Source organism: Sceloporus undulatus, chromosome 6 (assembly GCF_019175285.1).
Source record: "Sceloporus undulatus isolate JIND9_A2432 ecotype Alabama chromosome 6, SceUnd_v1.1, whole genome shotgun sequence".
In the NCBI taxonomy this organism is placed as follows: Eukaryota; Metazoa; Chordata; class Lepidosauria; order Squamata; family Phrynosomatidae; genus Sceloporus; species Sceloporus undulatus.
The window spans coordinates 44354862-44426950 of NC_056527.1; the positions used below are offsets into that span (position 1 = coordinate 44354862).

General features: G+C 39.1%; 2 protein-coding genes across 3 annotated transcripts in view; both read right to left on the reverse strand.

Moving 5' to 3' along the window:
* Positions 1-267: 267 nt before the first annotated feature.
* COLQ (collagen like tail subunit of asymmetric acetylcholinesterase) lies at positions 268-46070 on the reverse strand. Its single transcript, XM_042477450.1, has 17 exons — positions 45221-46070; positions 36808-36944; positions 33165-33266; positions 28735-28779; positions 27644-27670; positions 25914-25985; positions 24266-24328; positions 22966-22992; positions 22699-22743; positions 20403-20438; positions 17419-17499; positions 12912-13008; positions 10810-10949; positions 9049-9168; positions 7864-7984; positions 5123-5225; positions 268-2152 (listed from the first exon to the last, which is right to left on the reverse strand). The coding sequence occupies exons 1-17, from the start codon at positions 45324-45326 to the stop codon at positions 2083-2085; spliced, it is 1392 nt and encodes a 463-aa protein (XP_042333384.1). The 5' UTR covers positions 45327-46070; the 3' UTR covers positions 268-2082.
* Positions 46071-53246: 7176 nt separating this feature from the next.
* Positions 53247-72089, reverse strand: part of HACL1 (2-hydroxyacyl-CoA lyase 1) — a 28551-nt gene continuing 9708 nt past the window's right edge. For both annotated transcript variants that reach the window (XM_042474110.1, XM_042474112.1), the window contains exons 5-17: positions 70930-71002; positions 69498-69575; positions 67594-67688; positions 64561-64673; positions 63198-63333; positions 61813-61918; positions 59490-59573; positions 58680-58781; positions 57776-57930; positions 56082-56240; positions 55831-55938; positions 54799-54985; positions 53247-53394 (exon numbers count right to left, since the gene is read on the reverse strand). In XM_042474110.1, coding sequence (XP_042330044.1) covers positions 53362-53394; positions 54799-54985; positions 55831-55938; positions 56082-56240; positions 57776-57930; positions 58680-58781; positions 59490-59573; positions 61813-61918; positions 63198-63333; positions 64561-64673; positions 67594-67688; positions 69498-69575; positions 70930-71002 — 1429 coding nt within the window. In that variant the 3' untranslated portion in view covers positions 53247-53361. The remainder of the gene's footprint in view (positions 53395-54798; positions 54986-55830; positions 55939-56081; positions 56241-57775; positions 57931-58679; positions 58782-59489; positions 59574-61812; positions 61919-63197; positions 63334-64560; positions 64674-67593; positions 67689-69497; positions 69576-70929; positions 71003-72089) is intronic.

Genomic DNA, 72089 nt, shown 5'->3' on the forward strand with positions numbered 1-72089 from the left:
ATTTTTGGGGATTGCAACTATGTCCCGAATTCCTCAGATAGTATGACTAGCATGCTGGCTGGGAGTTGGAATACACAAAACTGACTTTCCCATCTGCCATCCCTCACCAATAATATAAAACATATCACTTAAATATTTACAATATGGCAGAGGAATATCCCAAATCTACACAAAGTAGGCTACTTAGGCCACCTAGAAAAAAAAGGAGGGGGGTTAAAAGGTTAAAAATTAAAAATATATAGTTGTTGGTTTTAATGTCATTTTTATTATAATTGTGTGATGGTATCCTTATTTACCTTTTGTGGAAGTAACAGAAGATAGTTTTTAGTAATGTATGAATGCATTTCAAACACACAATTTACATCATTAATGACAGAAAAGTAATATTTTCCATTTTTAAATATCTCAAGCTTGATTTTTTTTAATCTCACCATATAAAGACTTTACTCAGAAATAAAGATTTAGTTATCTCTAAATATGAGATAACTCCCATTTGTAACTTACTCAGCATATCTCCAATATTAATTCTGAGCTTCAGTATCTGCTGGAAAAGAAGTAAAATAATTGTTCCAAATGTTCTTTAAAATAAAACAACTGTTTGACAATTCCAGAGAAGAACATATTAAATCTGTGCAACATTTACTCTGAATAACACCCTATGGGTTGATCTCTTCAGGATAGACAACTAGGGATATGTATACATTAATATTAAATGTTGTAGAAAGATGAGACTGGAAAGAATTTGCTAAACAGAAAATTGGTAACAGTGTGACTGTCAGGTACTTGAAAAAAAGCCTAACATAAAAGCTAAAATAAAAGTTGTTAACAGCCATTTTTTCAACAATAGTCTTTAATGCAATTCTAACCATTTTAAAATGCAACCCTTCTATGCTGTTGTATAAGAATGCAAGTTTCAGGCATATTAGCACAGGATATGTATATTATTATCCCTTGTCAGGAATATGATGCATAGGCAACAAGAATGTGTTCCACATGAGTCAGTTGTCCTGAGTGGTCATCTCCATGAAGAACTGAAGAGTTTGGTTACAGTTTTACCCAAACCATCTGGACTTTCCTCTGAGTGATCAGTCATCTCAAGGTGCTGTCAATCCTTTGCTAAGATAGGCAGATAACCTTTCCAGGTATTTTGAGTTTGTTGACCCATTCTGTTGGCTTTGGTAACATGCAAATAAATGCATCTGATGAAGTGGGATGGAGTCCACAAAAACTCATGCCAAATAAAACATGCTAATTTTTCACATGGCACCAGAAGCTTTAACATTTTTCGTTGCAACATAGCTACCCCCCTGTCAAATCCCCTCTGAATGATCCTGTGTAAGTCACTCTTAATATAAATATACATCAATCTATTTACAGCTCTTTTATATAAATTCTGTTTCCAAGTAAAGCTGACCAGTTCCTTCATCTGGTTAACCTCCTTGACACATCCACTCACAAGTGAGTTCAATGGTATTTACTCCCATGTTAGGATGTTTCAGATTGCAGCCTAAACTTGTTTGTCAAGTCAATATACACAAACTGAAGACTTCTCATTAATTTAAATGCACATTTCATGCAACTATAGCACGTACAAAGTTCACATTGTAGTAAAAAAAAACATTTTAAATAGTCCTTATAAACACTGCAACCAAAATATGCTTTGTGTTTATACCAGAAAGTCTTTCTTTTAAAAAAAAACAAACCCCACCAACCTTGAAGAACTTGTTTGTAGGACTAACAGTGCTAAGCTGAGGTATTGTTGTGTTCAATTGAAGTAACAGTATCAAAGTAAAATAGTGCTCCAGTAGTTTGGTTTTGTTCTTGTTGCACAAGGAAAGTCCTGTAAGCAGCCACGGAAAAGGTACGTCTCAACTTTGAATGTTGTTTGACATTTTTCTATTAAGATAGGTTGCAGCAGTCTTATTTTCTTCCTGTGTGTGAATTGACTAAAAATGATCAGATGACACTGATGGTTTCATCTCAGATATAGGTTCATCTATTGTCCTGGCTTGGTTTGATGATAATATAATATCAGCACTGTCCATGTCATATGAAGGATACTCACCTACTGCCACACAGCTTTCATGTAAAATATCGACATTCTGTAGACTCAATATAACAATAAGAAGTACAGCGTAATTTTCCATAAGACCTAAGACAAAAAAAAAAAAAAAAAAAAAAAACAACCCACACTTAAATCATTATACATTAATGTTCTCCCTTCATTTTTAACACTATTTTATTATTTTGTCCCCAGTAGAGACTGAATCAACGGGGTTTAGAGAAGTGTTGTCTTACCATGAAGTATCTGATTCAATGGTTCTGCTCTACTTGGATCAAGCAATTGGATACAGACCAGATAGGTCTTCTCTTCCAACTTCACTATGGGTGAAGATCTTTCTGTTTATTCATTTTATTTGTACTTATTCTAAAAATATAGCATCATATTTGATGCTTCTGCTTTCCTTGCTTTCTGCTCTGCCCTTAATCTAGTATCATTTTATATTTCTTAGATCAAATTTGATCAAACAAAATTCCTTGCCAGAACAGGGAAGGAGATGTTTATTCAAATTAATGGAGTGTTAGTCATATTTGTTATGTATTATCTCAAACATCAGAGGCAGTATTCAAGGAAACAGCCATGTGAGTCTCTTTTACCCTACGAAGGAAAAGGAAAAAGGTGAAGGATGGATTTAAAAGCACTTTTAAGATTAACTGATATATTTCAGTACAAGTTTTTTTGGGCTCCAGTCAGCTTCTTCAGATGTATGGAATGAATCTTCTGGGAACAGAGATATATGCAAATGGTGCAGGGGTAGGAAAATTGTGTAATGTACTGGAAATACAAAGCATGTTCGTGTAGCGATGGAGTGGCAAATATCCTCTTAACAATGTTGTAAAAGATAACTGAAAGGACAAAGGTGTGAAACAGGTTTTGCATACAACCATATATGAACAGGTAAACAAATGCAAGGAAGATTTTTGTGTAGTGCATTGGTATGGCAACAGAAACAGTAAATTATTGTCAAAAAGAAGACAACATGTGTGGCTGTGATGAAAACTCATGTTTTAATACATGCAGTGTACTGTTAATACATTGGGATTCTTGGCTATATCCCAATTCATCTGTTTCTCTTTCTAATTTTCCTTTATTTTATTTTGTTTAAGAATTGCTGCTGAGAAATTGAATGTCCAGGAAGATTGAAGTCTTCTGCAACTGATTTGGGGCTATTCCTATTTCTGAAGTCACATTTGTACCCATTTATGCTTTTCAGTCATCTAAGCTCAGAACTGTAGGTGACTATTAGAGGTGTTCTGTCATTTTCTGTTTTATGTCTATCTTGGGTATTATCTCATTGGGTAGATATTGTAGTTTGAAAAATGCCTGCAGTATATCCATTTCTTTTTTGTAGGCCTGAGCAGATGTGGCTGTACTGGGGGCTTGGATATAAACAACAGATTTGGTAGTTTGTCCTGGATGAAAGCTGGAGGTGTGTAAGCATGTGTAGGGATCAGTAGGTTTTTGATACAAGTCAGCCCTTGGTATCTGTGGACTTGCCATCCGCGGATTCAACCATCCATGGAGGGCAAGCCTGCATTGTCCCCAGTGTTGGTACATGCATGTGGCAAGGCATGCACAGGGCTGTGCCACCATTAGGAACAGGCCCATTTGTGCCCAGTAGCAGTGCATGCATACAGCTGCACCGCCATTAGGGACAACAAGCCACGTTGTCTCTAATGGTGGTGTGGCTGCGCACATGTGCTGACACTGGGGACAACAGGAGCAGTCCTTAATGGCAGCGCAGCCACCTGCACACGCCACCATTGAAGTCCCATTGTCCCTAATGACAGTGTGGCAGCGTGCATGCGCTGTCATTGGATACAACAGAACTTGAGCATCCATGGATTTTAGTATCCATGGGGGGGGGGTGTCCAGAAAAGTCCACCACAGATACCGAGGGCTGACTGTACACTGTAGTGCTTAGATGTCCATTGTTTAGTTGACAGTGGTATCAGGAAAGTGAACTTCTTGTGCGCAATGATCCAGGCTAAAATTGATATTAGAGTGAATTTTGTTGACATTCTGGTGGAACCTCTCAAATTATTGCCTAACTGTACCTTTCTATAACTCTTTCGACTCAGGTGTGGACTTCCATTCACTTCTGCTCCCCTCACATTTTGCCCATCTCCCATCATTTGTACAGCTCCCAGACCTGTCACAGTTTCCCAGCCCTGATCTACAGGATGTTCTAGGTAGTTACAATTACATCCTGAGAGGTAACACAGAAGAGGATTTGCAGAACTGACTCTTATGCTATTTTATTCTTGCTAATTAACACATTATTCTATCATGAGCCATGAGGACTCAGCAGATAATTTCATTTGTAAATTAAATGTTTCCTGTAAGTTAGTAACAGTACTTGACAGAATGACAGAACTATGGCAGGTAAAATGCTGCTGACCAAGGGAAGCTATTAATACCAGTGCATGCAAGTCATACTGCAAGTGAGCACATTTCTTATCCATATACCCTGCTGGATTAGAGAAGCACGACAACACTGTACCAAATTAGTATTTTGTAGCTCCATTGTGTAACTGATGGCAAACTGAAATTACTACCTTTTCTTTTTCTTTTTACACATTTCAACCTCTCTGTAATATCAGACGTGCCTCTACAGACAGCATGAATGTCTAAATGAGGTGGAAAATGCATCTACAAACAGTGACATTGGAGGAAAACAGAAGGGGGACATAATCCCACCTCCACCACTCATCTTTCCAGGCCACACAACTTGGCAATATTTCCAGCAACAGAGAACAATGCTAACCCATCAATTGTATTCATATTGGAGATGGGGAACTGTGTTGTTGGGGGACCCAAGCTCCCCATGGCTCTTCCCATCCATTAATTTCTTAAAGATGCAGGGAAAAGCAAGTCTGTTACCACATTCTGAGAATTCCTACTGTAAAGTCCTGCTTTCTCTAGGGCTTTCTACTCATTGGCATCACAGGGTAAGGCATGTCCAGACTTCATTCCGCATGCAATTCCTCCTGCACTTTCACTGAAGTAAATAACATTCTTCTTTGATTCAACAAAAACTAAGCTTTAAATTTGTCATACCCAGGGAGATATGTTTTACATGTTAAATATCCAAAATCTTGCCCATCACAATCTTCAACACCTTCCTGTCGGTAGCCATCTCCACAATATGCATGGCGGCATCCTAACAGACATGGAATAAAAGAGAAATTAATATATATTGATTAATTTAGAACAGTGGCTCCAAACGTTTGGTCCTCCAAATGTTTTGGACTTCAGCTCCGATAATTCCTGACTGTTGGACAGGTTGGCTGGGCTTCTGGGACCTGAAGTCCAAAACAAATGGAGGACTAAAGATGGGGAACTTATAACTTAGAAGATGTGTTGTTGCTGTTGTGTCTTCAAGTCATTTTTTACTTATGGCGACCCTAAGGCAAACCATCATAGGGTTTTCTTGTTATGTTTCCTCAGAAGTGGTTTACTGTTGCCATTCTCTGATGCCAAGAGAGTGTGAGGACACCATGTCGGTTTTTATGCTTGAGTGGGGAATTGAACTCTGATCTCCAGAGAGATAGTTCAACACTCAAACTAATACAGTCAGCCCTTCTTATATACAGATTTTCTATACATGGATTTAAGCATACACGGTTTGAAAATGTTAAAAAAAAATATAAATTTCAAATATCAAACCTTGATTTTCCATTTTTTAAAAAGGGATACCATTTTGCTATGTCATTATATTTAATGGGACTTAAGTATACACGGATTTTGTTATAAACAGGGGATCTTGGAACCAAACCCCAGCATATAGCAAGGGTCCACTGTACATCATGCTGGCTCTTAGAAGAGTTATACTGTCTTTTGATCAAATGATTATCAAAATAGCTTTGAACTGATAGCAATAAAAGAAACCCCTGCTAAAAAATAAATAAATTTTCACCTTTCCTGAGAAAGGAAGACTGTTTCCTAATGTCCATCTGTGCAGCACCAAATGTCTTGTATGGAGGAGGCCTTAATAAGTTCAGCTGCATGTGGCAAAGCCTGCTTGTGAATGGGGAACAGTGTGAAATTTCTACTTGCGTGGAGATTTTCATGCATAAAGCATTATATATTAACCTCTCCACACAGACAATTATTAGGAAAGGGGGTGTATAATAATCTAGGAGACATCAGTAGGTGGAGAAACTGTGTAGTGATCCCTTGGGGATCATTGTACCACATCAACTCTTCTTAATTTATAAGTAGAGAAGGTTTTGAAACCATTTTAGGGAAGGTTTCAAAGATATAGCCATGTTAGTCTGTAGAATCAGTCTGTAGATCTTGTAGCACCTTTGAGACTAACTGAAAGAAAGAAGTTGCCAGCATGAGCTTTTGTAGACTTCATCTGAGGACACAGACTGAAGTCTACAAAAACTCATGCTGCCAACTTCTTTCAGTTAGTCTCAAAGGTGCTACAAGATCTCTCTACATTTAGGGAAGGTTGAAAGTCTGACATTTTGGACTCTAATTTGTTGTGAGTAGTATCACTCTCATCATGCATCATGCTGCATGATGGGGTGAGATCCTGTCACTAGTCCCAGCTTCTGCCAACCTAGCAGTTTGAAAGCATGCAAATGCAAGTTCTAAATCCTTCCAGAAACATGGTTCAAAGTTTTATCCTTAACATTTGTATGTACTCATGTACTCATCATGTATGTACTCATGTTTGTATGATATGCTGGAATATAAATGTTTCTAACTGGATGTAAGGTAATTTTTCTAAACATTTTATTATTTTATGCTGGCTGTATGCCGTAATAAATTCATGCACAGCAAATGCAAGTAGATAGGTACCACGTCTCAGTGGGAAGGTAACAGCGTTGGTGCAGTCATGCTGGTCACATGACTACCAGAGGAGTCCTCAGACAACACTGGCTCCTTGGCTTAGAAACAGATGAGCACCACCTTTTGGCTTAGAAACAGATGAGCACTACCCCCTACAGTCGGTTACAACTAAACATTCATGTCAAGGGACTACCTTTTCCTTTACCTAGTACCACTCTATTCTGCTCTGCTCAGACCTCACCTGGAATACTGTGTGAAGCTCTGGGCACCACGGTTCAAGAAGGATACTGACAAGCTAGAATGTGTCCAGAGAAGGGCAACAATGATGATCAAAGGTCTGAAAAAGAAGCCTTAGGCAGAATGACTGAGGGAGCTGGGCATATTTAGCTTGGAGAAGAGAGGACAGCAGGACGATACAACAGCTATCTTTAAATCTATGAAGAGAAGTCATATAGAAGATTGACCAAGCTTATTTTCTGTTGCTCTAGAGACTAGAACATATATCAATGGATTCACATTATGAGAGAGAGAGAGAGAGAGAGAGAGATTCCAACCTAAACATTAGGAAGGACCTCTTTACTTTAACAGCTGTTCAACAGTGGAATGGAAAGGACTGCCTTGGAAGATGGTCAACTCTCTTTGGAGGTCTTTAAACAGAAATTGAATGAGCAACTACAGTGCTTTAATTGTAAATTTCTGTATGGCAGGGGGTTGAACTAGATAGGCCTTGTAGCCCCTTTCCAACTCTACAATTCTATGATTCCAAGACACCAGAAAACCATTGCTTCCGATAATAATTGAAATTGATGTTGACCCAGGTCAATAGCTTCTCCTGCACTAGCTAATGAATTAGGGTAGAACCTACTAGTAGTTGAGGAGTATTCCTGTGTTGTTTTGTCAGCATACCATACCATACCAACTTGGCTGTCTGACCATTTATTTTAAGACTTTTATGTAAAATGAAGCAATCAAATTAAAAGCAAATGGCTCAAACATACGTATACAGGCATCAGTCACAATGGTATTGCCATCATCACACTCTTCCCCGTCTTGGACAATCCCATCTCCACAGGTGCTGCTATCTTCCAGTGGGTAGTCCACAGAATAGAAAGGGGTAAGCTGCTGAAATAAATGCAGAATGGTTGCTTAATGTGAACTATAATCATTTTAATTGTCATAGAAAGATAAGGATAAGAGAGAGCTGAAAAGCATACATTGCTGTTCTTATTTACTAAAATTCATTGCTGTTGGAAGTAGGAATGTGATGATAATTTGTTGCAGTTTGCTAAACAGATTGTTTTATTTCTTAGCCACTTTAAATGTTTATGTATGAACTGACAAATTTGCCACCCAGGATTAAGAATTTTCAGATGGTTTATTTGCAAAGGAAGTAAATCGGTGGGAATTTCCATTTGAAATTTGATGTTCTGAATGTTTTTATTGCTTTACTAGCTGTACCTGGCCACACATTGCTGTGGCTCAGTCTGGTTAAAAGGAAAAGAAAGAAAGGAGAAAGCACACATTTTTGAAATATTTAATTTCACAATGCTTGTGGGTATACAATATTTTTGTTGTGCCATTGTCTGTGTAGATATAGAGATTGTCTAGTTTGCTGACTCTAGAACATACAACATATAATTATCCATGTAAGAAGCAATCCATGTCTGGATCTAAACCACACAATTCTAAAGATTGGCCCTGAGCTTTGTTGATGGTGCTTGCAAACGACAATTAAATATTTAGTATAGCATGTGTTGCCGTCCAACAGATGGCGTTGTTTTTTAAAAAAACATATTTTTACCTGTTACAGGTGTGACATCTATATAATAGTAAGTATATGTATATAAAAACATGTGTGTATTCAAATGGAACTTTGTGTCAAAATTTCAAAGCAATTGGTGAAGAACTTTTGGAGATTTAAGATTTTTAACAAACGAACATTTACATTTTTATTTATTTAGATTGCTTAAGTACAGCTAAAAAGTACTACCTGCTCTTGCCAAACTGGAAGAAAATTTAATTTTACAAAATAAGTAAACAAAAGGTAAACATACAAACACACACACACACTCATTGTCATAGGCAAAACAAACTTAACTGCCATCTTCATAAACATATACGTCAGTGTTTATGGAATGAAATGCTTATCCAAGTTGCATTATTCTTGTTGGTGGGTTACTTACCTGGATTGGAAGCCATCCAACAGTATCTTTGAAATACAAAGATCTTTGATCTCTTCGAAATGCTAGGGCATTTTCTGTGTTTAGCCGGTCCAGTTCTTCTCGATTATTCACTACAAAAATCTGGAGGAGACACATAAAAATAAGTAGAAGAAAACCAGACTGTCATAATATCTATTGCAGAAGAATAACAGTTTGCAACAGAGACCTGATTCCTGATTTGAAGGTCCTACAACTGATATCAAAGGCCTTTCCAATTCCTGAATACCGTTTCCCCAGCCTTAAAAAGCACTTGCTAGAAATCTAAATGTACTGCATGGTCTAATCTATTACCTGCACTGCTGTGTGCCTGTCCTTGTGAATAAAAAGTGTGAAATGCTTTATTGAAAGTAATGTCATGGTCTTTTAAAAATAAAACAAAATAAAATAAAGGAGAGGAGAGGAGAGGAGAGGAGAGGTGAAGAGTGATGTGTTCCAGATTTTGAGGGGGAGACTGCACATCCTTCAGAGAGAGGGACAAAGAGCTAACATAAAGAGAGTGGTATATTGCATTCATTAATTTTAATTCTGGAACGGATAGAGGGTGGAATGATTTGTGACATGCATCTCAATGATATCCTAGGCACCATTCCATAGATATCCATGGTCACTTGCACCATCACAATCTATGCAGATCTCATTATTGCAAACTACAGTGGTAGCAGGGGTTTAAATTGCATGGCTGTAGCAAATCAAGTCATGGTTTGATTACAGGGGAAATGTGATTTCTTAGGAACTGAAGAAGTAGGTGGAACAACTATCTGGACTGTTATCTTCAAATGGATAATAATTGGTTATTGCCTGGCTAGAAACAAAATGTCAACAGAGTCTGCATTAAAATTGAAAGTGGGGTACTAAGCCTCCTCCAATGACATCATATAGTATAGAAGAATGGGGAGAATTTAAAGAAAGAGCAGCATTTGTGTGTCTTAAGGACTAAACTAAAACACACTATGCTAAAAAATGAGGCTGCATCTACATGGCAGAATTAAAGCAGTTTGACACTGCTCTAAATGCCATGGCTCAATGCTATGGAATTCTGGGATTTGTAGTTTTGAGAGCTATTTAGCCTTTTCTGTCAGAGAGCTATGGTGCCACAAGATTCCATAGGATAACAGTTAAAGCAGTGTTAAAATGCATTAATTCTGCATGTTAATGCAGGACAATGTGGCAGCAACCTCAGAATGCAACTGCACCATATTTCCATTTTCACTCAAAAGAAAATCGGTTGTGGCCCAATGTCCTCCCCGCTTTTTTCCCCTCCTTCCCCAAGTATAGTAAAAAATAATAATAACAATAATAATAATCAAAGGGGAAAAAAGCCTCCAGCAGCACTGGCAGAGTTTCTAAAAATCCTTCAGTTTGGAGAGAGGATTTAAGGGGGGGAAATGGCTGTGGGAAAAGGTTTAAGCCTCTTCTACTTGCTTGTAATGGTCCTGATCCATACTGACCACAGCATTTTGCTTCCCTCTAATGTGCTGATACTTGGAATTCTGGCATTGACATCCCAGTGACATAGCATATAATTGCCAAGGCAGCTACTGCCTGAACAAAGCAAATGCTGAGGAGTAACCTTGTAAAAGCATAAAGATTGTTTTGGAACATAATTCTTCCTCCCCCCCCCCCCCCCGGAAATAAAAGCAGCCCAGATCTAGTTGAGCAAAGCAACTCTACAAGGCCCACTTACAAAATATGCCCAGATTAACTCCTATCAAACTCACTTACTGCAGGAACTTTTGAAAAGGCCTGTCCAAACAGTGGTTCCTCATAAGGTGGGATATTCACATTTGGCTGAGGGTTGCAGAGACATTTCCCTGGAGGTCCGGGAAGCCCTCTTTCCCCTTTTGGCCCCATTGTTAGTTGCCCTAGAAAATATCAGATTGCCATGCTAGGACAGTGCTGAAATAGATAAAGACATTCTGAAAAGAGAAAATTGGAGCCCCACCAGCAGTAAAAACATCTGATATTCTCATTTGGTGTCTTTGAAGCCTATAAATCAGTGTTGTGTTACAAGTTTGGGCCTAATTGCACTGTGTTTAACAACACCCTGGTTTTTCATATACGTTTGTTTGGAATACAGAGAGATTGTCACACACCTCTTGCTGCCCAATCCGGCAATATTAAACTGATATTATTGCATGTATCCATGCCCAACTCAGCTGCATTGCATACCCAATCTGAACTCCTGGCATACTTTTCAAAGAATGGGAAAGTATTGTTCTTTGAAAAGTACACCTGGAGTCTGGATCAGCTACGCAATGCGGCCGAGTTGGGCATGGAGGCATGCAATAAGATCAATTTTCACCCATTTTCACCTATGCCCAGATCGGACAAAAAGAGCCATGCAATAATCTCCTAGTTGTGTCAGAAAATAAATGAATGAATGATTCAGAATACGAATTGTACTACCACTCAATTTTTGTTTGATTCAAATAATATCAGCTGAGGCCATACTGTGTAAGTTTAGCATTGTACAGCTGACCCTTGAGGAGCATTTGGGAAAGTTACTTTTTGGACTATAACTCCCAGAATCTCCCAGCCACCATGGCTTAAGGCCATGGTAGCTGGAGAATTCTGTGAACTTTAATCCAAAAAGTAACTTTTCCATACTTTGTCCCTGAGATATGTGTAACTCTCCCAGCTCTAGTTAGGAGTGAGAATTAAAATAATCCATTCCCACCGTAGTCTTCTCCACATGTAAGTACTACAACAGCTTTCCCAATATTTTGTTTTCAAACACACAGAGAAGACCATTGCATCTTTCCTGAAGCTGATCTTCCTTTTCTCAGCAAGACATTCAGAAGGAAGGGTAAGATATAACTGTACTTTAACAGTGACTGTGAGAAACCAGTCTTTTTGTACAGTACGACCTCTGTATCTGCAGGGCTGGTACCTGCAGTTTCACTTACCCATGTCCAAGAAAATATGTTCTCTCTAGGTATTTTCTAGGTTCTCCAGTGCGATTAATTAATAATAATAATAATAATTTATTTTTCCCGCCTCTTCATCAGGATCGAGGCGGCTTACAACAGTAATAAGTTACAAACAATATAAAAATATAAAATAGTTCCACTATCCCCTCCGTTCTAAAATAACAACATAATAATTCACATATAACAATAATAAAATACCAATTGATCCTAATTGTTCTATGATTAATTCTATGGTACGCTTCTGGCAGAAGTTGACCACAGAGTTGCACCAGGAAGCCTAGAGATGTCTAGAGAGGTGTTTTCTCTAGGAATCTATAGGTCCTCCAACATAACTCTATGGTCAACTTCCTCTGGAAGTTATTCATTTCAATAGGGCTTGCTATTATCCACAGTTTTGCATTTCCATGGTAAGTTCAGAAACATATCAATTGTGCACATGGGAATCATATTGTATTTTGCAAGAGGTAGCTGTAAGTAAGGGGCTCAACAGATTGCCCGAAAGCGGTGGACTGGAGGTTCCCGTTTTAACTCCAGAGGGACACAGCAGCAGCCAAACTGTGTGGCATCCCTCTGGAGTAAAAAGAACCTGCAAAAAGCGCCCGGCACACAAGTGATGTAAGCGACACACAGAGATGTCTGTACACTGCGCATCGCTTGCATCAAGATGACGGCCCTCGTATGGATGGAAGGCCACCATTAGGCCATCACCATGACGTGCTAGGGCTCTGGTTGCTGTGCGCTCTGGAACCCTTGTATTGGCGGCAGCACGTCGCCTTTGGCCTGTTTGTCTCAGGCCAATGACAGTACAAACACCCCATGTGTCTCTTTTCCACTTAGTAAAGCAACATGATGTAAATTAAGAAAGGGAAGTAATGTTAGAAAAACCTGCCTTACCTGATACCAATGGACCTGGTGGTCCAGTCTGACCAGGTGGTCCGGGCTGACCAGGTGGGCCTGTAATTCCAGGAGGTCCTATATCTCCCTTTTGACCCTAGTATACAAAACAAAGGACTGTTCCTATAAATTGCTTCCAGTTGTGTTACAGTATTTTGTAACATAAAGCAACTTCATACAATCTGAGACAGACCTCTACAGCTTCTCACTAAAAGAGACCCAGTATGGAATAGTGGTCAGTGGACTAGGAAGACCTATATTCTAGTCCTCATTGAGCCATGGCTATTCACTTGGTGACTTTGAGTGAGTCACTTTCTCTCAGCCTGAGCTACCTCACAGGGTTAAGGATAAAATGGGAAGAAAAGCCATGTATGCCACCTTGAGCTTACTGGAGGAAAGTCCAGACACAAGTGTAACTAGAAAGAAAAAGAAAGAAGGAAGGAAGGAAAAAAGAAAGAATTCACAGAGTTTGGCTTAAAGATCCCATTAAGCCTCCAGTTCTGTACATTCCACAAAATTCCACTAGTGAGACTCCAAATGTTCACAAGTAAACATTTGTGAAAAAATTCATTCAGTATTAGAATGTCAATGTACCACTAGATGCAACATAGCTTGCCACAACTCCTACAAAAATGTATACCTCATTACTAATGCTAGTTTGTTGCTAGGCACACAGGGGAATGTACCCTCACTGTATGTGGCTGCTGCACAAGAAGTATTGTGAGCAAATGGGGCAGCCTCTTGAAAATCTGTTGGGAATAATCCATCATACTGCTGAAGAAGAGACTGTTATTTAATGAGCGCGGAGGGCGGGCTGCAAGAACATGTTGCTAAGGGTTGCTGCTTAATCTAGTTAATTTGAAGCAGTAGATAGGATTTATAGCACAAAGCACAGCTTGTTTCTTTCCCCATAACTCATGCATCATCAGCATCAGAGCCCCCCCTTCACTGCTTGAACAGGATTCATTTTGATCATTTACAGCACAGATATACTGTTGCTTCTGTCTTCTAGAACACTAGTCTTCAACTGGTGGATGTTATCCCAAAGCTATACTTTATCTGGATCAAGCTAAAGTGGATCATGTTGAACCACATCTTCCTTCCTTCCTTCCTTCCTTCCTTCCTTCCTTCCTTCCAGTTTTTGGGAAAATAAAAAAGAGATAGAAATGCAAAATGAGAGCCAGTGTGACGTGGTGGTTTCTGAAGGCCAGGTATAACATCCTTGCTTATCCACGGAAACCCACTGGGTTGCCCAAAAAACTCCATGATAGAATCTCCTTGGGTCACAATAAGTTGGAAACAACTTCAAGGCACACACAAAACAACAACAAATGAAAAATTATAGAGGGTGATTACATATATACATTTATTTGTTTATTTAAAACATTTTAACCACATTTCCCATCTATTTAGCCTTCAAGGATCACCTGTTAATTTACGGTGATCCTATGAACTTCATAGGGTTTTCTTAGGCAAGGAATACTCTGAGGTGGTTTTGCCAGTTCTTTCCTCTGAAATATAGCCTACAGTTCCTCATATTCATTGGTGGTCTCTCATCCAAATACTAACTATGACTGACCTTGCTTAGCTTCCAAGATCAGACAGGATCTTGTGCCTTTAGAGTATTTAGGTAGCAAAGATGTTATATGCCTTCAAGGTGTCTCTGACTTAAGGTGATCCTAAGGTGATCTTATCATGGGGTATTCTTGGGCAGAGAGTATGTGACTCGCCCAAGGTCACCCAATGGGTTTCCATGGCAGAGCAGGAAACTAAAGCCTGTCATAGTCCAATGCTCAAACCACTACACCACACTGGCTTTTGAGCCAATAAAATACAATTTCAAAAACAAATCAAAACTATAAAACCCATTTTAAGTACAGCAATAATGTGAACAGAGATACAGATAAAGGAGGAAAATAAAAAGAAGCAGAAGACTAATCCAAAAGACATGATTTTGCACAAAATATTCTATACTATGCTTCAATTAATTCTTAAGACAAATTTCTTGATATCAACTTGATGACCACCAAAGCTAGAGATTTCTGTTTTGTTAAGTATGTTGTTGTTATGGCAAATTGGCACTTGTAATATTGAGACGTGTAGGTCTGGATATAGACTGGCCTGACATAACTTAACAAGCCTGAGAAGACCCTTGGCATGAACTTGAAGTAGTCCATGAGGTAAACAAGATGGATCTCAGAATGGAAGTGGAAGTAACACCTTCTTAATTTAGCTGCTACAGCAGGCATTTTATATGGGGATGTCAGCTGGCTCTGAAGACAGGAAATGACTGAGTAGGTGAAAAGTGTCCCCTCTTACTTAACAAACAGCCATTTAAACACATATTTTTAGATCCTTCCCCAAATCCTTCCCCTGCCTTTCCATAGATTGTAAGAAACTACAGGCTGGATCCAGATTTGGCCCTCTAATAGCAATTGGACCCAAATGAAAGCTAAATTAAAAGCCACTGATTTTCATTGGATCTATTCTAACTAGGGCCAGCATAGTGTAGTGGTTTGAATGTTGGACTAGGTCTCTGGGAGACCAGGGTGCAAATACCAGCTCAGCCATGAAACCCATTGGGTGACCTTGGGCAAGTCACCCTCTCTCAGCCTCAGAGGATGGCAATGGCAAATCCCCTCTGAATAAATCTTGCCAGGAAAAGCCCATTATAGGTTCACTTTATGGTTGCCATAAGTCAGAAACGACTTGAAGGCATACAACAACAACAACTCTAACCATGGCCAAGTCTAGGCTCTAGATTCATCCTTAAACGTCTATAATCCAATCAATAAGAATTTAAAGAAGCAATTTGCTGAGGCAGACAAGAGAAGAAATATGAGACAAGGTGTGGGTAAACTGTGAGTTGCATGGAACCTGTAGGGTCCTCAGCAACACCCCCATTACTGCCACCCCATGCTGTCCTGAGGATAGCCTTTGTTCTGGGATACACTGAGATAGGGATTTCCCAAATTGGTATTAGAATATTCATTGGAAACTTGTTTTCAGATGTCAGCCGATAAGAGACATTTTTTATCTAATGGACATAGTCATTATTCTTTTTGACTTAATGGTTGTATAATGAAGTTACCTCTATTTCTCGACTAATTCATCCGACTGAGGTCCATTTTACTTTCTCACAACATAGACTGAAGTTTCTTGAAACAGTAGTATCATACTGAACTGAAATATCAATTCCATGTTGTGGTGATCTGTCACTCCGTTATCCAATGTCCTTACTCCATTTTGGTGAAATCCTAGTTCAGCTTATTTAAGCACCACTGTTTTCCAGGTCTCTTTCCTAGAATTCATCTTAATTTGTTTAGAACTGTCTCATGTTATATATTTTCTCACTTTTTCAGAGAGGTATTCATTATGCACTATTATGAATCACCAATAGATATCCCTGCTTCTTTCCATGCCACTGAATCCAAGTGACAATAGATGTCGTTCTTTATTTGAAGATATTCCCTTAACACACCCATTTATCTGTTTGGGATACCCAAAGTACAAATTCTATGCAGCCCAAAATGTAAAGCTTAGAGCAGGAACAGACAATAATAATAATAATAATAATAATAATAATAATAATAATAATTTAGTATCCTGCTTCTCCAAAAAGACTGAAGCGGCTAACAATAAAACATCCATAAAATACAATAAACATACAATAAATGTCTCATTGTCCATTGTATCCCAAACCCTCCCAACCTTTCCACCCACAATAAAATAAAATTATTAACAATTGTTAAAACAATTAGTAAAAGCAGGGCAGAGGCAGTGGGCGGTTGCTAAATAATTAGTTAAATTGACAGGGGGTTGTTGGAATGTTAAATTGGGAAGGCCTGCTGGAAGAGATATGTCTTGATTGCCTTTTAAAAGCTTTCAACACTGGTGATACAGTGCATCCGCGTTATACGCGGCTTTGAGCATATGTGCAAAGCTGCGTGGGAGCGCACAGGGTGCAAGGGGTGGTGTGTCCCATTCGTATGCGGCACCGCATGCACAAGCCCCATTCACCTGAATGGGGCTTGAGCATGCGCAGTATTTGGCTTACGCAGGGGGGGGGGGTCCAGAACGGATTCCCTGCATAAGCCAAGGGTGCATTGTATATCGGAACTCCTCCGGCAGGCTATTCCATAACTTGGGAGTGGCTGAGGAAAAGATTCTCTGAGTAATCGCAGCCAGCCTAGTTTTGGCCTGCTGCAATAAGTTCTTATTAGAGGACCTCAATGTGCGGGGCGGATTATATGGGAGAAGGTGATCCCGTAAGTAAGCTGGACCCAAGCCATGAAAGGCTTTAAAGGGCAAAGGGTGACCCTACAGCTGCTTCTGAAATGCATCCCTTATCAACCCTGACTTCCATAGCCAATGGTGAGGGATGCTGGGAGTTTCAGTTCAGCAATACCTGGAGGGCCACATTTTGACCTCCCCACATTTAGAATAATAAAGCATTATCAGACATATTTTAGTGTAAACAGCTTAAAATTCAGGACAGGATTCTTACTTGTTTGCCTCGTTTTCCTGGTCTTCCAGTCGGTCCTCTGTGCCCTGGAGCACCAGGTTCTCCCTTTGGACCCATTTCTCCCTGAAGGAAAATGACAGAATTTTGTTACAAGTGTTTATATAAGTCAGACTATTTAAACACAGCAGACAATTTTGTATAAAGGAGAATGAGTGAGAAAGAACGTATGAGTGTGTGTGAGAGAGAAAGAGAGGTCAAAATTCTTGTGTTACTAATGTTAAACAACACATTTCCCCCAAAAGAGCAAAAAATTAGTTCTGAAAGACTAGTAAGCCAGGAATCTTGAAATGTTCTTTCTTTTGGTTATACAACTCCAAAGAAATAAGCAAACAATTCACTGCCAGTAATAAGCCTTCCAAAGTGGCTGCCAACCTTTCTACCATACAGTGATAGCTGTTTCTGGGTGCTAGACAGACCTTGGCCCTTATCACACGTGAGACTGGAACTCCAATCCAGAGCCAATCCGAAGTGAAGGGGAAGCAGAGTCAATTCGAATCCAAGGCAATTCACATGATGAATCATCACACGTGAAGAATGAAATTGTGGTGATTCCTGAGCCAAAGCGGAGTGCACATTAAATTATCACACCAGTAGATACCATGTGGATTCAACTATTCAAATTGGGCACATTGCGCATGCTCAGTGGGGCTCTGAACGCATTGTGAACCTTTGCACTTCCGAGGTGAAGAAGAGGGCCACTTCCTGGTTCCAGTTTCACGTGAATGCTAGTCTCACGGGAATGATAAGGAATGTCACCTATCCCTACATGCCTTCTGCTTCATCCGAATGTGTCACCTATTTCTAAATGGCCCCCAGCTTCATCCGAATGTATCATGAGCAAAATTATTATTATTGTTTTTATTATTTTTCAGTGAAAGAAATTTTTATTAATAATAATAATATTTCCTTACTAATAATAATACATTTATTTCACTGCAAAATAATCAATGTAGAAGCTGCAGGTTTACTTGGAAGTAAATCCTTTGGATCTAAAGGAGACCCATTTTGGAGGACTGCAGAAATTATCCGGTTTCCCTTATTCTCCATGCTCCCTAAAGTACCACCTCCCTGAATCCAATCCACTCTCCTTCCCTTTGTAACAGTTGCCTTCTCTTAGGTTGCATCTGCACTGTGGAAATAACCCGGTTTGATTCCACTTTAACTGTCCTGGCTCAATGCTATGGAATCCTGGGAGTTGGAGTTTGTTGTGGGGTCCTTGGCTCAAGGCTATGGAATTCTGGGAGTTGGAGTTTGTTGTTCCCCCCAGCCTCTGATGGTCCCCTCCATTGCTCCCATCTATCCCCCCAGCCTCCTGTTTCATTCCCTTCATCCCTGTCAGCTACATCCAAACGTGCCCTCCGTTCTTGAAGGAGCACCAGAAGCAAATGGGGCAAAATTGCAGCACAGCATAATGCAAAATGTGGGACCTTGGAGGCTTGGGGGGCGTACCAGGACAGAAGCAAAGTTGAATTCCACCAGACCAATTCGGATTGAAATCAAAGTGAGCTTGGAAACAATTTTTGTGAATTCGCTTGTTACCGAATTCACAAAAATCAGGAGTCACTTTGGATTGACTGTCCATCCGCCTTGGAACGACCCCTCCCCATAGAACGCAATCAGGTGAGATAATACATCACATTTTAACGTGAATTCACATGGTTGGACCCACAGTGGTTTTGGATCAGAGCTGCAAAACCTTCCGTGTGATAAGGGAGCTTGGCATCTGCCTCCATGCTGCCTGGCTCAGCACCCTTCCTGCCTGCTGCTACTTCTCATTTCACTGCCTTCTGCCCTCCTAAGTCCTGCCTTACAATGACATCCTCCTCCTCTTCTGCACCCCTCCCTCCTCCCTTTTGCAGAGACACCCTGGCTGGCAGAGGGAGGGTTAGGGGAGACAGTAAGTGCCCCCCCTATCAAGTGTTCACATCCCTCTAAGGTGTCACCTGGTGTGGTCCGTACCCCTCTAGCAATGCCTCTGACAGTGTCTGAAGGAAAAAACTTTTTATGTCTATTAAGACTCACCACACAAGCCAGAATATGGAAAAATAGAAGTTTTGGCGCATGTGGACTGCGTCTTTAGACACATTAATTTTGTGTAAAAAAATAACCAGTGGACAGAGGTGAGGCAGTAGTACTCCCCTCTCCCTGTGTGTAGACTATGGGGCTGAACAGACTGCTACTAAGGGGCGACCTGCAGCCGCCTCTTTCAGCGCTGGATTGGGGCCATGGCAATTATATGTCCCAGCCCCAATCTGGCATTTCTGCACCTTTTTGCACTGCGGAAAGGACACTTTTGCCGCCGTGGTGGCACCTTCTGGCACTCCTTTCAGCGCTGAGTCATTTGGATGCAGCGACAAATGAGTGCCATTACGCCACCCGCCGTGCAGTCAGGCGCACACTGTGATGGCGGCGTCAGGGCAGCATTGGGGCGTGCGTCATGTGCACACCGCACCCCCCACTCTGCCCTGAGGCCTGCATATAACGCCAATCTGTACAGACTGTACATAAATTAACTTAATATCTGAATAGGGTTAGACATGCACTGGGATCTCCCCATGGTTTAGATTCTTTAGGAGGAACATGATTCATGGGAATTCAACACACGATTCAAAGATCCTGTAGTAACAAAGTAATTTTCATTTGGGATGCTAAGGACGGAAACCTGCTGGTTAGTGTAAACTAGAGTAAGCCCATCAAATCAATTGTTGAGTGGTGACACATAGGTAAATCCAGCTGACTTAATGCCTCTACTCTAGTTTGGACTAACAATAGGATTTAAGCCTAATAGTGCAATCCTATGCACATGTATCTGGAAACAAGACTCAGCAACTCATTGGAAACAAAGTGGGACTTATTTATGCTAAATACATAAGATGATCACATTGTAAAAGTCTTCAGAAATATTAACACCAACATAAGTCAGTCAGGTCATCACCATTAAAATTTTCAGCATCTTATGTGCTTACCTTCTGCCCCAGCATTCCAGGGAAACCTATATATCCCTGCAAGGAAAATTGAGGAAATAAATAAATAAAATACTGTTTAATGAATCATTTTGGCTTTTTTATATACGCAATATAAAAGAGTCACAGCTTTATTCTGCTTAAAGCAAGAGGTTAATCTGTTTTCCACATTTTGTTTCATTGTGATAAACTACAACATATATGAATTTACAGGTAATTAAAAACATTTCTGACTAAATATGACTGCAGGGCTGAGGACAAAAGTTCATTGGTATTTCAGTCATATACATATTGTATTATTATATTACTAACAAACATCATTGAATGCCATCTTTAAACACAGCTATGAATTGTGAAATTGGCCTTGCTGTTTTCATACTAGCAAGTTAATCCTTTCTCTCTTTGGCATTGTCTTGGTGGACACCAGTGCCATTTTGCATGTGCCATTTTCCATATCAGGGAATATACTGGTGACAATAGTGCTGTTATTTCTGGGATTTTGATTATCTTAATTACAAAGTTTTAGCAATTTAATATCACTTTAATTCCCCCCCCCCCACATACACATATAAATGCAGGGTAACGTTTATTGCAGGGGTAGGCAACCCTTTTGAGCTGGGGGCCGGGTTGCTGTCCCTCAGACAACTGGGGAGCCGAAACCAAAAAATAAATAATTAAATAATTTTTTAAAAATTAAATAAATAAATAAACCAGGACAAATGTAGGACAAAATTTTCAAATGGAGGGCACTTTTTAAATAAAAAATGGAGGACACGCAAAAAAAATTGCTGATTTTTAAAAAATGTTAAGATAAATGCATGTTTCTGAGGCTTCTATAGACAATTGCCCCACCATGCCCCTCATGCGAGACGCCAAAGGCCCCAGCAGCAATCGGCGGCAGGACTGGGCTGGGGCCGGTCCCAAGGCCTCGCTGGGCCGCATCTGGCCCGCGGGCCGCAGGTTGCCTACCCCTGGTTTATTGCCTTTATTTGTAGTCACCTCAAGGCGATTAAGGGGTTTGGTCTAACCTTTCCTCAAGATCACTTTAAGTATCACCTTCAGCAAACATCTCAAGCAACATGCAGATATGTGACACAGCCATTTTTCTTCCCCTCCATCCTATCTATCTATCTATCTATCTATTTTATTTGTATTCAAAATATTTATCTGCAGCTTTTTTGTTATCCAGCCATCAAGGTGGCATAAAAACTTTAAGTTAGGGGGGCAACTCTTTCAGACTCACTGGCTAGATTTGTGCCCATGCACACTTCTAGCAAAATCGTCAAAACACTGGGGAAAAAAATCACACAGCCAGCCAAAACATGAAAAAAAATACCTTGGATGTGGCCAAAAGTTCATTTCTGGATTTGATGAACAATCCAGAAAGGGGGCCCTGTAACCTATTGAAAAGGTGCAATACCTGAAAGCTTCCAGAATAGGCAGTTATCAATCTCTTTTTTGTACCAGAAAAATTGAGACCTGGGGAAGCTGGGCACAAAAGCAGCCTCGGAGTCTGCATGTAGCCTCAAGAACTCATTTTCCCACCCCTAAAATGAACTAACATAACCACTCAGATTGTTACCAAATTATTAAGATATTTAACTTAATCTTTCTCTAAAGGATCAATGCAAATAAATCCATTTTAAAAGAGTTAGAAAAGCAACATAAACCCTGAAAAAGTAGCAAATGAGATTACAGGGTCCTCATTAGATCTAAGTTCCTATTGCATCTGGCTGTTTTCAAAATGTGTTCAAGCTTGTATCTTGAAAATAACAGTATGCTTAGGGAATTTAAATCTAAATGGGAACCAGAGCCTATCATACTATCTTCAACATTTTCCACTAACACAGGGCTAGAAAAGCTGAAAATGAGATTATCCATTCTGTTCTTCATTTAGATTTCCATTTCCTAAGCATCGTATTATTTTCAAGATAGGAACTTGAAAATATCTTGAAAATGATACAGTACTAAAGGAATGCATACCCTCCAACAAAAAATGGGGAAAGGAAGGGTAGGAGAGAAGAACTGTGCCATTTTAAAAGCAGTTGGAAAAAGTGGGATGACAGAGGATTAATCAGTACTGTCCTTTCCAAACTTGAACAGTTGTATGTTATGGGAATGTAGATCTGAATCTGAAGCAAAACTAAAACTACATTTTCAATATGTGATTTCTTTCTTAGGAGTGGTGTGTGCTATTCTAAACTATACGTATACTGCTGCATAGCATCTATGCTATAAATGAAAGACGAACTAAAAACATGTTAAGAACTATTTTGGTGCTCTTTTGGGGTAATTTTACCTTGTCACCTTTACTGCCTTTGGAACCTTTCTCTCCTTGAGCTCCCTGTAGAAAAAAAAATATCAGAAACAAAAGCTAAGAATACTATTTGAAAAAATAAGATTTCAAAAATGATATATATTTTCTATTGTTGACTTCAGAGTTAAACACTGCAGCCCAACAAAATAAGAATTATTATAACCCATAAAGCCATTATTTCTTTGTCTGTGGAACACAGAATGCAACTTTTTTTTAAGTAATGGACTAAAAGTTCTCTGCATCACTAACCTTTTCTCCTCTGCTTCCTGGGTAACCCTAGAAAAAGGACAGTTATTTTAATGTTTGCTATTGATTAAATCATATCGATACATATGGAGTATAAAATCAGAATGAAAAAGCCATAAACAATTAGCGGGACCAAGACTTTCCTTTGCACTTTCAAAAGAAATCACAAATCAGGATGTATACAGTAACAGCAACACACTTCAGCCTGTAAGCCAGCAGGTGGGGGAAAGGTTTACCAAACAGTAGTGCCAGACCTACCATTGGGCGCAGTATGACAGCCATGGCAAGCTGCTGATTTTGGTGGCATGAAAGGGCAGCTAATGGTTAGTTATTAACTATATAACAATATTTTTACTTCCAGGAATGGACAGAGTTGGTTTGGGATTTTCTGCCTCATGCACCAAAATACATGGGGAAGTACTGTGAATTATGCACCGTCACCTGGGTAGGTAAAGGGCATCATTGGCTGTATTGCCTCAGGCAGAAAAATGTCTAGGGCTATCCCTGGCAAGCATGCTAGACCTTTTGTAATAGGTTTGGAAACTGAAATAAAAACAGAAAGCAAGTATAACCACGAGCATAATAATTCAGTTGAAAGCAGCGTCTACAGTAATAAATCCCCTGAAGCCATTTTGCTCAGCTGTCTATCAATGTCTACATCTCTTTAATATTGGTTTTCACCAGGCCTCCAGTTAAGAGTCAACTCCTTTGAAGCATCCCCATGAACATTCAAGATTTTCAATCTTTAAGAAACTATCATGGCAGTCTCATATTAAAAATAAGATAACATTATAGGAAGTGGCTGAACATGTATCTCTTCTGGATAAATATAAATGATGGTAAAACTCCTTTTGGAGTATGGAAACTACTGTACTTCTACCACCAGAAGAAGATTTTCGATCACCTAAAGCCATGCCCCCTAGCAGCCACGATATCACATAATCCAGAATGTCAGATGACCGAAAGATGGATAATCAAGACTATTGTAGTTAACTGTGTATAACACATTACTGACACTGGATGATGATGATGAAGTATTTTGAGGCTCTAAATCACATGAACTTTGCTTTTCAGGTTATTCTATCAGATTGCTGTAAAGTATCTTAGAAAGAAAAAGTAGAAAGATTCCTTTAGTGCTTTCACTATAGCCACAGGAAAAAAGTCTACGTTTTCAATTATTCTCCACCGTGACATAAACACTTCTGCTGTGCACAGTATATACAAGCGTTTTCTAACCAATAAAGCAGCTATAAGCGGTTGTTAGAAGCCAGAGAGGAATAACATAGTGTCTGCGTTGACAAACCTTAGAGCCCATTGGTCCTCTTGTACCTGGCAATCCCATCAAACCTAAATCACCCTTTTCACCCTAAAGGGGTCAATAAAGAGAGTTAATTCATTGTGGCCAGAGCAAGGTGGAAGCAACTGATTGACTGGGTCTGAATGAAGCATGTATCATTTCTACAATTCTTCCAGCAATGCTATGGTGGTGGTGGTGGGGGTGGGGAGGGAGGTTAACACAGGTAACAAATAATTCAGCCTAATTGGGGAAGCTATAATGAAGTGTATCATTTCCTCACATTTCCTATGCCACAGATGGCCGTTAACCAGCACAACAATGCTGAGATCTGTAATCAACCCGCAGAACCCAGAAAAGTTACTTTTCTAGATTGCAGCTCTAGGAATACCCCAGCCACTATAGCAACTGTCACCTAGAGATAAGGACTGATGTAATCTATATTAATGCTAGGGGCAAGAATCAGTTACACTGCCCCTACCCTGGAGGAAACCTTGTGTAGTCACGCCTCAGTTGTAACTGCAGCCCTTTTAATCTGTGCCATAGTGACTGTAGCAATGAAAAGAGGTCCTGTTTAAGAAAATAAATTAGAGGGTAAGGCACAACTGGTCTAAGCTTCAGACCCTATTGTACTAATGCTTTGGATCAGACAAATATATTTACCCTCAAGGGCTTTCCAGAATAGCCACCACTGGTTTAAATTCTGATGCACAAGGACTTTATTTCTGATTGTGTTGGGTCTGCTCTTTTGCACGGTTTGTAGAGATCAGCTGCTCTACTGTTTGGATCGTCTGTTTTGGCAACAGATCTGGCCAGTTTCTCTTGCATCTTAATTTCATCTGACATATTACTGGCAATCCTCTCTGAGACACTGGGACACTGAGAAATGTGTCCTGGCAGCTGTATGGATCTGCACTGCAAATGTCTTTGCACAAATCTCTCTTGCCATGCACGTGGCTTGCTGGAAAATGGGAAAGCAGCTGATGTGGAAAAATGCTGCAACAGGGTTTGAAGGGAACCTAGTAATTAAATCCTTTTTACTCCATGAAAAAAACAAGGGAAAAAAAAAACAAAGAGAGAACTACTCTTCAAACCTAGCAGTCAAGATGTAGGGCTTGGTAAAATTAATTTTTGAACTACCGTACAGGAAATCTTGCAACTAGGGTCTGAATGGTAGATAAGATTCACATGGTGACTTATAAAGAAATGTTTGTAAATTTCATTCTCTAACACAGTAGTCTTGAAACTGTGCTCTTTAAAGGATTTTGAACTTCAGCTTCCAGAATCCCAGATTGCCAACATGGCTGAGGCTTTTGGGAGATGAAGTCTAATATCACTTAAAGGGCACAGTTTGGGGATCACTTGCAGCAGTTGATGCCCAGTAAAGCACAACTGAAGCATTTTTACATTTGTGGCAAAAGTGCCACAATCATGAATCTATAGGCTTTGTGAATGCACATTCATTATGGATAACTCTTTTATTACGAATATGTAAGTGCAATTCTGAATTCCAGTCCCTGTGCCTAAGGGAACCTGATAAATCTCAGTAACTCAAAATTATTGGCAACTTTTCTGTACATCAAGAAGGGTGGTTTTGACAAAATGTACATTATAAATTGTACTATTTTTTTAAAACCACTTATTTATTTCATCTTACCCTAGGTCCCATTGAGCCAGGCCATCCAATAGGTCCAGGCATTCCAGGGACACCTGGAGGACCCGGGCTGCCCTTCAAAAGAAGAAGGAGAAGGAGAAGGAGGAAGAGGAGAAGGAGGAGGAGGAAAGAGTGGAAATAGGAAATAGAAAAAGGAAAGAAATAAAAATCAGGTATTGTAACTCTGAGTTCCATATAGGTCATAATGCGAAAGGAAGAAAGGACATTTTGGAAATAAATATGAAGGCTGTAAAATAAAATAAAAATATTGTATTAAAGAATTTAAAATAAATAGATTTATTTATTTATTTATGCACTGCTCTTATGTCAAAGACTCCCAGATAGCTTATCTAATATCAGTAAACACAAGGTCACCCCAAGCTACAGGCTGGCCATCTAAATAATGTAGGAGAAAAGGAAGACAAGGAGAGAATAGGAAAACAATAAAATCCAAGCATTACATTTACATGGCAGTTCTTCTAATACCCAGCTTGAATAGAAACAGTTCAGGGATTACTTTCCCTGTATGTTGCACAACACCATCCATCAATCCAACATAGCCATCAGTTAAGAGTTATTGTAAATGGAATTGTAGTCCAACATATACAGAGGGCACTAGGCTGCGGGAGGGCTCATGTATATTCACAGATACATGATAGATAGAATATGTAAGTGCTGACTCCACCACCACATAGAAAAGATACTTCTATGTATGGCTTACTTATTACTTGTGTTTAGCAGCCAAATAAAACTAGTTTTTTTAAATCTGGCATATCTTTATACTGTGAGTCCTCCTTATCAGTAGGCTTCCAATCTGTGAATTTAACCACCACACCTCATATTATTCAGTGATAGTGATGTGAACATGCACACGGTGAAATGTACACATTCATGTCATCATTAATGAATAATATGGGGTGTGATTGTCTGTGTGTTTTTAGCATCTATGGGGAGCCCTGGAACTGAACCCCTGCCAACATGAAGGACCTGCTGTATCTATCTATCTTGAGATACACACACAAAAGCCCACATACAGACACTACACCTTTCTATCAGAAATGATATTCAGAGATTGACCATTAAAATGTTAACATATTTTATGTTATAAACCATTTAAATACTATTTAAGATGCAGTGAAAAAGTGCATCAGTAAAAAGAAAGAACAACCCCCTTTAAATATATCCAGTTTAGGTGTTCTGTTAGAATTGTTCCTGTGTATTTTACTCTGCTGTTTATTGGGTTTGGTGTATGTTGGTCTTATTCTCTAAGGGAAGAAGAGTGGGATGTAAATGACTTTAAATAAATATATTAGCTATTTGATTGAAATTCATATTTACATGATGACTTCATATCTAGGCTTTGGTCAGTGCACACACTGCAGCAAAATCGGATATTTGTAAAGATAAAATCAAAGAATCTTGAATTGGCAGATCAAATATCTGCTGGAGGAGAAAAGTCTTCAACAGGCAATAGAGTGCAAGGAGAGAAGAAGTGAGATAGACCCTTTCATGAGGTAAGGAAGTCCACGAATTTGGTACGACTACAGAGGAGGTCCTTCCCTCAGCCATATACAATCGGACTACAACATCCGCATCTGTCTCCAATAAGCCCATGTTGGCTGGAGATGTTGGGAGATGTAACCTGACACACCTAGAAGGTACCAGGTTTGAGGAAACTACTATAAAGGTTTTTATGAAATTCCAACAAAAAATTTATGAAATTTGTCCCATACCTTTCGTCCTGGTCTGCCAATCTCACCCTGTTGGGAGAAATGATACATAAATACGAGACAAAAATAATAACTCAAATGATTTGTAATTTATAGTGTTTGTCCTGTCAATTTTTGAATGTCTTTTTAATTGATATTTTTGCATTGTACATACTGTAAAAATGTTATTAAAAGAAATGTTTTAATGCAAAACACTTGCTCCTAAACCAGTTAAACAATACCTAACAATTGCAGTCTGTTTCTGTAAATTTGAGGATTAAATTTATTTTGCTTATCTCGACAGAAATGTTATTTCCTGAGCAGAAAATCTAGTTTTCATTAGAGGAAACTTGTTTATTTTCTGTGTTATTTTCTGTGCCAAAAATAGCACATTAAATTTTTGTGCAGAGTAAGTGCCAAACTGAAAATTCTCACCGTTCTAGGATTCTCCTTGTCAGGATTTTCCAACTCTCGAAAAACTCATGTTTTAAAAATAATTTCCCAAATACTTTTGAATATTCTTTCCATCCCTTGGCCTCATATTATATTACTGCACATGCACACTCACACTCACGCATGTACACAAATATATACTGACAAATTCATACTTCTTCACACAGGGCAGGTAGTTCAGAGTTGGGGGCTGCTTCTCAGGTTGGCCAGTTGCTTGACTGCATTTTGGGGCTTTTTAAAAAAAGTTAAAATATTTATAGATTTACTACATATATGTCAAATAATTTAAGATTAGTAGACATTCATTCAGAACAATTCTTCTTTAAATATTATATTAATCTGAATGCCTCCCATTATGATTAATAAATCCAATTCCCTACTCACACTTGATTAATTTTTTCTTATCAATGAACCTTAAATGCACTTTTGTAGGTGTAAGTAATATGATATTGACTACTGATATTGAGGTAAAGGGTACTAAACTGACTATGATATTGATTATCCCATTGACAATAGTACATTTAATTCCTTTTCCCATTAATTATAGTGTATTTAGTGGTATGCCATTAATTTTTAGCATCCACCAATGTCAGGGGAACACTAGTAGGGGCTACAAAAAAGCACGTGCCGATCCCAGTTTAAAACACAACCCTGGAACTTACTTTTGTACCTTTTGGTCCCTTTGCACCAGGAATACCTCGAGGGCCCTAAAAAAGAAAATAAGGAATGAAATACAGTATTGATTTTATTTATAATTCATCTCATCTGTAGTCTGCCCCTGTATTTTTAATGAGCATCTTGTGACAAGGACAATATCACACTATACTGTTATAGCACTATTATTCCACTTCAACAGCTATTCATGCCTCCTGTGGAATCTTGGGATTTGCAGTTCAGGGAAGGGCATTTAGTATTCTCAGCCAGAGAGCTCTTAGGCCTCACTAAACTACAAATCCCAGGATTCAACAGGAGGCAGCTACAGCACTTAAACTGGAATAATAGCACTATAAGAGTAATGTGATATTGACACAAGTCAAGAATTTTGTTTCTTTCAGACACATGTATAGCAGATTATAGCCGTTCCAGCTTGTTGCAAAAGGAGATTCAAATCTCTACATACCAGTTATGAATTTCAGAGCTGAGCATCATCAGCCTCCAGATGACAATTACCCCAAACCAATTAATGTCGATTTTCAGCACCTTCATAAAGATGTTAAATAGCATTGGGAACAAATTCATACTATGCAGCACCCCAGTGTATAATTGCTAGGTTTCTGAACTATAGTCACCCAACCAATGCATCCAACTAGATCCATAAAAGTGGACCAGCTATAATACAGTTCAGCCAAGACCTAGCCAATGGAAACAATCCAAGACAATACCATCTAAAGCCTTTGAGGGATCAAGCAGGAGCTTCACAGTCACACATCTCTTTTTCTTTCCAGTAGAAAGACATTCATCAGGGTGACTCATGCCAATTATATTATTATTATTATCATCACAAACCAAGGCCTGGTCACAGATTGAAATATGCCATTCAAAAGAATGTCTACAGTTAATCTAGGACCACCATCCCAAGTGACTTGTTCAGAAAGTATTAGTGACCAAAGAGTACTTATAAACATGGTCGCTCCTTACAAAAAAAAAAGCATTAATCAGCCTATGGACTCACATCATCACATAAACATACACACCAGTCAGCATAAATAAACTCCAAGGGGGTTAAGAGATCATATTGTGCATCAAATAGCTACAAGCACCCTATCTACGTCCTCAAGGTACACAAACTGAAACAAATGCCACCAAATAGAATGAGACTGCACCTTCACTCAGCACCAGGCTAACAATAGCTTCCAAGGCCAAATGGTAAAGTAGAATGGTAGTAGAAAAAGAGAAAGAACACACTACAAATGGCTTGTCTCAGTAAAGGAAGTCATAGCCCTGAGCATGCAAGACATGAGCTGGCCTATTGATGACCAGGGCTCTTGGAAGTGTATCATTCATAGGCTCACCTAAGTTGAAGTCAACTTAATATAGTCAAATGACAGCATTCAAGTCAGATTGGAAGCAAGCAAATGTATCTTCAAAATGCCTAGTTTAAGTGTCACAGAAGGCCTCTGAGGGTTGTAAAAATGTGAGATAGATGACAACAAATCTCACACCAAACCAAATAATTTCACCAGACAGCTACCTGGGGATGCAATGCAAATGGCAAAGTGGGCCAAATTAACTCAAAGTTAATGAATAAAATCAATTTATCAGCAGTAATCCAAATGTGACAGCATAGTGTACAGTCCACCCTCCCCATATGCGAGGGATCCATTCTGGACCCCCTTCCCCACTGCATGTGTGGAAAAAAGCCATATTCAAGTCCAATTAACTGTTATGGTGTGTCCCTGTGCGCTATGCGCACCATTTCCCCCTTGTTGCCCACAGACCACGTATGCTCAAAGCAGCATATGCAAAGTCCGTGTGAGGCAAGGGTGGGTGGTTCTTGTAAAACATACCTGAGTGAGACACTATATTGTGTAATAAAACAAACAAAGAGTTGCTATTATGCTCTGACATGCCAGTGTTGAATTAGACCCTGACTGTGTGGGAAACAGAAGGGAATGGTCGTTTTGTTTTCTGCTTTGCAGTGGCATTTCTAAGGTTGGTGTCACCCAGTGCAGTAAGCCATGATGTTCCCACCCCCTGACCTTCTCCCATGCCACACCATACAGAATTCTTAGTAATGTTTTTTGTACTAAAGTTACTCATAAATCGTAATTCCCATATATCACATAGTGTAATGTAATAGTTGGGCCTGAACAGACAGGCCAAAATAAAGCTGCTTCGGGTCACTTTGGAAGTATACTGTTTAAATGACATATGCATTTTAAGAGGTCAAAAGCTGCGCCAAAGCTGCGCTCCAGTCCTTATGACTGGAGTGTGGCTTTGGCACAGCTTTTGTACTCTTAGGACACATGCCTCATTTAATCAGCATACCTCCAAAGTGATCCGAAGCAGCTTTATTTTGGCCTGTCTGTTTGGGCCCAGTTGTGACATAAACAACTAGCAAAATTAAAATTATACCTTTAAATTACAATATCATACACACAGTCTAAGATGAGATTTTTTAAGAAGAAAAAAATTAAAAGAATTTTTAAAACGTTAAAAACTAAAAATTTTAATTAAAAAAAATGTTATTTAATTTTTTTTAAAAGCATCTGGGGCCTTCTCTTTCTCCTATTGAGCCTTACCCCATTCACACCATCCCTTAGTATTTTAAAGGGATGTAAGTGAACACCATAGCCCATTTGTGGCCAAAGACAGATTTTTGGGGAACAGTGGTGTCACATCCCCTTAGGTTGTCACCTGGTGTGGCCTACATCCCCAGAACCCCCTGCTTATCTGTATAGCTGGACTGCAGCAATGTGGCATGATACCACCTACATGAGGTGCCTCTACTCTTGAAAGTGGAGGCACCTAAGTAGGAAATGAGAGGTTAGCCTGAGCTTCTTTACCTAAAGTTCAACATCCGCTATTTTGCACCTTCAACTAAACACAACAAGAAGTAGTTTAAACTGACATGGTTAGTGTCACAGGAATGTCTCACAAAAGGTTTTCTTTGCTTGCCTTCTCTTTTAGAAACTTCATTTTCCTCCCCGTCTTTCCTCCATATGAAAAAGAAGTATGTGACTATGATTTCCAACACACTTGAGAGGCCTGGTCTATTAAAGAACTAGCTATTGTATTTCAAGTAATAGCCAAGTGTGTAGCAAAGATGGCCTTTGGAGCGGCAGAAGTGCATTGTTGTAGTCTCTGCCTTCTCTTTGGGATGCTGATTCCACTGACTTCTCCCCTGTGGAAGGGGATACAGGCACCTGCTACTGTGCACGCCTCCTTTTTCTGGGGGAACTGCCTCAACCCGGATTAGTCTCCATTCACGCCCTGCACTGTATGTTGTGTTTCTATTATAACACAGATTTGAAGAGTATGACATTATGTTTTATTAGCATTTTAATGTACCAGTATATAGCATGCTTCTGTTCAGATTATATTTTTCTCAGAGGAATTTTGCCTAAGACACGTTCCAACAAAGAAGCCACAACTGTACTTCATATGACCGCAGAATAATCAGACAGCTAATTACTTTAAATCACACTGGGAAGGAAATTCATGCATAATCCTTGTGTTGTTGGGCTTTGATGTATATTACAATTAATATGATAATTTGTTTTGTTTCTCTTTTAATTAGACAGAATATGGATGGCAAGAATAGAGTGCGTCATTTTTTCTACTCATTCCAGGGCTTCTAGACTCCAGACCAGTACTGTACTGTACTTTGTTCACTGGCCCACATGGCTCCAAAACTTTATACAGTAAAATTGTTTCTTTTGCATTAGCAACAGTGATTTCTGATTTTAGCAACAGTAATTTCTGTTGTTAAGCAGAATGATTTCTGAATCAATTTAATATCAAGTACACGTTTTAGAAGAGAGTTAAATGTTGTGTGCACAGTGACCAGTTTCACCTAAGCTCCAGTCAAGACCAACAGTATAGGCATGGCCATCTAATGCCTGAATGTTGTATTTGCCTAAATCCATTATCATCAACACCAGGGGTTGAAGTTACTCTACAACTGGCTCTTCTAGAATTGTCCAGACACACAGGACATATTTTTGAGGGCTACAGTGAGAAGCGGAGATCCCCTCAACCTGATCCTAAATTCTGCTGTTCTGCCCATGGAGGTCAAATGTTAGATCTGACCCAACGTTTGCACATTGTTCAGTATCACATGAATGTGATGGATTCCAAAATGCATCATGATCAGATTCCTTAAGTTCCACCATTGTGGATTAAGCCATGTGTATATGGAGGAATTCAGGGAATTCCTTTTGACTGTGAAGTCAGTGATATCAACCAAGCAAGTTACCTAAATTATTGTTGCATAAGCACTTTCAGAATAATTAAGTTACTGTCCTAGCAATTTTATAAGCCCTTCTGCAACCATGAAACTCCTGTTCTTTCTTGCTGTGTGGAAATAACACAGATCAGAAAACTCTGTCCAAACAATCCCAATTTGTTCATTCCAAAGGGCAATACTAACCTGGGGACCAGGAGGTCCTGGAGGACACATGGATTCTATACATGGAGACTGTGTTATCTGAAGCTCTTGACATAAATGTTTCAAATCCAGTGATAACAACATCTAAGAAATAAAAACAAAAGAGATGATACTAAATGATGGAGCAGAAAAGCAAATCTTTGATCAGCAACCTATCTTAAATAGGTCACTTTTATCCACTCAAGATTCCTCTGCATATTTATTCATTTGGATTCCTACACTTCCACAGCATTAAACGGGTTCACAAGATTATATGGAGGGTAAGACTACAGGCTGAGTCTCCTTTATCCAAAATGTTTGGGACAAAAAGTGTTTTGGATTTTTTTTAAAAAAATTGAATACCTGAATTTGCATATCCATACAGAGATATCTTGGAAATGGGCTCCAGTTCTAAGTATAAATTCACTTATGTTTCATATACACCTTATACACCTTGCCAGCTCCATGTTTTAGAAGTCAGAATCTCTTCCTATTATTAAATTCATAAAGGTACATATGATATTATAATTAAACATAGTTGGATCTCCATATCCATGGATTCTTTATCCATGGATTCAACTATCCACAGCTTGAAAATATCATATATATACTGTATATATATATATATATATATATATATATATATATATATATATTCTCAAAAGCAAACCTTGATTTTGCCATTTTATATATGGAACACCATATTATTATGCTATTGTATTTAATGGGACTTGAGCATCCACAGATTTTGATATTCACAAGGGATCCTGGAACCAAACCTGAGCAGAGTCACAGTCGCATTACTTCATTTACTGGAGTTCTTCCCAGTACTGTATGCTCTAAATTTGACCCAGAAAGTTCGGTGTGCTGTGGCAGACACAGTGAATGACAGAGTGGTATAAAAGAAAGATTTTGTTTTCTTTAACTGTTGGTTATGTTTCTCCACTGGTAATAAAATATCAATATATTTCCAGTAAGTGACAAGAGTGGAGTGGCTGGCAAGTTATTAAAAGTAAATTCATATCAGGATGTGGAAAGAACTTCAATAAATGTAGCCTAGAATACAATTAATTTCCGGAACAACCTATTAGGAGTCATAGTCACATAATGTTTTAGTAAGAAATAGATTTACCTCAGTATTCCCATAACTGGGCATACATATGCCAGCATCCTTTCAGTTGAATTCTTCTTTACTTTTTTTGTGGTTTATTTTTATTTTTTTATACTTCTGCTTAGAAGCCTAATGCACATGTTATATTGTGACACATCATGTCAGACTTTTATGGATTATAAAGAATACTATTGAGTGGTGCAAAGGATAGAAAGGATAACGAAGATCTTTAAAATACTCATACATTTGTACAATACATTAAAGAACAGGGGTGGAAAAATTATTGACAATTTTTTTTTTGGATTACCACTTAGATATTTCCTTAAATGTTGGCTATGCTGGTTAGGGTTGATTGGAAGTCAACCCTAACCAGCTGGAAATCTACGATTGCCCTCATGTTACAGTTGAAGGCAACTGTGGCCTTCTAGACCTATTTAGTTTCATGCAACATTTTTATTGACTCTCCTCTGACTCTTAAATATATACCTTCCTTGTACATATGCATCACAGACCTATCTGTGAGTTATACCTCCTAGATTGGGGAAAGGATGGCTAGTAAATCTCTGCTAATGGTGAAAAATCAACAATGGTGTGGCAATAACCAAGCACTGGAAGGAAGCTTTTATATTTGCAGAGTACCTCCAACAGAAACAACAAAATTAAAATGGTGGAAATGGTAAGAAAGAGAAGGTAACAGGGATTCCTATAGCCCCTCTTTAATATCTTATTGTTCTGAACACTGTAAAAGTAAGAAATCATATTGCTAACACTTGCTTTCTCCCTGTCTTGTAAGTATAGACTCTCAGACCTTCAGAACTGGGGAAAAAAATTATTTAACTATGGCCCAAGACAGACCGCCCGAAAATGGCGGGCTGGAGGTGTCCGTTTTAACTCTGGAAGGATGCACAGCGATGTGTATACGCTGTGCGTCCCTTACATCAAAATGGTGGCACCCATGTGGACGGGATGCCATGATGCCACCGCTAGGGTTTGGGAGCATGTGGTTAATGCGCACACTCAAATCCTAATATCGGCAGCGGCACGCCCCTTTTGGCCCTTCTGTCTCAGGCCTATATGCCAAGGGTATCAAAACCTATAGGCTTTTGGATCTAACTGTTAAGCTAAGATATCAACTCTAACTCACCCAAGGGCATCTGCACAGCATACACAATGCAGTTTGACACTGCTTAACTGCCATGGCTCAATGCTATGGAATTTTGGAGTTGTAGTTTTGTGGGATAGTTTGTCTTCTCTGTCAGATTGCTCTGGTGCCACAACAAACTACAAATCTGGAGGGCTGATTTTGAAGATTTTTAAGAAGTGGATTTTACCCTTGTCCCTTATTGCCAGAAACAGGCAGTCTGGGGAATCTTTGGGAACTACCTAAAGTTGCACATTGATCATTCTTGCACTATGTGTTATAGACAGGTGGTGCCAGGATGATGAATAGCTATAATTTTGCAGGTGTCCAGCACACACACACCCCTACATGAAGCTATCTGTTTAAAATGTGGCTCACCTAATTTCTCTTTAGACTCTGCCATATCTCCAAAGTTTATACAGATATGCAGGGAAAAAACTACCAAAAGAAGTCAATGATGGGGGACTGGAGATCTGAATGCAAACTATTTTTGCATTTGGATTTCAGTTTGCAGCAACAGATATAAGCTCAGGACAAAAAGGGGAAGTGGGAGGAGGAGAGATAACTGGGACATTTTAAAAACAGCTCAAAAAGTGGGATGACAGAGAATTAATTGGTACTGCCACAGTTGGACGGTATGAGTCTAATGACTAACATTTAGCAGACAGGAATGTCCACTGACCTAGGCAAACAGTCTCATAGATTCATAGGAGTTAATCACAGAAAAATTGCGTAATTACGCAAAACAATTTCACATGATGTTGCACAAAACCCACCATTAAAGTGGTCACAAAGAAGCATTAGCATACATCTTTTTACTTTTGAGATTTCAGCGACAATGCATTTCTGATATCACTTTATTTGCACAATTCCATGTGATAATCTTTCGCACAATTACTCACCATTTTCGCTTTATTTGCAGGATGCTTTAAATGTGCTTTAATCTCTCTTTAATGCCGAAATTAGCCCCAGTGTGATAAACTCCATAGAATCATAGACTTGGGGGAGACCACGAGGGCCATCCAATCCAACTCCCTGCCATGCAGGAACTGACAATCAAAGCACCCCCCAACAGATGGCCAACCAGCCTCTGCTTAAAGACATCCAAAGAAGGAGACTCCATCCCATTCCAAGGGAGTGTGTTCCACTGTCGCTTGGCTCTTACTGACATCATGTTCCTCCTAATGTTTAGGTGGAATGCCTTTTCCTGGAGCTTGCATCCATTGCTCCATGTCCTATTCCCTGGAGCAGCAGAAAACAAGCAGTCCTTAATAAATCACAGCTCCTGTCACCAAGATTCATATACAGTACTCTTTTTACCTCATTTCTTAGAAGTGCCTTAGGAAGGATAAACTGTCATTACAGGAAACAGAAGTGTTTAAAGCAATACTTACAGAATTCCATCCCTGCTTGAAGTATGGTGGAGGAAATAATGGCGGAGGGGGAGGTGGGGGAGGAGGAGGCGGAAGGGCAAGAAGAGAACATGCTCTGTGGTTATTAATTCTTTTCTTCTGGTCCAGGCATGGTAGGGCTGTTGAAAAGAAGAGAAATCTATTAATTAGAGGCTGAGAATTAATTCATGAAGGGTCATTGAAAATGGAGCAAGAAATATACTTGCAATAAAACACGGCATGTTTTCAAGAGTACAGTCACATGCATGCAAACCCTTAAAATGGTAGTTATAAAGAATCAAACAGAGTAGAAATGTCTGTTGTTGTTGTATGCCTTCAAGTCGTTTCCAATGTATAGCAATCCTATGGCAAATGTATCACAGGGTTTTCTTGGCAAGTTTCTTCAGGATGCAATTGCCATCCTCTGAAGCTGAGAGACTGTGACTTGCCCATCACTCTGTGGGTTTCCATAGCCAAACTGGGATTCAAACACTGGTAATAAAACATTTTTAAAAATAGAGCACACCATAGCAGTGAGCCATGACAGTTAAAAATGGGGTCAAACTGCATTAATTCTGCAATGTAGATGCAACATGGGTTAGCCGGGAAGTTCTACCGAGAAATATTTTTGTTTGTTTGAAATTTACGCAAAATGGGTGTGGGAAGAGCACTTTGCCATTCAAGAGCACTGCTTGAATTCGGTGTTCCCCTTCACTCCCGTCTGAGAAATTACTAATCTTACACAACTTGATAGCAAGGATTGTTTCCCTCTTTCCAGGATTGTACCTTATGTAAGAACATTATAATAACATTTAATGACAAGTCCTCCCACCTGTTCAGAAAAACCCAGGCAACCTGTGGCCTGATGTGGGAAACTATGGGCACTCAAAGAAGAACGCAAACAAGTGTCCAAGTTGAAATTTCATGGAGTCATAAGACAAATGACCAGCTGCTATTAAAAGCCCACAGTATAACTGAGCTGTTATTCATTCCCTGGGCTATATTCATGTATTCATTATTGTTTGTGTTTCCTAGCTTGCCTAGGGCTCAGTACCAACCCCAGGAGTTCCCTGCCTTTCCCTTGGATGCTGCCCCAGTATTCTCTCCCAAATTATGTAGTACCATTCTCAGTTTACTGAAGGGTACTAAGGTTACAGGGATGCAATGGCTTGATGGTTAAGATGCCGATTCTGACAATCATAAGGTCGAAAGGCTGGCAGTTCGAGGCCCAAATGCCACATGATGGGGGTGAGCTCCTGTCAGTAGTCCCAGCTTCTGCCAACCTAGCAGTTTGAAAGCATGCAAAAGTGCAAGCAGATAAATAGGTACTACTTTGATGGGAAGGTAACAGCATTCAGCACAGTCATACTGGCCACATGACCACCGGAGTCTTCTTTGGACAACACTGGCCGTTTGGATTAGTAACAGAGATGAGCACTGCCCCCTACAGTTGGTTATGACTAGACATTCATGTCAAGGGAGAACCTTTACCTTTACTAAGGTTACGTGGAGGACAATAGTTCACAACTGTCAGATTTTACCATGGGTTTTACAGTGCAGTTAGCTCTCCACATTTGCGGCTTTCACTTCTGTGGATTTGATTATTCACGGATTTGATTAATATATTTTCTAGGAATTTCTCAATCCTCCAGTATGACTCTATGGTCAATATCCACCCAAAGTCACACTGGAGGACCTAGAGACTCCTAGAAAGAATACTTTTCTAGACATCTGTAGGTCCTCCAGTGCAATTCTGTGCTCAGTTTCCAGCAGATGTTGACCACAGAGTTGCTCTGGAGCACTTAGAGATGCCTAGAAAGGTGTTCTTTCAGGGGAAACAGTTTTTTTTTAAAGTGACATTTTCTCACTTTCACAGGGTTCCTGCGCCACTAACTCCAGAGAATGTGAAAAGACCACTGTATAATCTACTATTCCTCAGTATGATCAATGTATGTAATAAAACAAAAGGTTTTTTTTAAAGAAACTGTTTTTCGGGAAAGAAAAACCCTTAACTGATATAACAAAGATTTACAAGGGGAGAAGCAATCTTCAGCCAAATTGACTGTATTGTAAATAGGCAAAACCTAGCTCAAACTGAGGCAGTAGGGCAAAGGATGAATACCTTCCAACATTTCATAGATGAAAACTGGGACCAACATGGCTAAGCAACATCAAAGTGTAGTTAAGAGGGCAAAAGATACAAAAAATAAACCCAAGCTAGGAGAGGCTGTCACAATTTGGTTTTGCCTGAGTTTACAGAGAAGGTACAGACTCTGGGGCTATACAGATTGCCCCTGAGGCGGCGGCATGTAGCTGCCTCTTTTCTGGCCGGGTCGAGATCGTGGCAACCTCACGCCACAGCCCCAATCAGGCCTCTGGAGAGCGCAAAAAGGAGCTGCAAAAAGCAGTTCCTTGTTGCAACCTCCAAGCAGCGCCATAGCCATGGTGGCGCGACTTTATGATGCCCCTTCAGCGCTGCATCATGTGGGTAAAGTGCTGGAGGTGCATCATGATGGCACACGCCGTGTGGACCGTCGCACATCAGTGTCTGTTGTCCCTCTACAATAACCCAATCACACAGATCCTAAAGGGGCATCATTTTGCCTGACTAGATAACATAGATCAAAGCACCATGTAACATAGGGTTAAGAAATTAAGCATACAGGGCACTCATCCTAGTACAGTACCAATAACAGTGATATATTTAGAATGAGGTGTCCTCTGAAGAAAAATATATTAAAAGAAGCATCTGTAGATATTCACACCTCCTGATCTGTTACTACCAACTGTTGTTTGCTGCAATATAGCCATCTGAAAATGCAGCATCACAGCCACATGACTGATCATGTAATGTAATACCCTGAAGCATTTCCTCTAGAAATGATGTTTCAGCACCAAGAAAATCCGGTTGGCTGTAGCTGATATAATCATTCACTATTTCTAGGAGCATCATGGCTGTTTGCTACTTGTGGGGTTATATGGGGTTAAAGGTGAAAAATTATATGTTGTAAACCACATTTGTTGTTGTTCTGTGCCTTCAAGTCGTTTTTGACTTATGGTGATTCTAAGGCGACCTTCTCATGGAGTTTTCTTGGCAAGATTTGTTCAGAGGAGGTTTGCCATTGCCTTCTGCTGAGGCTGAGAGTGTGTGATTTGCCCAAGATCACATAAAGGGTTTCACATGCTTCTTATTTAAAGCAAATATGAGTGGTCATTCCTCATTGAGGTTCCATATAAATTAATGACCTGGTGGCTCCCACATTATTTTCTTCAGAGACCTATATAATTACTGCCATGTAGTTGTTCTAACTCCATTGTTTATGACATGTGCTGTCACAGGAAAGTATATGAGGACAAGGATAAAAGGACCTATAGCCATTGGTTTTCAAATGCATCTGGAAAATAGCTGAGAGAGTGTTTTCATATTCAGGGATGGTGCGTCTGTAGGTTTGGCAGTTTAGGATCATCCCAAGCCTTGAGGTTTCTGGGCAAAAACCTCAGACCTAAGGGACAGCCACTGCTGATGTTATTAGCTGCAACACATTAAGTACCAACAATTGTTGTTCACAAGTTGTCACTCCACAAGATAGAACATATTTTCCTATTTGTGAATTAAGATAGAAATCTTAGCTAAAGAGACTATTCCCAGGTCAAGATGAAAAGGGGGTATTATTCCTTCTTACCTACTCAGGAAGAAAGGGTTAAAAACCCAGCCTACACCTGAACTTCACCTGAACCTAGCATGCACCTGAACTTCAGCTTCTTTCTTACTCCAAGGTAAATAAAATATATAATAAATTGTTTATTTATTAACTGCTTTTCCCAAGATCAAAGCGGTGTACAAGTGTCAGTAAAGACAGTCAGTAAAAACAGTACCACAATTCACATATTAAAAATACACATTAAAAAGGTAATCTGGATTGGGACCTCTGCACATTTGTGGAAAGAGGCTTTAGTTCCTACTCCCCTTGTCTGACCTTTTCTCATTCATTGCACACTTCACATTAAAGGTGAGAGTCACAGAGAAAGAAATAGCAAGTTTTTTCCAGCCCACACATTCAGAGTGGGTGAATTTTAAGGGTGCAATGACAGAGGGCTGGTTTTAGCCATCCTGACTTGTGTGTGGCTATGTTGATCCAAATTGGTCTTATGTGTACTTGTGTGAAATAAAATTACACTTTGCTGCATGCTAGAAATATCATGGTTAGCTCTGAAATGACCCAATGTATGAAGGAATGCCAGTGTGATGTAGCAGTTTGAGTGTTGGTCTAAAGACCAGGGTTTGATTCCCAGCTCAGCCATGAAACCCACTGTGTGACCTAGGGCAAGTCACACTCTCTCAGCCTCAGAGGATGGCAATGAGAACCCCTCTGTGAACCAATCATGCCAAGAAAAACCCAGGATAGGGTTGCCTTAGAGTCACCATATTTCAGAAATGACTTTAAGGCGTACAACAATAAAGGAGAATCAGGATTGCACCTCCTATTCCTGTTTTAGACATAACATGTGCAGGTGGGGATGAGGCCTACCACTATAATTCCAATCTCTCCCATGTGACAAATTTATATGCTTTCAAAAGGTTAGTAAAGAATCAAAGTCCACTTTTATTTCACACTAAAGGGAAGAGTTATCTATAATTAACACAGGATAAAAAAACCCTGTTCTGTCCCATAATGGCTGGCAATTTATTTTTAATGGGCAGTGGCAGATTTTTAATTGAGCAAAATCTGAACGGTTGGCCGTATTGATGGCACGTACTGACTGATACCCAAACTAGATTGGAATTGGACTGTAGATATGGACTGTAGGGTTTTTTTTTTTTTTTACTTTTTACTAAATTGGGGGTAATTTAAATTAATCAATTGATTGCTCTGTCAACGTTTTACGTGTGCGTAGCTGAGAGTCAGTGCAGTATAGTGGGTTTGAGAATGGACTATGACTGGAAAACTTGTCCATGTTAACTCACTGGGTAACCTTGGACATGTCACACTCTCTCAGCCTCAGAGGATGGCAATGGCAAACCCCCTCTGAAGAAACCCCCAGCCTTAGGGTCACCATAAGATGGAAACTACTGGAAGACACAAAACAACAACAAGCTGAGAAAAATTATTTGCTATGACAAAAGTGGGAAAAGATGTCTTTTCCCACTTGAGAGAACATTTTCCCTAAAAACGTTCTAAGCATATCATCCAGTTTTCAACCAACAGTTTCTCAGACAAGTTTTCTGTGAACCCTAGAGTTCCGTGAAAGGTTGCTAGAGGTTTCGCAAGAGACTGTGACTTTAAACACTAACTTCTTTTGAGCTGTTAGATATACAGTCATCCCTCCATATTTGTGGCTTTGATATTTGTGGATTTGATTAGTCACGGATTTCATTAATATGTTCTCTCTAGGACTGTCTAGGTCCTCCAGTGCAACTCTGTGGTCAACTGTAACTAAAAGTTGCACTGAAAGACCATTTGTAGCTACTCCAGTGCCATTATATGGTCAGTGTATGTTGGACATTGACCACAGAGTTGCACTGGAGGACCTAGACAGTCCTAGAGAGGTGTCCTTCAGGTAAAAACAGTGTTTTTGTTATTTGCAGTTTTTCCATATTCATGGGGGGTCTTGTTCCTCTAACCCTAGCGAATATGGAGGGACAACTGTAATAGTTTTTATGCAACAGTTCCCTTAAAACTGACCTGAACATTATTTCAAGGGTTCCTCCATGCTAAAAAAAAGTTGAGAAAGGGTGGTCTGCAGTAGAGGACTGCCATGCACCAGTTACTCTAAAGAAACAGGGACCAGCCTTGATGGCTGGTATTACTAGACATAGAGGGGGTCATTCAGATGTCGTTTTTTTAGCATGACAATGTGAATCATCTCACTCACGCATTCCGGGTTTGTTAGCCACACTATAGGATCACATCAATGTACAACTCTGCAAGGTTGGTTGCTCACATGTGCAAGCATTTAAATAACGATGGAGTCAATGATGTGAATGCATTTGGAATACATTCAAGGCATGCAGCATTTTATCCCAGGTCTGTTCGCATCGGTTATTCCTACTGATGATGTGGATCTTTTTTTAAAAAAAAATCTCAGGGAAAAAAACAATTTCAATTATCAAATATACAAAAAAAAAAAAAAAAAAAAAAAAAAAAGACCAACAGGTGGACCAAAAAACTGGTTCAGTGTCATCTTGGTATAGCATTCTTTCCTTCATTAATCATGTAGTAATGTAGTACTAATTGAACCATATAGGTGGCTACCAATTAGCCAGCGTGGACTAGGTATAAATCTTTTCAAGCCAGAAGTTTATACAGTAGTCTTATACAGATTTACTTGATAGAATATACAGTTGTAATAAATGAGATTTAATTTGTGAGTAAACATGTAGATACAGAGCTGGCACATATTTTCTTTTTGCTCCTGTCCATCTTCATACATTTCTTCCAGAAAACATTTAAAGGTTCTATGCAGTTCAAATTATTCCTTCTCTGTTAATACTGCAGTTCTGACCACACTTGCTGAAGATTAAACCCCATTCGTTTTTTTACTAAGGGTTATTTACTAAGGGCTAAAACTAATTTTGGTTTCAAACAGAGTAGATCCACTGGATTAATGGGTTTTACATGTGTGCTGACACAGTTAAATTCCCAAAGGGACTATTAATCTAGTTAGGATTAACAATTGGATTTAGGCCTGAACAGGTTTAGAACTGTTTTGTTAGGCTGCAAACCTATGCACACTTATGAAGGAGTAAGTTTCACTGACTATAGTACCTCTGAATAAAGATATTTAGGATCAGCTTGGCTGCCTGACCAACCATATGATAACATGTGTGTGTGTGTGTGTGTGTGTGTGTGTGTGTGAATTTGCATTTGTGCCCAGACCACCTGATAAATGACTGCTGCAGCTCCAGCCAGTATGAAAGTTTTATGAATGAACCTAGGAAGGGGTAGATGTGGTGGACTGCAATATTTTTTTAACTACCGTAGTTTATTTTCACCCTGGTATATTTGTGCCCCATTTGTTTTGCTTCACAAAGACCTATATAATAAAGTACCACATCAATCTAGCTATTTCACTCACAAGCAAAGACATCACTAAAGCCTTGCCAAAATATTCCAGCCTCTCAATGTTAATGCAGTTTCAACAGATCATGCATTTGAAAGGAATGTACAGTGCTTAAAAATGATTAAAAATGTCCCCCTAGTTGTTGTCAGTTCAGCAAACAGAATCTCTCTTCCCCTATAAAGGTACACAGTAACCAAAGCCATTCAAGTTATCTTCCCAGGAAAAACATCCTGACATTAAGAGCTGTTTGACAGTGGAATAAGCTGCCTCAGAGTGTGCTGAAATCTGCTTCTTTGGAGGTTTTTAAACAGAGGCTGGGTGGCCGTTGGGAGTGTTTTGACTATGAGTTCCTGCATGGCAGGGGGTTGGATTGGATGCTTTTGCAGTCTCTTCCAACTCAATGATTCTATGATTCTAAGTACAAAAACTAAAATAATAAATAAAAGACCTAACACTTTATTTCAGATGACCCACTGTCTGACAATAGGGTTAGCTCCTCTGGCCATCAAGGCTTTCAATAACAGTATTTTCAGATTACAGATCTGTTAATCTTGACTTTAAAATATACACAACTAAGATCCAGTTTTAAAATGCACACATTTAAAATAAGATTGCAGACAAACATGGCATCTAGATAGACAAATGTTGACAACCAGAAGCTGAATTCAAAACATTTTCTCAGTGAATTTAAAAAAAAAGGTTAAAAGATAGATATTTCCTATTCCTGATCTGCTTTCCATTGCACACATCTGAAGGAAAGCCTGTAGGACTAGAGGAGAAAATAGGATTCCCTGTACTCAGATGATTCATGCCCTTTATCTTGTGCAGATTAGATTTTTTCTCTCCATGCAATGGGCTTTTGTTTGCTATTAAAATCATCTGGGTATCCATTAGTGCCAGTGCCAAGTCCAGATGTTTACTCTGCTAACATCCACTTCAAGTCCTACAACACTGTTTGAGGTCAGGGATATATTAGTCGAGATGGATATACATTGTCATTCATGTCTCCTCTCACCTATTACATTTATGTCCATATAACCTTACAGGCCTTATCTGAAACAAAGCTCTAAACTGACAGATCATTAAAATATGGTGTGTTAAAGAGGATCTGTCAGCCTCCTCCTAACATAAAGAATAACAAAACAAAAGATAAAGGAGAAGAGATCTGAAGAGAGAGGAAAATATTGTGCCCCAGCTCTTAAAATTTTGCATTTCAGTATACTTTAGCAATCAAGTGTTTTTGTTGCTTTGAAATCCTTTATGATTTTTCAAAGGGGTTGGTATATCACGAAAATTTAAAAGACATTTACGTGTAACACAAATCACTGAGACATAAAGCAAAGGTATCATTTACCTGCAGGAATTGAGAAGACACTGTCAACAAAAGAAGTCTGAGATAGAGCAAAGCAGAAAAGGAGCTGGAGATAAAATCCCAAGGCAATGCGGCTGAGGATGACCATGCTGGCTGGGAAGCTGTACAAATCCAGTGTGTGTTGGGTGCAGATCTCTTGTCCACTGTCTGTGCTGCTTGTGTGCTTTGCTTGCTCCCTTTCACTCTCTCTGGTTGGGTATGTTTATGTGTGTATGTCTCTCTCTTCTGTCTCTGAGCTTTAGAAAGAAAGAATGCCAACCATTTCCCATTAAATCTTCTCCTTACACTAGACAGGGCTATATTTAACTCAAGCACTGGATCAGATGCCCCTATCACAAATGCCATCTATTAAAACATAGCAGGAGCACTAATGAAGAGAAGGAGGAGCTATTTTAAGTTGAATGGGGAACTGATAATGACAAATACTGAGATAGCTCCATTCATTAATAAATATTTCCTCTCCCCCCTCCCCAATCTCCATGAATGGTTGTAAACAGCACATATGGACATAGTCATCTCATGTTTTTGCATACTGAGTCCTGTTTCTTTAGTTCATTAGAAGGCATTATGATGCATAATCAAGTGAACATGGAGTGCAAATAAATATGTATGATACATTAATACAGTCAGAATGATAATAAGGGATTGTAGATACAAGAACTGTCATCAGTATGTGACTAAAAGTGTTCTGGATCTTCAGTAGTTGAAGAGGTTATTATTATTATTATTATTAACCTTTACTTATAAAGCGCTGTAAATTTACACAGCGCTGTACATACAATCTTTTTAATTGGACGGTTCCCTGCCCTCAGGCTTACAAGCTAAAAAGACACGACACAAAAGGGGAAAGGAGAGGTGGTGGGGAAGGGGCCTCTCTAGTAGGGTAATACATATAAAATACATAGCAATACAGGAAATGATTCAATAAAACAGACAAGAAAAGAACATCAAATAGCAAGTGACAATTATGCAATGCCTGGGAATGCTGCCCTGAACAGAATGGTCTTCAACTCCATTTTGAAGCTGGTTAAAGAAGTGATGGCTCTTGCTTGCGGGGGAAGAAGGTTCCAGGATTGAGGGGCAGCGAGTGAAAAGGGGTGAATCCGGGATGGGGCAGAGGAAATCCTGGGCTGAGACAGCAGACCTTGACTACCAGAACTGAGGGCCCTGGTGGGAAGGTGAGGAGAAAGAAGGTCTGATAAGTAAGGAGGGGCCAGTCCATGCAGGGCTTTAAATGTCGACAGCAGGAGCTTATACTGAATGCGGAAGGGGAGAGGGAGCCAGTGAAGGGATGCCAACACAGGAGAGATGTGGTCAGAGCGGTGGGTGGAAGTGATAATGCGTGCAGCTGAATGCTGGACAGAGATTAAAGGATGGAGGTGAGAAAGAGGAAGCCCAGCCAGGAGGATGTTACAGTAATCGAGTCGTGAGATCACTAGGGCATGGACCAGGATCTTGGCAGTAGAGGCGGAGAGATATGGTCAGATTTTGGCAATATTGTACAAAAAAATCTACAAGCCTTGGCTGTGGTCTGGATCTGAGGGATACACGACAGAGAAGAATAAAAGATAAAACCAAGACTGCGGGCTTGCTGGACTGGCTGAATAGAAATGTTGTCCACAGAGACAGAAAAGGAGTGTTGAAGGGTGGGCTTAGGAGGAAAGACAAGAAGCTCTGTCTTGGACATGTTGAGCTTCAAACGCTGATGGCGCATCCACTGCGAGACAGCTCTGAGACAAGATGAAACTTGCTGTTCAAGCCTTGGAGAAAGGTCAGGGGTGGAAAGATATAACTGGGTGTCATCGGCATACAGATGGTAGGAAAAGCCAAAAGTGCTAATGAGTTTTCCTAAGGGCAGTGTGTAGAGAGAAAACAGAAGGGGACCCAGAACAGAGCCCTGGGGAACTCCAACAGATAAGGGAACAGGAGATGAAGAGTACTAGAGCTGTAGTTTTCAAACTACAGTACCCACTCCAAATGCCCATCTTGTTTCTTTCACATGGGGTATGAAATTTTAAAAATGGCATACAAGTTTAAAACCCAACATGTGTAGGCTCATTGTTGTTCTATTGGTTTCCTGGATAAATTCTGATAATTAATCGCAAAATTTGGGCATATGAACACCACCTCTATTCAAACATTATGTCTCATGTGAACATCCAGAAACATCAGAGTCAGGGCTGGTGCACAAAATGGGCAGGTATCACCCTGGTTGCCTCAAGAGAACATATAAAACAGGGGTGCAGAAAGTGTGCAGAAACTGTTTTTGTTTCCCTCTTGACTGACAGCCTCAGAAAAAGGCAAGGGTGAACCTCCTCTGAAGAAAACGTGCCAAGAAAAACCATGATAGGTTCACCTTAGGGTTGCCATTAGTAAGAAATGACTTGAAAGCACAGCTCAAGAGATGTGTATACAATTGAGTTATCAGAGCAGTCTCTCCAGATGTTGTTGGACTGCAACTCCCAGCAGTCCTAGACAGCAGAGTCATTGGTGAAGGATGCTGGTAGGTAATATAATAACATTTGGAGGTCCACATGGTTTCCATCATGCGTCAGAGCCTGGAATAGTACCTTCTCCACCCTCTTAGAAACTTTTTTATGTTTACAGTGTGTGTGTGTGTGTGTAGAGATGGATTAATTTTCAGGCAAATGGTAACCTTCAGCAGGCATATTGAACCACAACAGGTATATTGAATAGTCTTGCACAGAAATCAATCATATGCACTATGATTCTGAGAGAACTGCCAGCAAAAAAGGACCATCTCCTGCCTGTTCTGCTTTGACTTGATAGCTTTTTCATCTGTTGGTTGAGGCTTTTTTTTTTTTTGTCTGCTTGAATGTGGAAGCAGCTGTGAAGCATGGGATAGCAATAGGGGTGGGGTAGGATAGAGAAAAGAAATAACAGTTGTGTATTTCAAACTGAAGTCATACACACATGACTGTCTAAAGCCCATTCCCTGCCCTACAAGAGTAAGAAGTCTCAAGACTAAAATTATCTAGTTGTACCTCTGGCAGCAACATAATTCTCTTTGTAAGCACACAGCTTTTATTAAACAGCAAACCTATTAAATGTTTTTCAGAGCAAAGACATTAAGCATCTCAAGAGCAATGAACTGTATACAATGAAGACATGACTAGTAATTCATTCATTTAATACTCATTTAGATCTGCTGTGTAAGCACTACAGGGAGGGGATGTCTGGATTCATTTAATTGCTACAGGCACTAGCTTAGAAAAATATAATTCCATTTTCTTTACAAAATTTGCAGAATATCAATGTCAATGTAACAATTGGTGCTTGAATTTAAGAACAACAACACAGCAGCAGCAAAAGCTTATTTTTTTACAAGCAATTAGCTATAGTTCAAATATGTGTCTAGAAAGGTTAGGTGATCTTAATATTGTGAATATTTTATTTAAATCTTTATGGAGGTAGTACTACTGTCCTATTTTAGTGCTTTCAATATCATGATGCTAAATGAAAATGAGCTGCATAGGTTGGTAAACTTTACTTTATATTTCGCAATTTCACAAAGGTTGATGTGAATTAGAGAAATTAGAGGACAGTCTAATTTATAGCAAATTTTGCTAGCACATGTAACACTATTTTTAAAATAATTATCCTCTGAATAGTCACGCTTTCATCCTACCCACTTCTCCATTACTGGCTGGCATTCCCCATTCCCAGACTGTACTTTTAACCCTTAACTCTTGTCTCATTAAAGGCTACTTAACACAATGTCTAGAAGCCAATGAAAAGATGTTGTTTTTATGTGGTGACCCTAAGGCAACCCTATCACATGGTTTTCTTGGCAAGATTTGTTCAGAAAGGACTTGCTTTTGCCTGATCTGAGGCTGAGAGAGTGTGACTTGCCCAGGTCACCTAGTGGAGTCGCTGAGTGTGGATTGAAATCCTGATTTCTAGAGTCACAATCCAGTGCTCAAACCACTACACAATGCTGGCTCCAATGCAACGATGACCACTGCAACTTTTGGCCCAATGAAATCCATTATCTTAAATTTAGTTTGCTGAGTATATAGGATGGTACGGTGGCAGCTGGCTCCCTTGTCAGTGGGCGGTGAATCCACTCTGGGTTTTATTCTGAACGTTACAGCAGCTATTCATGACATGAAACCAATCACTTTGTGCTCACAACAGGAATTAGGCATTGAAGGCTTTGGCTTAGTGACTGTGTAGATGCTGGGCCCCAGCAGTACCACATAGAATTTTGAAAGGAAGCCAAAAAGAGAGAGAATTGCCATAAAATACAGTGGTACCTCGGGATACGAAATACCCAGGTTACGAAATTTTCGGGATACGAAAAAAATCCCATAGGGAATCATTGTTCCGGGTTACGAATGTTTTTTCGGGTTACGAAAAAACTTTTGGTGCTTTTTTCGGCTTTTTCGCACGGAATCGCGGCTTTTCCCCATTAGCGCCTATGGCAATTCGGCTTACGAAGGCTTTTCGGGTTACGAAAGCGGCCGCGTTACGAATTAATTTCGTAACCCGAGGCACCACTGTATTATAAAATAGGGGTTGGCAACTGAATCTTAAGATGTTTCTGGAGTGCAATGTCTCTAATTCTTCACCACTGCCTATTAGGACTGGAACTAAGGGGAACTGTATGCCAGCAACATCTGAAAGCCCACAATGGCCCATTCTTGTTCTACACTAGTATTGACCACCAGTGTTTTAAATAGTTAATGGATAAGAATGTATGATTTTGCGGGGGGTGGGGTGGGTCCAGAATGGATCCCCCGCAAAAATGGAGGGAGGACTGTACTGGACAATGTTAAAATATAAAGAATGCAAAATAATAAACAATTCTGTTTCAGTGCCACTTTGGTGGGAGAGGAAGGAATCTTGGTTTATATCCCCAAACACCCCCAATTTTGCCCAATTCTGGGACCTACACTGTTTTAGATCTCAAAGAGGTTCTTTTCCCCCAGCAAAGATGCCTCAGAAGTTGATATCTGGCTTACTTTCTGTTGGAAAAACAGCCTGCTGTGGGTGAAATTGCCACCTACGTGCTCTAAAGGGCATTTGGCAGCAAAACATTCATTTTCTTCCCCAGATTGTTTGATGGGGAAGCATTATGCAGCAATTCCATCTTTTCCTTTTTCCCAATTGTGCTAAGAACACAAAGAAGGAATGGTGGGGAATAGAGAAAAAACAGCCGAAGGCAACCTAAACTGGAGGAAAAGAATTTCTCAGTGGAGGACAAGCATTGTTATGAAAGGATTGAAAAATAGATAGCAACTGCCTTAACTAATCCATAAAAATCTATTGTGCAGCTTAAACTTAGTGACTACTGTGTTGTCTGACATTTCATTTCACAAAAGTGTTGATCTATAAAAGTAGAAAAGAAATGGCACAAGAAAATATCAGACTTAAGCATATTCTTAGGAGAAGCAGCATTTCTGTCTTTTTCGTTCAGGGGGAAATTGTATGGTAATTGACTTATAGTGGCCCTCACATGATGACTATCATGCAGTTTTCTTGGCATGATTTGTTCAGAGGCAGTTGCCATTGCTTTCTCTGAGGCTGAGACATGTGACTTGATCAAGGTCATCATGAGCTTCTGTGCTGGAGTGGGATTGAAGCCCTGTCTCCAGCGTCTTATCGCATGGGGCTTTAAAACGCTCCCCAGCGCGTTCTAATGGGGCGAGCGGGGCGCGCACGGAATGCTATGGACCGGATGGGGCCCAAAACGCGACTTTATCGAAGGGGGGACGCCGCCGCCGCGCGTTGCCATCGCGTCCCAATTCGGTTCAGAGGGCGCCATTTCTGGGGCAGCTTTGAAACAGTTCCCAGAAATGGCGGCCCTCTGAACGAATTGGGATGCGATGGAACGCGCGGCGTCGGTGTCCCCCCGTGCAATAAAGTCGCGTTTTGGGCCCATCGGAGCCCATCGCGTTCCGTGCGCGCCCCCGCTAGAACGCGCTGGGGGAGCGGTTTAAGCCCCATCGATAAATTCTTAGTTCAACTACTACACCATGCTGACTCCCAGATGAGTTTTTAGACAACTGCAGGGAAGACAGTCTCAATTTAGTCATCCTGTTTCCGAGAGAGTTCAGGCTTGCTATGTTCTAAATTCATTTGTTTGTCTTCTTTGCTGTACACAGTATCCTCAGCACTCTTATCATGCACCACATCACAAATGAATTGATTTTCTATCAGCTTTCTCCACTTTCCAGCTCTCATCTGTACAGATGATGGGGAACACACATGGCTTGGACAATCCCCACTTTAGTGTTCAGAGTTATCTCTTTGCACTTTTAAGTTCTTGTCCAGTTCTTCCATAGCTGCCCTTCCCAGGCCTAGATATGGGGACTCTTTGATATTTAAATTTTCTTCTATCTAGGATGAATTCTTGTAAATCTTCCGTGGCTCATTTCTGTTTTCTTAATGTTCACGCATGAAGCTTCCCTTGGCACTTAAAACTTTTTTAGTAATTGCTCTAGGTCCTTGTTGGTTTCTGCTAGTGGTATTGTATCATCTGCATATTTTAGGTTGTTAATTTTCTTCCTCTGTTCTTCACTCCTCCTGCCTCTGAGTGTAAGCCTTCTCTGTGTACAATATCTCTTTATCAGATTATATAAGTTGCACCCTACTGACTCCTTTTTGGATTTGAACCATCTTTCCTGAGTACGGTTAGGCATCAGGATGATCAGCTGCTGTAGCACTCCAATTCCTAAAACAGCAGTCTGCAAACTGTGCTTTAAGAATTTTGACCAGCTCCCGAATCCCACTATTGGCCAAATGGTGAGGCTTCTGGGAGGTGAAGTCCAAAATCTCTTAGAGCATGCTCTAAAGGAAGATGCAGAAATGGCTTAATTGCACAGATGTTTAAATGAACATAATTTCCTCTACATCTTGAAATCCTGATGTACTTAAATTGATGAGAAAATAATCCAGAGAAAAACTATTAAATTTTCTATTAATTTTAAAGTTTTGAAAGGACTGACACAGCAAACTCCAGGATTTTTTTTTAATTTGGTACTATTTGTTCCATTTTAAACATCTTACAGGAATATTTACAAAACCATTTCTGGAATTTCAGCAGATTCATTAGCAGCTTTCAATATATTACTGAAAACTTCCATTAAAAGAGAAGGCAATTCCCATAGCACATTGAATGAAGGGTGCCCTCTGGTAATTTAGTGTCATTCAACAAACATTTTATTACAACATGATTTTTAAAGAACACTGATTTTACAAAGTGGACTTCATTTGGGATTTCAGTCTATGGCCTTTTACGACAGCCAATAAAGCTGCTTCGAGTCACTTTGGAGGTATGGTATTTCATATGCATGTGTCCTTCCAAAAACCGCACCAAAGCTGCACTGCAGTCCTTAGGACTGGAGTGTGCCTTTGGTGCGGCTTTTGGAATCTTAGGACGCATGCATCATTGAAATACCATACCTCCAAAGTGACTCGAAGCAGCTTTATTTTGGCCTGTCTGTAACAGGCCAGTTTGGGTCTGCACAGCAGCTTAATAGAGTTGTGTAACTATACAATTTAGAGCCAAAGTGTTAATTCATCAAAAAGTTTATATACAATATAATTATTTCTTATCTTATAAAATCTGTATGGAGTCCCACTTTCTTTTAAACTAATTATGTTCTAATAAGGAAGCTTTATAGCAGGGATGGACCATGTGTGGTCCTCTGGAAGTTGTTGGATTGCAACTCCCATTAGCCCTAACCAGCATAGCTAGTGGTGAGGCACGGGTGTGAGCTATATTCCAACATCTGGAAGTCTACACATTTTCCAAACCTGCTTTACAGCACCGTTCTAAAATAGCAGAAAACAAATTGTGTCAGAGAACTGGCTCAAATAGTAAAAAAAAAACCTTCAGGTGCTCATAAAATTGAAAAACTGTATTGTAATCCTTGATCAGCACTGGTCCAGCTGTACGCCTTCTTTTGCCATTGCTGCATGACCCTGGGAAAAAACGTGCAACCACTAGTGTAATGCACTAAGAAGGTCCAAACCAAAACAATTTAGTATAGCACAGCTTTCTTTCAAATTCTGTGAAAATACAGAGATGACAACTATAGTGTTAATTCCCATTTTAGTTTCTATAGGCATTTTGTTCATGATTTCCAGGCCTTCTGCTACATGTTAGAACGGGTCAGCCAATGAAAATCCTGAAAAAACAAAAGATGAAAAATACTCAGCATCTTGGAAGAAGATTCTGGAGAACTAAACATTAACAAAATTCATAGAAGAAAGATGTCTTATATTTCTAGGAATAAAAAAACCCTTAAAAATTAAGAAAATATTGGTGATGCAGCAATACTTTTTCATTTTAACAAGGTAAAAATATGACTGAGGTTTAAGAATATATGAACAAAAAATGCTGTATGAATGATGTGGTGACACCATCTCAAGAACATCCAGCTCCTAAGAAGTAAGAGTATTTGTTTACACTAGATACGCAACGGAGGCTTACATTACTTCTCCTTTTTAAGCAACATGACAAGGAAATTAGTAATAGCCATTGTGTCATTTGCAAAGACTCAAAAGTCTCAGATCTGAGGAAACTGTCCTCTGGTGGAGAGAAAGCAGTAGCTTTCTGTGGCAAAGAAGTAGCAGGAGAACCTTTTGAACTTCCTTTGCATCATTTTGGCCACTATTGCCTGAATCATTATGCTTACTTATAATCTAGTGAGGGGGCAGCCAGAACTGACTGCTACCCTGGAGGAAAGTCTGATCAGGGATGTTACTGCAGGAGGGCACAAAATTAAGGTACTGCCCCCCCAAATAAGAATCCTCTCCATCCCAAATGAAACATTCCTTTGGTCCCAAATTACCAGCATTGTAGTAACTTAAAACTTCAGTTGAGCATTTAGAAATATGGTTTAGGCATCCAAAGAAAAGGGACAGGCATAGATTTACCAAGGAAAAGTGAACACAGCAAACGTAAGAGTTCTCAGTGTTTCACTCTCTACAATGTTAGACATTAGAGGACCGAAGGAAAATTTAACATGGGGACCTAATCCACCCCCAATAGTTACATCCCTGTGCCTGATCAGTTTGAAAGGTCAGAATAGTAATGACAAGAAAATCATGTGTGGTGGATTCACAGACCTGAATCCAATTGGGAGTTCCAGCTAGATTAGATCCACTGAATTAAGCATTGAATGGTAAATCAACACTTCTATTGATTCCATAAATTCTATTTACATGTACATTGTTTCATGGGGCTAAAGTGAAAATTTGGTAAGATGTGATATTTTTAAAGAAAATTTAAAAAGAATAATTTTTTAAAAAATATTTTTTAAAGTAAAAATAAAATAAAATTTAATTAAAAAAAAACTGGGGCCTCTCCTTTCTCCTCCCACTGAGCATTGCCCCACTCTTACCATCTCTTCAGTATTTTAAAGGGATGCAGCAGGTGAATGCCATAGCCCATTTCTGCCAAAAGGAAGATGTTTGGGGGGCAGTGGTGTCACCTGGTACAGTCCACACAACATTCATCCCTCTTGTGATGCCTCTAAGTGGCCATTTGCTTACACTTTGTATGGGAAAATGAGAAGCAAAACACTCACTTGTTTCTTCCTGTCTGATTGTGGATCAATCATTACATTAATGAGGGAAGGCACATGCTTTTCGGCGAGGCTTTTCTTCAGGGCAGCTTGGAGTTCTTCTGGTGTTTGCACAAAATAGCCTTTACCACCGAAGGCAGACATAATTTGCTCATAGTGAGCATTTGGCAACAGAGAAACTGGAGGAACACTAAAATGAAACAAAAATTGGTATGGCTTTGCATTGGGCACTAAGCAAACAGAGAGATATTATAAAAGGTTTTTCTGCTGATTCACTAAATATCATCCCTCCACAACAGAAACGCTACCTTCACAGTGGCTTAAAGTTCATTTAGTTATGACTGCTTCACTTCAGGTTTAAGTCAAGGATAGGCTGTCTCAATTGTGGTGAAACTGAGCATTTTTGGTCTCTTCCAAACCATTTCAAAGCACATTCAATGATTCTACAAAGCCCTCAAAAGCACTTTCCTTTACAAATAACTAGATTTCTGGAATATTTATATGTTTCAGACTAAGAGCATGAAAAAGCATAACTGAAGAAGTAATTGTCCTACTTCTGTGGTGCACATCTGTGTCTGCACTCAGCTCTGCAAATCTTTTCTTCTGTGACCATGCACACACACACACACATTAAGTGGCCATTTTAATCCTCCTTCCTTGTAAGATCAATTGACACCACTTTCACCAGTAATATGAAAAGAGAACAACTTCTTGCCACTACAGTGTTGGCCCAGTGCTGCTGAGAATATTTTCCTGTTTGCTACAAGTACCAAGAGCACCTGTGCCACTTCTTATAAGTATATAATAGGAGAGGAGAGCCAAATACATTATCACTTTTTGTTACTATGAGCTCTGTCTATAATACGTGGCACCACTGATTAATGTAAATCAGTCTATTACTTAAGTTAATCTAATGAAGCACAATCTAAGATACTTTATTATGTAGAGCTTTTAATATTTTAGAACTGCACATCTATAACACCAAAAAGTTCACAATTAAATTAACAAAACAAGAGCAGCCTAACAAGTACACACCTTGTGGAAGGTTCTCCAAGTTTCAACATTTCATCCCAAGTCTCTGCATCCAAGCCACTGTATATCCCATTGTTGTTGACTATGATTAGAATGATTGGCAAATTATACCTGTGATAATTTTCAAGGAAGATCACGATTAAGAACAGTTTTGTGTCTGGAGGAAGAATGACTACAGGATTTTCATATAATAGCAACATTTGCTTTGTTTGACATAAAGATTTTTTTGCAAGTTTAACTAGACAATGTTTTACCTGCACATAGTTTCCACCTCCATGCCAGAGAATCCAAAGGCACTGTCTCCTTCTATGCAGACCACTTGCTTCTCAGGATTATGATATTTAGTAACCATAGCAGCTGCTACTGCAAAACCCAGCCCAACACCCATTGTACCAAAGGTACCAGCATCAAGCCTATGAGAAAGGAAAGACATGTATTATGTTTCTCCCCCAATATAGTGTATTCTCCATCTTTAAAAATTCAAGGCACACCATGTATTCATAAAAAGAATTGATTTACATGTGGGTTTCTAAAAAGCATATAATGACTATGAATGTTAGGCTGAACAGAATTAAGCCTCTTAGAATAAAAAGAAACCATTGCATTTTAGCTGTTTTTAGAGCTGATTATTAGTATTTCAAAGGCCATGTTCATTATTTCAACCAAACTAATCTGGTGCATTCACTTGAGATCTGTACCGCAAGGAAAAATAAAAGTATGCAAATAGTTATGACAATTTCATAAGCTTCTTAGATAAATAACAAAGACAAATCACTTCTTTATTGTAGTCAACTGGAAGCTTGAATATAATGGAACAATAGCATAGAAATAAAAAGCTGTGCCTTTGATTAAAATATGCAATACAGTGAGCCCTTGATATCCTTTGGGGTTTGGTTTCAGGACCACCACCACCCCAGTGGATACCAAAATCTGTGGATGCTCATGTTCCATTAAATACAATGGCATAGTAGAATGGTGTCCCGCATATAAAAATGGTACAATCAAAGTTATATTTTCAAGCCTCTGAGTCTCAAAGATGCTGCAAGATCCCTTTGCATCCTTATTAGTAAGTTTGTATATGATGGCCTTTTCTTGCTCACATGTTGCCAATGCATATTTTGATAAGAATTCTATGTAAAGCTGGTTTAATTGATTGTTTAGGATGGAACCCTTATTTAGGGTGGAACAGCACTATGTTGCTAAATAAAATCACAATTCAATCTACTATCAGAAACCGTTCATGAACTGTCAAGGGTTAAAAATGTCCCCTTCCCAATCCACATCAGGCTGTTTACCCCTTCACTGCTGGAAAATCAAGATTATCTCACACACATTATTATTATTAATTTATTACTAATTTGAAACATTTACTAATGTGTTTTAAAAACAACGCTCTTCACTTTCAATTCTTGTTTTGTCATTTTATATAAGGGACACCATTTCACTAACCACTGTGTTTCATGGGACTTGAACATCCATAAATTTTGGTATCCACAGGGGGTCCTAAAACCAAACCCCAGTGGATACCAAAGGCCCATTGTAGTATCAATATACAGTGGTACCCCGGGATACGAAATACCCACGTTACGAAATTTCCGGGATACGAAAAAATCCCATAGGAAATAACTGTTCCGGGTTACGAAGGTTTTTTTGGGTTACGAAAAATTTTTTGGTGCTTTTCGGCGCTATTTCACACGAAATCGCGGCTTTTCCCCATTAGCGCCTATGGGTTTTTGGCTTGCGAAGGCTTTTCGGGTTACGAAAGCGGCGGCGGAACAAATTAATTTCGTAACCCGAGGGAGCACTGTATCCTTGGCATAACAACTGGAGAAAATGCTATCATTTATCATGTTATATGCAAACCAAAATTGGTAGCAAGTTCATCAGTAGTCTTTTTATGGCAAATGAGAACAAGTAGACATTAATAAGGAAAGAGACCAGTCAGTACCTGTGGCGGGGATAATAGTTTGGAAGCATAGTGCGTCCTATGTCCATCGTGTTTGCTCCTTCACTAATGAGAAGGCAGTCCTTTGGCAAATGCTCCCTGATATGGTGGAATACTGTATAGTAATTCATTGGCAGATTTTGCTGTAGTGATAGTGCCTGCATTAAAAATGAATCAATAAATGGACCTTTCAAAAGATTTGATGACTGAACATTGTAAAAGTTATAATTGTAAATTGTAAATTTACAATTGTAAATTATTGTAAAAGCATGATTGACTCTAAAACATTGTTTCATATATGGAAGATAGATCTAAGACATGGATGGCCTGTTTAAAAATTAAGTTGGAAAAAATAATTTAAAGTTATTGATAACATATTACCATTACAAAATAATTCAAATGTATTTTTTAATGAGATGATGACGATTGGACATATTCCTATGCTCTTTTTTATTTGTATAAATCCCAAAGTGGTTTATGATAACATAAGCTAATGAAGCAAATTAATACAATAGGGATGGGAAAATATATCCCATGGATCCCATGCAGTCTGTACCCCCAACCTTGTTTTGGTGGCCACAGACCAAGCAAAACTGTCATCAATAGCAACAGAAATTTACCAGTATAAAGAAAACCATGTTTCTGGAGGTGTACATAATTGGTAATTCTCTGAAAATGCAGGACTTTCTTTTTTCTAAGAGTGTCTTTTCGAGTTGGTGTTTTTTAACTGGAAGTAAAATTCCACTCACTTGATTTTGCAAAAACCAACCTCCTCCAAATATTTGGTGGAAGTGTGGCCTGCTGCAGGTCCCAGCAGATCAAAATTGTTCCCCAAATTTCACAGAGGAATTAGAGGAAACATTGGAGGGAACTAAAAACATGTCCAGGAAGATACTATTAATAGTACCTTGGATATCTGTTCATTGCTTTGTATTTTTGCTCGTAGATCTTTCCACCAATCTGTATCAGAAGGGTATGTCCAGTGCTTTTTCTTCAGCTGATCTAGAAGCTAAGAGTATAACAATATTTTTACAACAGAAATGGGTGGAACCTACTCCCTCTACCCTGAATTCTGTTGATGTGCAGAACATACAGTAATGATGCTTTGCTTTAGAACAGCAACAGTATGCACATGGTCAAACTTCCCAATATGGTGATGCATGTTTGAGCAAAAGCTATTAAGTGACAGTCCACTAGCCCCAGACATTCCAAATCAAGATATATTTTGCATGGACTGTGAAGTTAAATTAAATTCATTAACAGCTACTGGTTGCCTTTTTTGTGGCATGGTTTCAACCATATATTGTGAACAGTGGGGATGTTACTCCCTGACTAAGCAATAAGCTTTGCTTCAATAATTTTGCAACTGACTCATGTTAATTGGGAAGGCCAAGTTTGGCTGCACTCCAATTAAATCAATCTCAGTGTTCCATTTGGTAGAACAGAAAAGAAAACAATGCAGAGTTTTCACTTGTTTTGTACTGGACCTTAATACTTCTGGATTTATTTTGTTTTTTTTTTTTGACTGTATATACTTTTATAAACCTTGGTTTTGTGAATAAATTTTAATTCATTTGTTGGCTGTGTATAGTTTTCACATTTTCTGTTTCTTCCATAAGAATTTATCTGCCTGATTTTTATATGTTATGGCTTTGTTTTTGTAACATTCCTAAATCCAACCAAACCAAAGATTTTCACAAGATGATTCTTTTATTACCTGCTCCGCCACTGCTTTTATGTCACCCAATAAGGCTGCAACAGGTTTCACATTATTCCCTAATTCTTCTGCACAAATGTCTACCTGTCATATAAAAGGAAATTTTAAAGGAGATATAGAATCAATTATGGTGATCAGCAAAGGATATTACAATTTAATAGGTACTATAATCTTTATTTCTGAAAACAAGGGCTTCATATTTCTTTTCAGCTGGGAATAGGAACATCGGCCTCATGTGTCCACTCAGCAGTTCTTGCCTTCTCCTGTGTCTAGCTTAGATCTACAATACCCTTGAAATAAAAACTGCCATGTTGGGTGATACAGATTGTCCCCCAAAGGGAAAACAAAAATAATCAAAATTAGCTGTAGAAAGAGCAGATAAAACAACAGCAAAAATACAGCTTGACAAATAAATGTATTTGAAGGAAACATTTTATCAAGGAAAGTTTCAATGCTTTTTGATTAAATTACATGTCAGAATAGGACACACTTTAATTTTCCTTGATAAATAATTTCCTTGAAGTACATTAGGAACCAATTCTATTTGTGGGACAAAATTTGAATACCTGATCCAGTCTAGTATCTTGCCTATTAATGACTACACAGATCACGCCTCAGTTACTGTAAATGCATTCCTGGACATTATTATTTCTTTAACAGAATATCTGATACCAGAGGCAGAAATAACATGGAATGAACAGTGACAGAGACCACAAAAAAGAAGAGCAGCTCAATTTATTTGGGCAAATTTTTCATCAAAAACTAGCAATATGCACATGTGAAATGAACTTGCATAAGTAAACAGAAATATTTTGAACCTTCTACAGACCACCTATACCTAGATAGCCAGCATGGTGTATTTGTTTGAGTGCTGGACTATGGCTCTGGAAGCCAGGGTTTGAATCCCCACTTGGCCAAGGAAACCCACCTGGTGGCATTGGGCAAGTCATACCCTCTGAAAAATCCTGCCCAAAAATCCTGTGATAGATTTGCCTTAGGGTCATCATAAACTGGAAATAACTTGAAGGTACACAGCAACAACAGAAACCACCAAATTGAACCATTTTCCCAGCCTCTTTTTTTTAAAAATAATTTCCATGTTGTTCAGCCAAGTGAGCCATGCTTGTTTAACATACTGGGAGGGAGGTAAACTGGTGAGGTAGGCTTATTTGCTTTCTCATTTTCTCTCTGTTATGCTGTTCATGCATGCTCAGAAGGAATCTTGAGGCGGCTGATGTTTACTGTGTCTTTTGTAGGGAAGCACACACAGTTAGGGGTGGATCAACTAGAATAGGATCTCATTCTTTTCCAACTGAAATTTTAGTGCATTATTTACTGCAAACACACTCCAGCACTGAAAGTCAGTCTTTCTGTTGCCCTCCTTCACCATCCTCCCAATGCCACTGCTTCTAAAGAAAAAAACCCTCCAGCTACACAGTGGACCAAGAGATTTTGTTAACTGAGGTATGCCTGTATAATGAATTAACTTTCTCCTTGTCTTTCCATCAAAAAGGTGAAGGCAGCATACATAGTTGTCCTAGACGAAGGGCAGTGCTTATACGGATATGTTCACTGGTTTATGTTACTTTCTAGAATCCAATAATCACAGTCAATTTCCACATTTCAGTTTCTCATGATTCTGTGCTCATAGAAGAGATTAGAAAAGTTATTTTGGGGGTTACAACTCCCAGAAATCCCAAACCAGATTAGCTTTCCCAAGCTTTAGCTCAGAGCCAATAAGGTGTAGTGGTTTAAAGTATGGAGGAGGATAGGAGAGATTGGGACTAAAAATTCCCCTTAGTCATAATTGTCTCTGGCTAAGGATGGGCAGTCTACCACCCTACAGCTACAGGAATTCTTTTGTTTAACTTCAAAAGTTGCCTGCAAGTGAAAGGTTCAAACATTTGGTAAGAGAACCCAAGGAAAGGTGGGATAAAAATACATTCAAATCAGATTGTAAATGACTCACAAACAGAATGCTTAGTCATTCTAGTGCCTTTAAAGCGTGGTTCTGGGGTTGCATCTCAACCTCCAAGGTGGATTTTGCAATTTCTAACATATACCACAGATCATAATTTTTGTACCAAAAAGGAGTGTATTGTTTCTCCTAAAAACCTCAACAGCACCAACTATTGCAAGGGACTCTTACATTGTTTAACATATTTTTTAAAAAAAATTCCAAAGCAGAATTGGATTTTGATCTGCTTTTGTTTTGGGGTTTGTTTTTCCCCAGCACTTTTGACAGTCAGTGCCATTAGATTCACCAGAGTTGTCCACACCTGTTTCAGAGTGAGCCAAACATCTGACTCAATCATCTAAGTACCTGGATAATTTTTACATCTGGATTAAATCTTGGAGGAAGTCCAAAGTGTAGAATCCAGTTCAGTCTGGCACCAAGTAATATGATCACATCAGCATGCTGCAGCGCCCTAATCGTTTTAAAAAGAATTAAATTAACTCATCATTTTTTTCACAGGTCAGAGCTAAACCTTTTTTTTTTGCAAAAAACTTAAAAATTAGAACTTTGGGTTATTTACACAGGATCTTACTGCTTTCTCATTTTATAGGGCATCATCTATAGGCTATAGTTACTCCTTCCTTCCTAACATTTAGATTCCATTTGCTGATCTCCATTGTTAGGTTACTGGAGATGCATGACTACTGCTCAACCATAAACTTTGCCAACCCCTAGACTGAAGGAAATACCTAATAGGTGTGCAGTATCCTATATGGTATAGCCCTTTACTATAATTTCAGTTATCCAAATGTTACCAAGATGATGGAGCCAGGAGTAAAGAATCATTAACCTTGTAAAACAGGCAGCAGTGAGTTTATAGGTAACTGAAGATTAATTCCACATATACCTAAGGATAGAACAACTAGAATTCCCCATGGATTTATGGATTTTCTCTGCTTTATGTACAAAGGCCAATGTTGAGTGTATAGTGAATAATAATTACAAAACAAACAAACAAACAAACAAAAACAAAAACCCGCAAGTCCACCAAGGAGTTCTAAATCTATACTAAGAAAAGTTGAATTTTGCATCCTATAATTGGGCTGGATCTCAATTTAGTCATCATTAGATGACTACTGAAACTAGTACAAGTTAAATTATTTGTGACAAACTTGATTTCAAAAATGTGCTGCAAACTTGGACCTATAAAACAGGAAGAATCAAGGACATATGTGTGTACTGACAGTCTGTCCCAGATAATGAAACTCTTATTCAGCCACCCTGCTGGCTTCTGAGAAATCAGCAAAATTGTCAACATAGTATCAGCAATATCTGCATTCCCATATCTTTTCATAAAAATGAATAAAGTACTCAAGAACTTGAATTCAGTTTTACTTTTGTGTGTGTGCTTTACTGTGTTCTCATAATCATGATTATCAAAGGCTTGAAATACATGGAACTATGGTAATATCCCCACCAAATCAAATCAAATAAAATGTGGTATTTTAGGACAGTGTCCTGGACATTTCAAACATCTTCCAGTTCATACTATATATAAAATACATGTACATCCATATGGGAAAAAACATATTAGTTAGGTAGATTGTAATTCTGAAGAATTCCACTTAGATGTAAGAAGGAGTTTGATATGTTTGACAAAGGTTTGTTTGGAAACTGAATTTTAGGGAATTTTATATTTTCTATTTTCCATAGTCACAGACAGGAGAGGAAATCTTGATTCATGTACTTACCTAGATCTGGCTGCAGCCACACAGTGTGGATGGTTGTCAGGAACAACTCCCTTTCCCATCGGGGTAGGCAAAAAAGGAAGCCCACATTGGTCCACCAACTTTCTGATGCTGTTTTCAGCACGTGAGTAAGCAGCCCCTGTAAAAAACACCCAATACCACCAGAGACTAATTCACACTATTTCAACACAAATCCTTTTCAAAAACTAATTCTAGCATAAAGCTACAGGGACTGTGATTATTTTGACAGGAGTCATTTAGTGGCAATCTACAAGTGTCACCATACAATTATTCTGTGAATATGTAAGATAGTCACATGTCTTATTAAGAAATAATCCTGACTATGGATGGGTTAGGGATAAGAATGTTACCAATGGTACTGCACAACCATAAACTTAAAAACAGCAAAAAGTGTGAATCTTTTTATGGAAAAAAGGACTTCTTCTTTCAGGAAAAGCCTTCCACTTATGGTTTACACAAGAAAAGAAGAAAGAGGCATACAATGAAGGAGGAAAATTAATTGCACAAAAGATCTTAAAGGCATCGTACTTGGATGGGAGACTATCAACAAATGCCAGGTGCTGTAGGCTATATTTCAGAGGAAGGAACTGGAAAACTCATCTCTCAGTATATCTTGCCAAAGAAAATCCTATGAAATGTATGGGGTCACCATAAGTCAACAGGTGACTTGAAGGTACACACACACACACCATATACCTCTTTAAAGAACATATAGGTGGGATATAAACCGCCATATAGTACGTATTGTATACGTACTAGGTTTAGAAAGGGACGGTGCTTCCGCACCCCCCTAACCCTAGTACGTATACAATACGTACAAGATGGTGGCGCCCCTTCCACATGGGCGCCATCTTTACGTACTGGACGCATAGCGTCCAGACGTGTCGCGGCGCCTATGATGTCGCGAATGCGCCAGCGGCGCTTCGCGACATCATCAGTGCGCCGCAAGAAGAAGCTCCGAAATGGAGCTTCTTTTTTGCTCCGCGCAGGAGCCGCACGGTTTGGCTGCTGCAGCTCCCGCGCGGAGCAAATGGCGCCGGTGGGGAAGTGCCGCAAAGCGGCGGTTTGTATCCCACCTTAGTTAAAGGGCAAACATGATGTAGAGGGAGGTTTTTTTCCTCTCGGTAAATCCACATTCACTTGCCAGTCACACTAAATAGAACAACAATGGAAAAGCTGTCAAAGGCAATTGTATTTTTCTCTAGAAACTTAAAAAAAAATCCCCTTGGCAGGTTTTAACTCCAGAACTGAGAAAGAACTTACTTTATGAACAGTTAAAACAGCAAGACAATGAAAGAAACATAATCACTGTATTTTGCAGGGCCTGGCAGGACTGACATGTTACCTTTGCCAATAATTAGAAGTGGTTTTCTGGAATGTGCAATGAATGATGCAGCTTTAGAAACAGCTGCCTCTTCAGCCATAGCGATGGGAGGTTCTGGACAGCATTCTACATATCTGGAAGGTAGAATGAGAAAACCATTGTCTTTATTAAAAAGTGGGATAGAGACCTGAACAAATCTTCGCTTTTGTTGATTATGAATAGAAAACCAAGTTCTAAGCAACATACTATTTCTAAGTTGTTTGATTCTTGATTCATTTAACTTTAGCTTTATCTAGTTTTCAGACTGTGGGGATTATCGCACCACTGAAAAAAGCATCTTACTGCTGCTGAATTCAAGCTTCATTCGAGCTGTACCCTGGTGTTATTACCTGGCTTTTCTCCCCAAAACTGCCATACAGCTATAGCCAAGCTCCAATACAGATCCCTGAACTCACTTTGGTGACCATTTTTCAAAGTCGTGAACTTTGTACCTGGATGGTGGTTTTGGGTGCAATAACACCAGGGTACAGCTCGAATGAAGCTTGAATTTGGCAGCAGTAAGACACTTTTTTCAGCAGTGCAATAATCCCCTGTGGCAAAATATAAACAGTGACTACAGAAAACAACACCATCTAAAGTTGTTAGGTTGTTGAGCAAAAATGTTCTACTAATATCTATGCATGCTACATTTCCACCAAAACACTTAACTCTATAAAGAAAAAATTACCAATCTCAAAAACAAATGCTACTGTTATATTGTATGTACATTACCCTCTAATATGCTTCTATTACTCTACAGCTAGCAATTTTAGCCCAAATTGCACATACCGGTAAACAATGCATTCCTCTTCCTAATAAAATGGCACCAAGCAGGCACCAATCCCATTTCTTCATAAAACTGTTAGAACACAGCATTTTCACTTGATTTTCCCAAAGACTAAAATGACTTCCCACTATTTTCTCAGCTTACTTCTGTCAAAAGGCAGACAAAGATTATGTTCTTACTCAATTATTTCTTTAAAAACAAGATCAAAAGAGTTACAGTGGGTGGCTTGTGTCAGCTTCAGAGCTGCTGTGTTAATCTCCTTCCTACTTTAATGACCCCTGATCTTTCAATAGCTGCTCAAGAAAGTTCTAGAAGACCTTTCAATGTAGCACTAAAAACTACAGTTGGAAAGAGAAATTTTAAGTGTCCTTTTTGAAGTGCAGAGATTTGGTTAAATGTTTTGGGGATTGTTTGGGACAATTCTTGCATATCAAGTGTCTTGTTTATGATTTACTTATTTAAGTATTTACATTCCATCCTGTATCAAAGGATCTCAAGATAGTGGACAAATACAATTGATTTATGTAGATTAAAACAATTAGGGTTTCAAATCATAAAAGATAATTTTGTTTGTTTGTTTAGAGTATTTATAGTCTAATTTCAGCAGACGTAAAATATATTAAATAGTTTTACAAGACAAAAGTCAAAACAGTTTTAAATCATGAACATGTACATTTTGAAAAAAACAATTAGGGTCCACAGACTTTAATCCATGTTTTAACTTGACACCAGAAGGAAGCCAGTGTTGGCAACCATCAGGCCTCCAAGATAAAGGTGCTTCACTGTTGGGATAAAAAATGTCCCTTTAGGAAATATAAAATACAAATGTGAAAAAACATTCAGTGGAGGAGAACAAGAGTGTGGATGCTCGGTTACCTATGTTTAAAATGTTAAATACTGGGAATGTGGCTGAAAAGGGTAACATGTCAAGGGACCAGAGTGATGTAGGATCCAAAGAAGTACACAGTGGATAAAAAAGGCCAGATGGGAATTTAAAATGTAAGGCTAAACAAATGGTACAGGGGAACGGTATGACATAAAGAAAGAGGTGCAAAAGCACAAACACTGAGAAGAACAGAGGCATAGGGAGATGGTTGCCTTGCTATGATGTAAATAAGTAATGTCAAATTGTATACTATATATTGTATATAATGTATATTGTGTCTGTCCTATGTACTGTATATTGTGTCTAACCAATGTACCTTGTATGTTATTTTTGTGTAATAAGTTAGCCATATATTATTTTGGAGAGGGTTGTTGGGTTAAATGTCCCTATAAGGAACTATAAAAATAATTATATGCCTGTAAATGGAGACAAACACCAGGTGCCAATCCTTTGTAATTAGTTATGTATATAAGGACTCTGAAACGCAGGTGTTGGTTGAGGATAGTAGAGAGGAGTTGGTGTGTTGGTTTGGGATAGTGTGTACCGTAAATATAATAGACAATATATGTCAGAGCTTTTGTTGTACATATTGCAACTGGAAGATAAAAGTCTCCAAGAACTTTGGAAGAAGTCATTGGTGTCTGTGCCTTATTTCAGGTGGTCAGTGCCTGGCTGCCAAATACTGCACAATGAGTTGTGCTTCTGCACTCTGCTATTTGTGAGCAACTGTTGAGGTCAAGCACCTCAATCAGAGCTGAACGTTGACACCTCTGTTTGGGCCTAGTTTGATTTTGTCACTGCACATCTGCAGTACACAGAGAGGAGCCAACATTCACAACCACAGTGTCACAACAGAGAAAGCCTTCTCCCATGTCCTTCCACAGTATATTGTTTCCAGTGGTGAGAGAATGAAGAGGGCTTTTCAGAAGACCCCAGTCCTTGGCAGCTATATATAGGGAGGTGTGCTTTCTTTAGCAATTCATTTAAGCAATGTTCCACCATGAAACAGGCCATTTAAAAAGTGGTTCTTGGGTATGTGTTTGCATCACTTCTAGCACTGATCCCAGCAATACCCACAATTTGATTATTTCTCATTCTAAGCAGCTTCTTTACGAAAAGCATGATGATTGGGCTGGACAATTCCCAGCTCACAATCAGTCTTCCAGCAAATCATGCTGAGGAAATCTTTACTTTTCTAGCATCTCATTATGGGACACATTTTTTTTTGTTCATTTTGCTTTATCCTCTCAGCAATACAGTTGCACAAGTGGCCCAAACACAGTCAAAATTCCATTAGATGGCCTCCTTAACTAAAGGTCTCAGTCTAATAATAAGGACTCACTTAACAGAACTTTTGTTCACCTCCAGATTTACAAAGTCTCCAGGTATGTCAATATAACAGGCTCCTGGACGGCCACAGATACTTGTTCTGACAGCCTGGATTGGTTGGAGAGAGGTAAAGAAAAGAAATACATGACAAGAACCATAATTTAAAATTCACAAACACAGAATTTTATAAACAAAACGAATTAAATATGCTAAGGAAAACAACAATACTCTATGTATTATAGAACAGAAAAAATACTGGAATGAGCTTTCAGCATCTGTAACCAATGACTATACTATCAGCTATTACTTCTGGAATTATTAAGTCAAAATCTCCTGCTGATTGTCTATTTTAAGTAACATGACCTCTTGAGGAAATTCTCTGGGGTTGCTTTTCATTTGCTCTGGCTTCTATATGTTGCAGCCTCACATTAAAACCTGAGCCAAGACTCCTTGAATTGATCAAAGTATTGAGTAAAGGCTGTGGGGCTCAAATTGTGCTTCTGTATAATAGAAAAATTTCCAAACCTAATGAAGAAATATGTCAACAACAAAAATAATGCTGTAAGACTACTAAGCTATATTCTGCAAGCAAAAACCTGGAAAGATAAAAGGCACTGTTCATGCATCCTGTATAAAATAATTAATGTATTGGAGTAATGTAGTGCACCCAGAAATTAATAGAAATAATCATATGTTCTTCAAGACAATTGGTACAGTATTATTTCCAGGTTTAGGCTTTGCTCTTATGCATATTTCCCTGGGATTGAATTCCATTAAATTTTGAAGTGATTTGTTTTTTTTTAATTGACATGCCTAGAAGTACACAGTCAAATTTACAGAAACAGTCAAATTTACAGAAACACACACACATACACAGAGCAACCTTCAAAAATACTAGCTGTCTTCCAGATTTATACCATGTGTGAGCAACATGACATGTGGCATATGCCAGTCCACCCCATTTTCTGGCCCCTCCAGAAGCTGTTCCGTAGAACCAAATTTTAGTGTCTGGCAACAAAAGCAAAGCACCTATTAATTTTTAAAAATTCTTTATGTAAATACAGAAGGGTAAGCTCCCTTGACATCTTGTTTTCAAGGAGAGGCAAACTATAGCTTGCAGGCCACATGCAACCCCTTATCTTCTTCTTTGCTCCCCCCAGCAGCACCCCCAGAATTTTTATCTTTTAGCAAATTAACATTCTGGCTTGCCCATAAATGCACTATACAGTCAGTGAAAAAAAGAACCAAGATGCCATATAGTTACTGGGATAGTCAAGACTGCAGACTTAGTTCATTTTTGTTCACCATTAATAGTCAACTGCATAGCCAATTCCTTACAAGAGTCCATTTAAATATACAGTACTTAGCGTTCATATACTTAGAAGTATGGATTTAATAATAATCAAATAAATGTGGTAGTTTTGTTGATAATTTGTCAGTGAATTTAGCAATGTCTAATTAACAATGAATTGTGATTAATTACAACCAATATATGTAGATTTTTTTTTGCATTTGACAAAAAATGCTTTAAAAGACAAAACTGCAACCAGAAACAAGTACGACCCATAAGCACTTTGCCAATCTGAAGAGGACCCTGGTTCCAGACCAGTTGCCCATCCTTGTTTTAAAATGAAAGTACAGGGGATACCACCATCACGTCAGGGCAACAGGAAAAGTGCAATCTCCAATACAGCTCTTCACTCACCAGATGTTGCCTACTCCTGATTTGTAGGCTGATCGTGCAACTTGCAATTCTGGCTGTACAAGTAAGAGGAGAGGCAACTACTCCTTTATCCATATATCATCAACAACTGTATTATACTTTCCTGTAACAGCAACAATTCCACTGCTGTTTCCAAGATACACAGGACTGCATGCTGAAGAACAAGTATTGCCGCTTTGGAACTATGTTCCTACCTTCTCGATAACAGCAGGAATAGCTTCTAAACTGCTTGGTCTGGCACTAAATTTGCTGTATAACCTACAGGCTTCAACCTGGAATCATGAAAACAAACAATCCTAGTAAAAACATTTTTTCTTTCAAGTAGACATAGTATGGGTTTACAAACTCTGTTGGGTCTGATCAGAAATCTATGCTGACTACAGTAAGGAGAGATGCATATTTGGGAAGCCATCTAAGCAAAACATAAAGGCTTCTCTTGCAGCAGATATACTGCCTTGGGACATGGAGGCTCTCTTTTTGACTAATAAGTTTCACAGTTAATAACCAGTTTCAGACAATGCTACACATTTGTGAAACTTTAAATACAAGGAATATTCTGTTATAGTGTCCTTTGAGTTTAGAGATGATTTAAAAACTACTCAAAGCACCCTTTTGCCAAAGTACTCTCCTGCATCATACAGCTCTGCTAGACTGTAGGGTAGAGTGTCTCTTTCTGTTCTGGAAAAGAAGAGAAGATAGTGGCAATACTGCCAATTTTCAGTGGTTTGGTTTGTGTGCAGAAGCAAACAGGGGAATGCAGGAACCACAAAAACAGGCCGAGGAAGGGTTTCCAGATGGTCACTTGATTTTTTCCCCCCTAGTATAATGACATGGCTCCTGTTCCTAGATTAGATACAAGGGCTACCCTTTTAGGTTTCTTGTTCCCATACAAGTTAAACATCTGGCTAATTCTGACAAGAAATAGAGTTCCAAAGAGTAAGTAAGTTGAAACTCAGAAGGACTGGGAACTAGGAGACAGTGATCTTGAATTTTATATAAAACAATTTTTATATAAAATGTAAAGAAGAAAGAAACATGCACAATACATTCCCATGCACAAAAGTAATGGCGGGAGGCGCGAATTCAAACTGTGGAAGGGCTGTTCATGTAACACTCCATGAGCCTTTGGCAATAAATTTTCATAAATAATATACTGGTAGGTCATGAAGAGGTCAATGGGGAGACATCTCACTTTTACTAGCAACCTATATCCTGTCCCTCACATACTCTCCAACATTTCTCTTATGAAAACTGGGACATGTGTTGCAAAGCAATATGAGAGTGTGAATAAGATGGCAAACATTATTAATTAGGAAGAAGTCATAAGCTAGGAGAGGGTGCAGCAGTTTGCTTTTGCCTGGGCCTCCTGAGAGGGACAAGATTCCACCCCTTCCTCTGCCCTCTGCCAAGTTAATTACTTGCAAATTACTTTGCACTTCAAACTCAGTTTTCAATAATTGAAGTAAGCTGAAGACAAAGGGAGAAGGAAGAGAGAGAAATTGGGACATTTTAAAAGCAGATGAAAAAGTGGGATGCAAGAGGCTTAGTCAGGATGCTGCCAAAATGGGACAGTTGGAGGGTATGTCCACAGAACCTGTATACAGAAAAAGTGACACAGCTATGTACCTGTGGAAATTCCTGGAAAGCTCCCATTGTTTCCTGATTTCTGTCAGAGGAACCTCCTATCACAATCAAAGGCCTAAAGGAGGAGAAAAAAATCATTTCTTGAAAGCCAACACCCATAAATTATCTGGTTCTGAACACATTTTTACTCTGATCTAAAAGGGGAATAAAGAATGCCATAAGGGATAAAAACCACACATCTAGCAACCAGAGATGGATACAAAGGGATCCATATTGTCTGGATGTAGGCAGGATATAAGACAGATGGAGGGGAACTACTGCCTTAGAGATGCTGGATGGTGAAGGGGTGTATAAGCAGCAATCCAACATCATCTGGAGAGCCAAATCTTCCCCATGCCACGTTTATGAAGTGGGTAGTTTTGAGAATCATAATCATCTGTTGACAATAGTGGTGGGCAAATGGTGCTTTCTCATCAGAGCCTGCCATTTCAAACAGATAATCAGCACCATCAAAGTTGTGGACACTAAAGAATACTGCTATACAGGGGGATCTATGTATCAGACCCACAATCAATCTGGGTCCAGTCCAGTTGAAGAGAGAGATTGCAGTCTCATCTGCACTGCAGAAATAATGCAGTATGACATAGCTCAATGCAACAGAATTCTAGGATTTGGAATTTTGTGAGATATTTAGCCTTTGCATTCTCAGAGAGTTCTGGTGCCACAACAAACTACAAATCCCAGGATTCCACAGCCATGGCAGTTAAAGTGATGTCAAACTGCATTAATTCTGCAGTGCAGATTAGACATGCCTCGTGATTTGCCCCTTGTAAGCATCTACTAATTCAAACAGGAGCAGGAAATAAGAAGATTCAACAGCCAGTTTTTTCAGTTTGTCATGTTCAAGATTATTCAGTTTACCGGGATGGATATATTTCAAAGTAAGAGCAAGTGACATTTCTAAAAACTAAAATAAATATAAAAATAAATTGAGAATGACTAAGGTTTTTCATAGACTGTCATCTTTAAGATAAGATTAAATTAACCCTGCCAGATCGTATGATAGTTTCCAAGCAATAACATTATCATATCCTTGACAGGCACTGCAATCAGAAGATGAGAAGATGCTATCAATAATTTCTCAAAACCAAGCTGATTACATAAAGATGTGGCAGATGGATCATATACACTACTTATCCACA

Bases quoted from the DNA above. Each gene is read 5' to 3' on its own strand.
- COLQ (XM_042477450.1), bottom strand. From the start codon at position 45,326: ATGGTCATCCTCAGCCGCATTGCCTTGGGATTTTATCTCCAGCTCCTT. The intron at 33,267-36,807 runs GTAAGTATTGCT...TTTATTTCTTAG, and splicing joins TCAAGCAGGGATGGAATTCT to ATGTTGTTATCACTGGATTT. The intron at 7,985-9,048 runs GTAAGTAACCCA...TTATTTCAGCAG, and splicing joins TTGGATGGCTTCCAATCCAG to CTTACCCCTTTCTATTCTGT.